The sequence below is a fragment of the Dendrobates tinctorius genome, unplaced genomic scaffold (genome assembly GCF_039654945.1).
Source record: "Dendrobates tinctorius isolate UK_male_01 unplaced genomic scaffold, ASM3965494v1 ptg000026l, whole genome shotgun sequence".
Classification (NCBI taxonomy): Eukaryota; Metazoa; Chordata; class Amphibia; order Anura; family Dendrobatidae; genus Dendrobates; species Dendrobates tinctorius.
The window spans coordinates 8049229-8121317 of record NW_027361694.1 but is presented as its reverse complement, the minus strand read 5'-3'; the positions used below and the strand labels follow the sequence as shown (position 1 = coordinate 8121317).

General features: G+C 46.7%; 1 long non-coding RNA gene across 1 annotated transcript; it reads right to left on the bottom strand.

Annotated features, from left to right (window-relative positions):
* Positions 1-42433: 42433 nt before the first annotated feature.
* LOC141084642 (uncharacterized) lies at positions 42434-43128 on the bottom strand. The gene is made up of 3 exons (XR_012231068.1): positions 43058-43128; positions 42908-42968; positions 42434-42534 (listed from the first exon to the last, which is right to left on the bottom strand). It is a non-coding gene; the product is annotated as an uncharacterized lncRNA (long non-coding RNA).
* Between the last annotated feature and the right edge of the window lie 28961 nt (positions 43129-72089).

Below are 72089 nucleotides of genomic sequence, written 5' to 3'. Positions count from 1 at the left end.
TCAATGACATCTTTCGAGATCTCCTCTATGTCTGTGTGGTGGTCTACTTAGATGACATCTTGATCTTCTCTCCCGGCTTGTCTACCCACCGTCGCGACGTCCGTCAAGTCCTCCATCGCCTCAGAGAGAATCACCTTTTCGCCAAGTTGGAGAAATGCCTCTTTGAGCAGACTTCGTTACCATTCCTTGGTTACATCGTTTCGAGCTCTGGTTTAGAGATGGATCCTGAAAAGGTCTCGGCCGTCCTCAAGTGGCCGCGCCCCTTGGGTGTGAAAGCCATCCAGTGCTTTTTTGGGCTTCGCCAACTATTACCGGCAATTTATTTCCCATTTTTCCTCGTTGGCCAAGCCCATTTCGTCTCTCGTACACAAAGGGATCAAACCCAACACTTGGTCTGCTGACGCCGAGATCGCCTTTGAGGCTCTGAAACAAGAATTCACTAAAGCTCCAGTACTACACCGCCCTGATGCCAAAAGGCCCTTCATCCTGGAGATTGATGCTTCGTCCTTGGCTGCAGGAGCAGTTCTTCTACAAAAATCCACCTCTGGACGCATGGTCACCTGCGGGTTCTTCTCGAAAGCTTTCTCCGCCCCAGAGCGAAACTACTCTATTGGAGACCGGGAACTTTTAGCCATCAAGTTGGCCCTCGAGGAGTGGCGCCATCTACTTGAAGGGGCCATCCTATAATCATATTCACCGATCACAAGAATCTGGCCTACGTTCAATCCGCCCAAAGGCTCAATCCACGTCAAGCCAGATGGTCGCTGTTTTTTGGGCGCTTTGATTTTGAACTCCACTTTCGACCAGGAGATAAGAACGTCAAGGCTGACGCCCTCTCTCATTCTTTCTTGTCTGTAGACAATGACGAGGGTCCTACGCACATCATTGATCCGGCAAAAATCCTTACCGTGGCCCCGCTAAGCGTACTTACCCCACCTCCAGGTAAAACCTTCGTTTAAAGTGGAGACAGGTCAAAGGTCTTGCGTTGGGGATATTCTTCTAAATTTTCCGGACATGCTGGAGTCAAGAAGACTCTCTCTCATCTTCCGCCACTATTGGTGGGCGTCTCTCCGCCAGGATGTCTTGGACTTCATCGCTTCTTGTCCTTCGTGTGCCAGGAACAAAGTCCCTCAACATCGTCCTCCAGGGCTTCTACATCCGTTGCCCATACCCACGACCCCGTGGACCCACATCGCTATGGACTTTGTCACTGATGTACCGCCATCCTCCAGATGTACCGTTATCTTAGTGATCTTAGTGATCCATGGCTTCCCTCAGCACATTGTCTCGGACTGAGGCGTTCAGTTTACCTCCCGATTTTGGCGAGCCCTCTGCGGATTGATGAAGATAACCCTGGATTTTGCTTCAGCTTATCATCCGCAGTCGAACGGACAAGTGGAACAGGTCAACCAAGTCCTAACTTCCTACCTCCGGCATTTTTCCAATGCCCACCAGGATGACTGGGTCTCCCTCCTTCCGTGGCCCGAATTCGCATACAATAACCATCCAGGTGAAGCTTCTTCCAAATCTCCCTTTTTTGTAGTTTTTGGGCAACATCCCGGCCTCCCCCTTCCCGTTTCACCCACCTCAGGTGTACCGGAGGCGGACTCCGTGTCTGTGGACTTCTCTCAGACTTGGAGGGACACCAAAGAGGCTCTTGAGAGAGCCAGTCACAGAATGAAGTGTTATGCCGACGAAAAACGTTTGGGCGCTCCTCCGTATATCCAAGGGGAAAAAGTCTGGCTATACTCACGGTACATCCGGCTAAAGATCCTCTCCTATAAATTAGGCCCACGTTACATTGGTCCCTTTGAAGTCTTAAAACGCATCAATGACGTGGCCTACAAGTTGAAATTGCCCGCCTCACTAAGAATTCCCAGTGTTTTTCATGTATCACTCCTCAAACCTGCGGTCTTTAACCGCTTCCACTCAGCCTCTTCTCGAGATCCCCAACCTAGCAGCTCAGATAATACCTTTGAGGTCAAAGATATACTCGCCAGGAAAACGGTCAGGGGAAAAACTTTATTTTTGGTTGACTGGAGGGGTTTCGGTCCTGAGGAGAGGTCCTGGGAGCCGAGAGAAAATATTAATGCTCCTCTTATCATGAAACGATTTCTCAACAGCATTAGGAAGGGGGGGTAGAGGAGGGGGTACTGTCACGTCCCCTACCGGCGCCATCACCTACCTACGCAGGCCCGGGCGCACCTCTCGCCGCGCTCCCACTCCACGGCGCGCACCCGCTCCCGATATCCGACCTCCTAGACGTCGGTCCTATGCGCATGCGCCTGACGTTTCACCCGGTGCTCAGACTGATGGGATCTCTGACGCGCTTGTTTCGGCCCTTACATGGCGGCGCCCACCCGCCATATCTTCCCGGCATCTTCCCAGGTAAGATGCCTGTTAACCCTGCGGTGTCGCTGTCCATTTGGCCAGCGTTCGCCCATTCTTCAGGCCCTTTATTTCCTCTGTGTGTACCCTGTCGGTCCTGCGTCTAGCAGCCACTGTGTCCTTCTCTAGTACTCCTCCTGTGCCCCTGTCTCCCTGGCTCCTGTGTCTCGCTTTCCCCTGCTCCTATCTCCGTTAGGTTCTTTGGGCTTCCCTAGCCTAGGTGTGCTTTGCTTTGTTTCCCCTGAGCTCTGTGTCTTTTGTTACCTTATACCTTCCTCTCTTGCAGCCTCCGTCCCCCGTCTGAACCGGCTACTCCCTGTCTCTGGATCTGCAGCCACTGTTAGCTCCTCCGTTGTAGCCTCTAGGATTATCTACTTCTGATTCCCTAGTGCCTACCCAGTCGTCCCTTTGGCTCCGGCTGTCACGGTTTCATCCCTTGTGGGCCTGCCCCTAACACTCCCTGTATAGGGGGTGGCTCCACCTGGCCAGCTTGCCCGCAGAGGCTCTGGAGCCGTGACCCAGAGGGTCCACTCCGGGTTGTACCTCTCTCCTCTCCATAGCACAACCGTAACAGCAATTTGAGCATAATGTGTATGAGGCCTTTTTTTATTTAATACAGGGTGTATCTGAGTCCCTTTTACATGACATTTTTGCCAGTTCTTGCTTCCTTCATAAAATATGCTGAAATTTCCAATTTTTTACTAAAAATGTCAATTCTGGTTTATTTAAGTTATTATTTTTTTAAAAATTATTTTTTAAATTTTTCCTTATATAAAAGTCATTATACAGGAAATAATACTTCTTAACATTTTTTTCATGTAAACTCCAGTTTCCAGGACGTCCTCCTGACAGCACCATGGAGGACGTCCTCCTCCTCCTTACAGGGACAGGAAAGCACACGAGAGGTTAAAAGGTCATGTCCCACCCCCTCTCCCTCAGTGTTTTTCCTGTCCCAGCACGGAGGGACACACGAGAACTTACCGGAGGGGCTCGGGGGATCGTGCGGCCAGTCCAAGCCTTCCCCTGTCAAGAGGTCCCGGGGCCGAAACTCTCCGATGGGGAGTCCCTCTGCTCCAAAGGCCAGGAGCAGGACGACGCTCCTGGAGGGAGCCGTTCCTCCCTATGGGAGGCTCTCAGCTCCAGGACTCACCGCCATAGCAGGCGAGGGTCGGCTCCCCGCAGGCGGCTGGCCGAGCGGGCACCGGCAGAAGGATGACACAGTCGGCGCTGGGCTCCAGCAGTGCCATGACAGGCGGAGGTCGGGCCCCCGCAGGAGGCGGGCCGAGCGCCCGCAGGATGGCTCCAAGGACGACGAGGTCAGCGCCGGGAGACGGCTCCAACAGACCGCCATAATAGGCGGGGGGCGGTTCCCTGCAAAAGGCCGGCTGAGCGGGCACCGGGGATAGAAGCAGAGCACGGTCGCACGCAGGAGCAGCCGGGAGGAAGTGGAGGAGGCGGCCTATCGCGAGAGGTCGCGCGTCACATCCGGTGACGTCACACGCCGGTTTTGAATCCTGGGCGCGTGCTCCAGAGGTCCACAGCGCTCTGCAGAATCGTGCCAGGATGGAAGGCAACGCTCCAGCAGGTGGAGAGGTAAGTGCGCATAGCGCAGATCACCCTCGCCCACCCATCCTCACAGCCCAGATCTGAGTAGGTGCCCCTTCTGTATTATTAGGAGAAGGGAACCCCGGCAGAATCCCCCTCGGGGGTGAAGGACCCGGAAAAAGCCACCTCCAAATCGGTCCGATGCCCCGTATGCAGGGTAAAGCTGCCAGACACCTATAACAAGACCTTATGCGGACCCTGTACCTCAAGGGTCATAGGCGAGGAACAGCCATCCCTTCTTGCCAAAATGAGATCCCTAATAAGTGAGGAAGTTCAGGCCTCTACAGCCAGCCTCACACGGCGTCAGTCCCCCAGCCCAGGACCGAGTCGCAAGCGTCCAAGGTGGGAAGCAGACCCAGTGTCGGAAGCAAGCCCTAGCGAGGACTCCGACTTCCGGGATTCAGATCAGGAGGAAGAAGGCGAGATCCTGGGGGATAGACAGGATCAGAGCAGGAAGTACCTGTTCAGACTGGAGGACACGGACGAGTTGGTCCAGGCAGTCAGAAATACTATGCAGATAGAGGAAGTCCCTAAACCACAGTCCAGACAGGACTTAATGTTTGGAGGACTAGTGGCCCGGAAACAGGTAGTGTTCCCCGTAAGTGAACACATCAAAACAATGGTCCAGGAGGACTGGAAAGAGGCAGAGCATCGGTTGATACTCTCCCGAGACTTTAAAAATAGACTGCCTTTTGATCCCGAGGAAACACGGGCATGGGAGGAAGTCCCTAAAATAGATGTCCCAGTCGCCACGGTTACCAAAAAGACGGCCATCCCATTCGAGGACTCATCAGGTCTCCGAGACCCAATGGATAGGAGGGCGGACGTCTTGTTAAAGAGAACATGGGAGACGTCGGCGGCTCTTATTAGAGCCAACATAGCAGCCACCTCGGTGGCCAGGTCTATGTTTTTGTGGATGGGGCAGTTGGAGGAACACCTAGCCAACAAGACCCCTAGATCAGAGATCCTAGCATCACTTCCTCTCATGAAATCAGCCACGGCGTTCCTGTCGGATACGTCGGCTGAATCAGTAAGGTTTGCAGCCAGAAACAGCTCCCTCTCTAATGCGGGCCGGAGAGCAGTCTGGCTTAAATCCTGGTCGGGGGATAATGCTTCTAAAACAAAGCTATGCGCCATCCCTTTCTCGGGCCTGAGGGTATTTGGTCCAGCCCTAGATAACATTCTAGAGCTAGTGTCCGATAAAAATAAAGGATTCCCGGAGGAAAAACCCAGGCGGCCCCAGTCCTTTCGGAGAGGCTCCTTCTCCAGGAGACAGACCGACTTCAGGGGTCGGGCAAGGTCCAATAGAAGCTCCTATAAGGGCTCCTTCAGCCAAGGTGGGAGGAACAGGGGTCCCTCATTCACATCAACATCTAGATCGAGGAGGCAATGACGCCATAGGTATTGGGGGGAGACTTCGCCACTTTGCAGCAAACTGGTCCTGAGTCACCCACAATCCGTGGGTCCTCAGAACCATCGCTGAAGGCTATAGTATAGAGCTTTATTCACCTCCCCCTGACAGATATATTGCCCCACTGTCGTCCTGGAGGACTCCGCAATGTGGACAGATCTACAGGACATGGTAAACTCAAAGGTCATAATACCAGTTCCCCCAACGGAAAGAGGAAGAGGGCACTACTCTTCCCTGTTTTCGATCACAAAACCATCCGGCAAGGCCCGTACCATCATAAACTTGAAACCACTAAATTCCTGGGTCAGGTACAAGAGATCCCGGATGGAATCGATCCGATCCACAATCCTCCTAATAGACAGGGACGCCGTCATGTGCACCCAAGACCTAAAAAAGGCATACTACCAGGTCCCTATCCATCCCTCATCCCAGACCCTACTAAGGTTCGCGGTCAGTTTACCAGCACCGACCTGCCACTTCCAGTTCCAGTGTCTTCCATTCGGGTTGGCCTCAGCTCCCAGAATCTTTACAAAACTGGTGGTAGAGGTGGTGGCCTACCTGAGAGATCAGGGTATTGTGATCATTGCATACCTGGACGACTTCCTACTGGTGGCAAGATCCAAAGAAGCGCTCATTCGAGACAGGATCCGAGCAACTACCGTATTGGAGTTACTTGGCTGGGTGATCAATTGGGAGAAGTCGGACCTCAGGCCAGACACCAGAAAAGTATTCCTCGGAGTCCTTCTAGACTCAGCCGATAGAATATCCTGGCTACCCGAGCAGAAGCAGAGGACTATTCAGGCCAGAACCAGAGACCTGTTGAGGCGTCAATGCTCCATAAGAGAGGCAATGGAGGTCTTGGGCCTCATGACAGCCTGCATCCAGTGTGTCCGATGGGCCCAATTCCACTCGAGATTATTACAGAGAGAGATCCTCGCAAAGTGGGACAGAAGTCAGGCGTCGCTAGACAAACCCCTAAGGCTGCCAGAATGAGTGAAGGAGTCCCTTCGGTGGTGGACACAGTCCAGAAACCTTCAAGTGGGTGCACAATGGACAACCTCTCCATACGTGGTAGTCACCACAGACGCCATTGCGTAGGGATGGGGAGCCCACATAGAAGGGAAGATCTTCCAAGGGAAATGGCCAGTAGGCATCAGGACCAGATCCTCCAATTTCAGAGAGCTCTTCGCGGTCTGGGAAGCGTTGCGAAGAAACCAGTCGGTACTAAAGAATCGTCACGTCCGCATATTATCCGACAATATAACGGCAGTGGCATTCCTGAAGCACCAGGGAGGGACCAGACATCAACCTCTACAGGCCCTAGCGGAAAAAATATTCGCTTGGGCGGAACGAACAGTCCAATCTGTGACCGCAGTACACCTAGAAGGTTCTCAGAACGAAGTAGCCGACTACTTGAGCAGACAACGGATCCACCCGACAGAGTGTGAATTGAACGTAGAGATCTTCGACCATCTTTGTCAGCGTTGGGGGACCCCCAGTATAGATCTTTTTGCAAGCCGAAAGAACTCGAAGGTCCCCAGATTCTACTCCCTGATTCCAGCTGACCACCCAGAATGCGTAGACGCCCTGAGCCAAACTTGGAGCGAATCCCTCTCTTATGCGTTCCCACCACTGGCTCTCATACCAGCAGTGCTCAGGAAGATACACGAGGACCATGCGAGAATAATGTTGATCGTTCCATACTGGCTGAAGAGAAGCTGGTTTCCCCTTCTAGGAGCCATGGCGGTGGGAAATCCAGTCGAACTACCCCCGTGGAAGGACATCATCCACCAGGGCCCGATCCACCACCCGAACCCAGCAAGACTCCACCTATCGGCTTGGATCCTGAGAGGGACATCCTGAAGGCAAAGGGGTTGTCGGATCAGGTCATATCCACCCTACAGGCCAGTAGGAAACCGGTGACATCCACAATCTATCGAAAGATATGGAAAAGATTCTGTCTGGAGGGTGGCAGGTCCGATCTTGTGGCAGGCACCCCTGACCTCCCTAGCATACTAAGCTTTTTGCAGGCAGGGTTTAATAAAGGCCTTAAGCCCAGCACTGTAAAAGGTCCAGATTTCAGCCTTGAGCGCCTTCTTCGATTACCAGTTAGCTTCACATCCCTGGGTAATAAGATTTATAAGAGCCACACAGCGCCTGCGCCCCACAATTAGGCAGCTCAGCCCACCTTGGGACCTGGGCCTGGTACTTAGGTTTCTCTGTACAGACCCCTACGCTCTCGGTGAGAAAATAACCATCTCTGCTCTCACTCATAAAACGGCCTTCCTAGTAGCCATTACCACGGCCAAAAGAATAGGGGAGATCCAGGCCCTGTCCACTAAGGACCCATATCTCCAGATAAGAGATGACTGTATAATCTTAAGGTTAGACCCGGCATTTACCCCAAAGGTAGCCTCTCCAAAAAATCTAAACCAAGAGGTAGTGTTACCATCTTTCTGTGATAATCCCCGTAATCAAAAGGAGCAGCGTCTTCACTCGCTGGATGTGAGGCGCGCAGTTCTAGACTATCTAGAGGCCACCAATAGCTGCCGCATCGACCCAAACCTGTTCATCCTTTTTGGGGGGTAGAAATAAGGGGAAGAGGGCCTCTAAGGCATCCATCGTGTGCTGGATTACCTCAGTAATCTCGGACGCCTACCAAGCTGAAGGCGCCAACCCGCCAGATTCCATAAAGGCCCACTCTACGAGGGCGGTATCAGCCTCATGGGCCGAACGGGCGGGGGCATCGGTTGATCAAATCTGTAGAGCAGCAACCTGGGCCAGTCTTAATACATTCTGCAGGCACTACAAGCTTGATGTGTTAGCTGGTCAACAGACCACATTCGGGAGAAAGGTTCTCCAGGCGGTAATCCCACCCTGAGGAGGTGCTTTGGTACTCTCCATGGTGCTGTCAGGTGGACGTCCTGGAAAATAGGTATTAGACCTACCGGTAATGATGTTTCCAGGAGTCCATCCTGACAGCATGGGTAGTTCCCTCCCGGTTGTGTTATACTACAATGTATTATGTTATGTCATATGCTGTAATATGATTGTTTCATTAAACTGTTACTAGCATCATCCACCTTGTGGTACTTGTTAAATCACTGAGGGAGAGTGGGTGGGACATGACCTTTTAACCTCTCGTGTGCTTTCCTGTCCCTGTAAGGAGGAGGAGGACGTCCTCCATGGTGCTGTCAGGATGGACTCCTGGAAACATCATTACTGGTAGGTCTAATACCTATTTTTGAATGTTTTATTGTTAGTCCTTAAAGTAGAGTAAAAGTGTGACATCATTGTTCTCAGCAGCGCTCTGGGAGTCAGAGATGCTTCCAGGAGTCTTCCCCATGCTATTCTCCTTCAATTCAGCACTTTTTCCATCCATTTTAACATTTTCACTGCCCCCCAGACTTCCTTGTAGAGTACACCATAAAAATACTCTGATTGCTCATTGACTCCAGTTAATCTCATTACTAGAGTTGAGCGAAACGGGTTGGTCAAATTCAAAAGTCGCCGACTTTTGCTAAAGTCGTGTTTCCCATAATGCTTTCAGATGCCTTTTCTCTGTCAATGACCAAGGACGCACACTGTGGGCAACGCGATGACATGGGCAGTGGCCACCACCATCTTAGAGAAGGGCATTGCAGTGATTGGCTTGCTTTATGTGGCGTCACAGTGGCTGTAAAAGCCCTGACCGCCGACCGCCATTTTACTTCTGCCGATCTTAGCCACTGCCACTGTTTCTCAATAGGGAGAATGTTAGGCAGGAAAGAAAACAGATAGGCAGGGAAGAAAAAACATTCTGTGCTTGTGCTGATAGCAATTGTGCTGTACAGTTTGTGTGCAGTGACAGGGGAGGATTTTTTTTGTGTGCAGCAGCGTTGGTTATTAAGCTGCCTTATTAGGCTACCTGTCAGCTGCATTGCTGTGTGCACACTGCTGTGCAAACTGCTTTTTACACAGCACTCCTACTTTTATTCTTTTTTTCTGAACAGTTACCGAGCGTTCATTTTTTCCCACACCATATTGGGGTTGTATGCTCCTTACACACTACAGTGTACCGGCTGGTATCACGGACAAATGCATGCTATCTGTGTGTGACTCCGGAAAAAAATAGACCGAGATTTACATTTTTCCATACATACACCATATAGAGCTGTCTGCTTCTGATACAGTACTGTATATCTGCTGTATAGATTACGGTGAAATTCATACTGAGACAGCGTCTGTGTATGACTCCGGAAAAAAAACAGTGGAGATTTACATTTTCCATACATACACCGTATAGAGCTGTCCGCTTCTGATACAGTACCATATATCTGCTGTTTGGATTATGGTCAAATCCATACTGAGACAGCGTGTGTGTGTGACTCCTGAAATAAATATACATAGATTTACATTTTTCCATACACCGTATAGAGCTGTCCGCTTCTGATACAGTACCGTATATCTGCTGTTTGGAATTACGGTCAAATCCATACAGAGACAGCGTGTGTGTGTGACTCTGGAAATAAATATACATAGATTTACATTTTTACATACACCGTATAGAGCTGTCCGCTTCTGATACAGTACCGTATATCTGCTGTTTGGATTATGGTCAAATCCATACTGAGACAGCGTGTGTGTGTCTCTGGAAATAAATATACATAGATTTACATTTTTCCATACACCGTATAGAGCTGTCCGCTTCTGATACAGTACCGTATATCTGCTGTTTGGATCACGGTCAAATCCATACTGAGACAGAGTGTGTGTGTCTCTGGAAATAAATATACATAGATTTACATTTTTCCACACAGTATAGTGCTGTCCACTTCTGATACAGTACCGTATATCTGCTGTTTGGATTATGGTCAAATCCATACTGAGACAGCGTGTGTATGTGACTCCAGAAATAAATATACATAGATTTACATTTTTCCATACACCGTATAGATCTGTCCGCTTCTGATACAGTACCGTATATGTGCTGTTTGGATTATGGTCAAATCCATACTGAGACAGTGTGTGTGTGACTCCGGAAATAAATATACATAGATTAACATTTTTCTATACACCATATATAGAGCTGTCCGCTTCTGATACAGTACCGTATATCTGCTGTTTCGAATTACGGTCAAATCCATACTGAGACAGAGTGTGTGTGTGACTCTGGAAATAAATATACATAGATTTACAATTTTCCATACACCATATAGAGCTGTCCGCTTCTGATACAGTACCGTATATCTGCTGTTTGGATTATGGTCAAATCCATACTGAGACAGTGTGTGTGTGTGACTCTGGAAATAAATATACATAGATTTACATTTTTCCATACACCGTATAGAGCTGTCTGCTTCTGATACAGTACCGTATATCTGCTGTTTAGATAATGGTCAAATCCATACTGAGACAGCGTGTGTGTGTCTCTGGAAATAAATATACATAGATTTACATTTTTCCATACACCGTATAGAGCTGTCCGCTTCTGATACAGTACCGTATATCTGCTGTTTGGATTATGGTCAAATCCATACTGAGACAGGGTGTATGTGTGACTCCGGAAATAAATATACTTAGATTTACATTTTTCCATACACCGTTTAGAGCTGTCCGCTTCTGATACAGTACTGTATATCTGCTGTTTGGATCACGGTCAAATACATACTGGGAAAGCGTCTGTGACTAAGGAAATATACACTCACTGGCCACTTTATTAGGTACACCATGCTAGTAACGGGTTGGACCCCCTTTTGCCTTCAGAACTGCCTCAATTCTTCGTGGCAGAGATTCAACAAGGTGCTGGAAGCATTCCTCAGAGATTTTGGACCATATTGACATGATGGCATCACACAGTTGGCGCAGATTTGTCGGCTGCACATCCCTGATGCGAATCTCCCGTTCCACCACATCCCAAAGATGCTCTATTGGATTGAGATCTGGTGACTGAGGAGGCCATTTGAGTACAGTGAACTCATTGTCATGTTCAAGAAACCAATCTGAGATGATTCGAGCTTTATGACATGGCGCATTATCCTGCTGAAAGTAGCCATCAGATGCCTGTTCTTAGCTGAGAGGAGTGGTACCCAGTGTGGTCTTCTGCTGCTGTAGCCCATCTGCCTCTAAGTTCGACGCACTGTGCGTTCAGAGATGCTCTTCTGCCTACCTTGGTTGTAACGGGTGGCAATTTGAGTCACTGTTGCCTTTCTATCAGCTCGAACCAGTATGCCCATTCTCCTCTGACCTCTGGCATCAACAAGGCATTTCCGGCCACAGAACTGCCGCTCACTGGATTTTTTTTCTTTTTCGGACCATTCTCTGTAAACCCTAGAGATGGTTGTGCGTGAAAATCCCAGTAGATCAGCAGTTTCTGAAATACTCAGACCAGCCCTTCTGGCACCAACAATCATGCCACGTTCAAAGGCACTCAAATCACCTTTCTTCCCCATACTGATGCTCGGTTTGAACTGCAGGAGATTGTCTTGACCATGTCTACATGCCTAAATGCACTGAGTTGCCGCCATGTGATTGGCTGATTAGAAATTAAGTCTTAACACACAGTTGGACAGGTGTACCTAATAAAGTGGCCAGTGAGTGTATATGGAGATTTAAAATTTTCACTACACCTTATACAGCTGTACGCTCCTCATATAGTACCATATATCTTCTGGTTGGATTACGGTCAAATACATACTGGGAGAGCGTCTGTGACTAAGGAAATATATATGGAGATTTAAAATTTTCACTACACCTTATACAGCTGTGCGCTCCTCATATAGTACCATATATCTGCTGGTTGGATTACGGTCAAATACATACTGGGAGAGCGTCTGTGACTAAGGAAATATATACTGAGATTTAAATTTTTCACTACACCGTATACAGCTGTACGCTCCTCATATAGTACCATATATCTGCTGGTATTTTTGGTACATTTTCCCAAACATGAGGAAGAATGGTGGAAGAGGCCACGGACGTGGGCAGGGGGGGCATCTGGTACTGATGGTGGTGGTGGAACATCTGCTGGTTATGCCAAAAGCACAATAGCATCTAAGGAAGGAGATGTTGAGCCAGCATCATCGTCTGGCTCAAGAAGGCCTGTAAGGTTCCCTTTTCTGGGAGTAGGTAAACCGCTTTTAAAGCCGGAGCATCGGGAACAGGTTTTTGCTTACATTGCCGAAACAGCCTCCAGCTCTATCGCCTCCTCTTCTGAAGTTTCAAAAACTGCAAGCACTGAGTCGTCAGTGCAGGTTTCTGGTCAAGAACTACACCTTTCCTTGTGTCCTTCACCCCCACCAAAAGTGAAGGATGCGGCAGGCCACACTATAGATTACTCCATGGAGCTCTTTTCACATACCATGCCTGGGTTATTAAGTCAAATCCTGAATTCCCCAGTCCAAGATGAATCTGACATGGAATGCACTGATGCACAGCCACTGCTAGATGGTTCTGCTGGTACATTGACCCAAAGCACTACATTGCCCTCGCAGTCTACTGAGCCAGAATCTGACCCTGATGAAACTCAGGTGCCCCTTCCCGCATACAATACCACCTTACACAGTTACACAGAGGAAGGTGCAGATGAAATTGAAGAGGAGGTGATGGAAGATCCAGTTGTTGACCCAGATTGGTATCCATTGGGGGAAGAGGGTGCTGCTGGCAATAGGTCAGAAGAGGTGAAGGATTCGCAGCAGGCATCGTCATCGCAGCAACGGCTATCTGGCAGGCTCGCAGCTGGCCAAAAACATCGTAAAAAAACAAAAAGAGTTGCAGGACAGCTTGGCCAGACGGTCAACTTAGCACAGCGTGCAAGCCCTGACAATTTATACCATAGTAGGAAGAGTGCAGTGTGGCACTTTTTTGACCAAAATCCTATTGATGAGTAAGTAGTGCGGAAAGTCCTTTAGCCGAGGGAAAAATCTCCGAAATTTGAATACCAGTTGCATGCTTAGACATTTAACCACCATGCACTTGCAAGCGTGGATGGACTACAAAACCTCAGGTAGCACATATGCACCTGCTCCGACTGAAGGTATCCAGCAACGCTCCATCGCTTTCCCCACTGTAAGCACACCAGCAGCAAGAAATGGTGAGGTGTCGTCGCAAGGCCAAAGCAGTCAGGGAATCACAATGGTTTTGCAACGAAAGACTGAATCTAGGCTATCACCACCACCACCATCACCATCACCAACCCCCTGTCAGTCCGTCAGGTCCACCGCTAGTTCCCCCATATGCAGCTCTCAAGTCCAGCTCACCCTACCAGACACTCTGAGTAGGAAAAGAAAGTACTCGTCCTCTCATCCACGTACACTGGCTTTGAACGTCTACATTGCCAAACTGATCTCATTAGAGATGATGCCCTTCCGTTTGGTTGAAAGCGAAGTGTTCCGAGAGCTCATGGCCTATGCTGTCCAACGCTATGACCTACCCAGTCGGCACTTCTTTTCTAGAAAAGCCATCCCTGCCCTCCACCTGCATGTGAAAGACCGCATTGTCCATGCACTCAAAAAATCAGTGAGTGGAAAGGTGCCCTCACAACAGATGCATGGGCCAGTAGGCATGGCCAGGGCCGTTACGTGTCCATCACTGCACATTGAGCTAATGTGGTGGATGCAGGGTCCACAGGGGACAGCGACGGTGGAAAAGTGCTGCCTAGCCCATGGTACAGGAAACAGTTGGCTGCAGGCGTCCGACCCTCCTCCTTCTCCAGAAGTGAAAGCTCATCGACAGAGCACAGTCGCACGAGCACTCCATCCGCAGCTGCCAGTGTTGCACACGAGGTGTCCCACTATCGAACAGCTAGTGGTAAGCGTCAGCAGGCTGTTTTGAAGATGATGTCTTTGGGTGACAGCAGACACACTGTTGAGGTACTGGCCGACTACTTGCAGCGAGAAACTGAGTCATGGCTGGGCAGTCTAGATCTTGAGCCAGGCAACGTAGTCAGTGATAGCGGCCATAATTTTGTGGCAGCCATAGCCCTTGCAAAACTCAGACACATACCTTGCCTGGCTCACACCTTGAACCTGGTGGTGCAGTGCTTCCTAAATAATTATCCGGAGTTAACAGCCCTGCTCCATAAGGTGCGAAGACTGTGCTCGCACATCCGTCGCTCGCCTGTAGACTCCAGTCATATGCAGAGCCTGCAGCGATCGCTCCACCTCTCCAAGCACTGCCTAATCATAGACGTTGCAACAAGGTGGAACTCCACCATGCACATGGTTGAGAGGCTGTGCGAACAGAGGCAGGCTGTAATGCATTTGTGGGAGGATACACAGGCAGGCAGTTTGAGGGCAGACATGGAGTCATTGGGTTTGCAGTGGTCAAAGCTGAAAGACCTCTGTAAAGTCCTTCAGTGTTTTGAGGAATACACACAGCTGGTAAGCGCAGACGATGCCATCATAAGCATGAGCATACTACTTATGCGTCTGCTCATGCAAACTTTGATGCACATTAAGGATCAGGCATCTGCAGCAGAGGAGGAAGAGGAGGAGGAGGAGGAGGGAAGCCTTGATGACAGTCAGCCATTGTCTGCTCAGGGAACTGTCCTGGACGAGGTGGAGGGAGAAGAGGAAGAGGAGGAGAAGGATGAGGGGGATGATTATTTTGGGGAGGAGGATGCTTCTCGGGGGGCAAGAGAAAATGTTGGCTTGCCAAGGTCAGGTACAGGGTTTGTGCGTGACTGGAGGGATGTGGATTTGGCAGAAAGTGCTCCACCACCCACCACTGTCAGTGCACCATTGACACCTGGAACATTGGCCCACATGTATGATTATCTCTTGCGGATCCTAAAAAGGGACCCCCACATTGTCAAAATTATGAAGGATGACGACTACTGGTTGGCCAGCATCCTCGATCCACACTATAAAGGCAAATTACAAATTACAGAACATCATGCCACAGGAGAACCTAGAGCTAATATTTGCAAACAAACAAGCAACTCTGGTAAACCGTTTGTTAGAGGCATTCCCAGCACACAGCAGCAGTGCAGGTTCTACCACGAGCCATACTGGCCAAATGGAAGAGGTGTTCGTGGTGCACACAGCCGAACTGGCGTTGGAAACATGGGCTTCATGACCATGTTGTGGACTGATTTCTAGAGGACCGCTCACATGACTGTTAATACTGAATCGATTGCAACAGACAGGAGACAGCAGTTGTCAACTATGGTTCAAAATTACCTCTCCTCCCCTATCTATGTTGTCCCTCACAGTTCATTCCCCTTTGACTACTGGGCCTCTAAACTGGACACCTGGCCTGAATTGGCACAATATGCCTTACAGGAGCTCGCTTGCCCTGCTGGTAGTGTGCTATCAGAAAGAGTCTTCAGTGCTGCTGGATCAATCTTGACAGAAAGAAGGACCCGGCTGTCGACCCAAAATGTTGGTGATCTCACCTTCATTAAAATGAACCATGCCTGGGTTTCAAAGGATTTTGTACCACCTTCCCCTGATGACACATAGGTTGCCAGCAAAATGGCTCGCTTTGTCCTCCTCTTCCTCCGACTTCTGCAATTCCTCCATTTGCAGCTGCTGAACGTTCAGTCTACACCTCAACATATGCCAGTTTTTCCACCTCCCTAACTGGCCTGTACCCCCAGAGCCGGCGTCAGCACCTGGCACACCCGAGCAAGTGCTGGGGCCCTGAGCAGGTGGGGGGCCCACTCATGGGCACTGGCACAGGGCCCCTCACAGTATGTAAAAGTCTCTGGCGGTGGGGGGCCCACTCGCCGTCACAGACACCGTCGTACTATGAGGAGCCTTGTGCCACTGCCGTCGCCCACGAGTGGACCCCCTGCTTGCTCAGGGCACCAGCACTTGCAATACTTACCTCTCCCTGCTCCACCGCTGTGACCTCTTACGCGTTTCCTGACATTCAGATCAGAGATCATGATGACGTCACGTCTGTGCGCCCTCTGCCTGCAGAGAGCTGGAAGATGGCGATGCTGAGGAGTCTAGAGTAGAGCAGTGCCCAGCGAGGAGAGGTATTTCTTTTTTTAATGTTTGGAGCAATATATGGGGAGCATTATACACTGGAGAATTATATATGGGGCCCATCATACACTTGAGCATCATAGATAGGGCCCATTATACACAGGAGCATCATATGGGGTCCATTATATATGGAGCATTATATGGGCCCATGATACACTGGAGCATTATAAATGGGGCCCATCATACACTGGAGCGTCATCCATGGGGCCCATCATACACCTGCACATTATAAATGGGGCCCATTATATATGGAGCATTATACACTGTTTGCTTAATTATTTTTTTTATATCAGGTAATTTTTTATTAAACGTTTTCAAAAATTGAAAAAACACAATAGAACCCCCAAAAAATCCCTCCCAACTCACCCCCCACCCTCACCCGAAAAAATATCTCTGGTCTCTCCCGATGCATTTGGTCTCTCACAGCTACAATTTTTGGGTTATAACCTCCTCAACGCTCTCATCCATGTTAATCTAGGAGGCGCCAACCCGGGTGTGTCCAACCAAGATGCCCACATATCTTCCCATTTCTTAGTTGTTCTTCTCTTTTGATACACATATTTTTCCATATCTATATTATTATTAACTGCAGCGGTAACTTCCGTGATTGTGGGTACAGAAGATTCCTTCCAGTGAGCCGCCACCCTTTTACGAGCTTGATATAATATTCGTGAGACTGCCAGCTGGTGCTCCTCCGAAAGCGGCAAAGTCTCCACCCGCCCCAGAAGAGCCATTTTGGGGTCTAGTACCATTTGACATTGATAGACAGTATTAAGTAAATCATTCACACCTCCCCAAAATCTACATAACCGAGGACAGTTCCAGGTCATGTGTATCAAATCCGCATTGGGCGTTCCACATTTCCAACAATCTGCCTCTCTAGCATAGCCCATTTTCAACAGCCGTACAGGGGTTCGATAAACTCGATGAAGCAAATAAAGATGTGACACTCTCTGCGCCTCGCTAACCGAGACTTTCGTGACTTCTTGCAATGCATCCTCCCATTCATCATCTGTTAAATCACCTACATCAACTTGCCACTTATTCTTCAGCATCTCCAAACTTGCCACTCTCTTTTCCAACATGGTTGCATATATCATGGATATAATACCTCTTGATCCTCCTCCCATCACTACTCTATCCAACAGTGGAGTTTTAGCTGGATTACCTAGTGGAGCGAGTCGCTGTTGTGCTTCACAAACATGTCTCAGCTGGAGATATTGAAAAAATATTTTATTAGGGATGGGAAATGTCTGTTTGAGATCCTCAAAAGATCGAAACTTCCCTTCCGAATAAAGCTGTGATACTAGTTTAAGCCCTCTCCTCTCCCATAGCTCAAAGCCCTCTAATTTATTTAGCTCTGTACATGTAAAGTTTCTCCAGATCAGGGAATGCACCGTGACTCCCTGTATACCCAATATTTCTTTGGCCGTGTTCCATACCTTATCCATGCACTTCATTATCAGACTATTGATAGCTTGACCCTGACGGAACCGCCCTGAGTCTAGCGCCTGCACCACTAAGTCCTTTCCCACTAAGCATGTAAGCATACATCCCAAGGAACTTCGCATGAAGGAATCCTCCTTCCCCTATCCTCTGAAATGCTGCAACTGCGCTGCAAGATAATACAGAAACGGGTCAGGAACCGTTAATAACCCCCAGTTCTTTAGATGTACGCAAAACCTCCAAGCGAATTCTAGGAACGCTCCTCTTCCAGATAAGCTCTCTAAATATTCTGTTTATCTGATAAAAGATTCGACCAGGAATCCTAATGGGCACATTGTGGAGGGCATACAAAGCTTGTGGCATGAGAAACATTTTGACCAGGTTTGCCCTTCCCACCATACTCAATGGTAACTTGCACCAGTTCTTTATTTTTTGATGAAATTTAGCAAGTAGCGGGGATATATTTAAACACTCAAAATCTTGTATATTATACCCAATATGAATTCCCAAGTATTTAAACTCTTTGACTACATTTAATCGTCCGGCCAATTCCAAGGAGTTCTCAGGAACATCTCCCACCGGCATAATTGAAGATTTCTCCCAGTTAATACATAAACCAGAGATCACTGCGAAGGATCCAAAGACTTCCATTGCTACCCTCAGAGAAGACGGCCACTCTCCCAAAAATCAAGAGCATGTCATCAGCACACAACGCTATTTTTTCTTGCAAAGACTCATACCCAAACCCCTTAATTTCAGATGTCGCCCGAATTACTACTGCCAAGGGCTCAATTGCCAGAGCAAACAGTAGGGGAGACAGGGGGCACCCCTGTCTGGTCCCTCTGTGTAAGTTAATTGTATTTGAGATCTCCCCATTAATTCTAAATTTGGCCTCTGGACTCGAATACAGCAGCTTTATCCAGGCAATAAAATTTTTATGGAAACCCATCTTGGCTAATATAGCCTACACATATGGCCACTCGACGCTGTCAAATGCTTTAGCTGCATCCAAAGATGCAACAGCCCTAGGTTCCTTTCCCTTTGATGGGATTTGTAAATTTAGATACAACCACCGGATATCAATTGCAGTTGATTTCTCTGGCATAAAATCAGTTTGATCTGGATGAATAATACTAGATATTACTCTAGACAGCCGCATCACCAGAATCTTTGCAAAAATCTTGACATCAACGATTAAAAGGTAGATAGGCCTGTCTGACTCTGGAAGACAATGATCCTTATCAGCCTTGCGGATCACCACTATGATTGCTTCATTCAAGGACCGGAGCAAGTGCCCATCTTCCCTAGCCGCCTCAAACACCTTCAACAACTGTGGAAGCATTATATTTGAGTACTGTTTATATAACTCCACAGGCAGCCCATCAGACCCCGTGTCTTATTCCCTGCCATAGAATCTAGAGCCTCCTCTAATTCCTCCAGACTAATTGGTGCCTCCAGCCCAACAGCTTCCGATTCCGACAGAGTAGGCAGACCAGCAGTCCCCAAAAAGCTACTGAGCAACTCGTCAGAGAACCCGCCCTGCGAATTATATAATGTCTCAAAAAACTCGCTAAAAGTTGCTAGAATTGCCCCAGAAGATCTTTCCAGTTCCCCATTTTTGTTTTTTTTTATCTCTGCTACCATTGCAGGGCCAGATTGAGTCTTGATCAGAGTAGCTAGTAGATGTCCAGTTCTCTCCCCCTCCCCAAAATAGACCTGCCACCGGAAGTATCGTTTATCTGCAGCTTTTGAAAGCTTATGTTGGGCTGATCATTTTTCCGCATCTTTTAATGCGTTAAAATGTATATCCGATGGAGTTTTCAAATATTGCAATTCTGCAGAGATAGCTTCCTTCTGTAAAAGTTCCTCATATTCTCTAGACTTAGTTCTAACTCTATTTACTTCCGAGATCAACAGTCCTCTCAGATAAACTTTAGACGCATCCCATATTATTTCTCTGGGGGCTGCACCCTCATTAATAGCAAAAAATTATTTTAGCAAGTCAGGGATCCTAGCATCTGCTTGAATAATAGGTAACCAGAATGTTTTAAACGACCATGGTGCCCGTTCCCCTCTCCCGCCATTTTCCCAATTAAATGTCGCCATAATAGGGGAGTGATCTGACAAGGTCCTAGGTTGATACTTGCTTGCATAATTGTTACTAGGCAAGTTGTATTTGAGAGGATTCTTTTTATTATTGAGCAACAACTATGTTCTCAATCAACCGAAAAGACTCATAAATATCAAAGCTTAATATTTTTGGAAGTTGGAGTGGGTTTTTTTTAGATTTGGCTATCTTAGGAGGATATCTGTTTGTGCAGGTAACTATTACTGTGAAGAATTATTTGGCAACTTAATAAAAACCAAATATATACTCATCTCACTTGTTTATTTTCACCAGGTAAACCAATATAACAAAATGTAGAAATAAACATTTCTGACATTTAAAACAAAAAAAAAGGGACCAAGATAGCCACCTTTCTTTACGATGACACTCAAAAGCCTTCCATCCATACATTCTGTCAGTTGCTTGATCTGTTTACGATCAACATTGCGTGCAGCAGCCACCACAGCCTCCCTGACACTGTTCCCAGAGGTGTAATGTTTTGACTCCCTGTAGATCTCACATTTTATGAGGGACCACAGGTTCTCTATGGGGTTCAGATCAGGTGAACAAGGGGACCATGTCATTATTTTTTCTTCTTTTAGACATTTACTGGCCAGCCATGCAGTGGAGTATTTGGATGCATGTGATGGAGCATTGGCCTGCATGAAAATCATGTTTTTCTTGAACGATACCGACGTCTTCCTGTACCACTGGTTGGAGAAGGTGTCTTCCAGAAACTGGCAGTAGGTCTGGGAGTTGAGCTTCCCTCCATCCTCAACTCGAAAAGGTCCCAAAAGTTCATCTTTGATGATACCAGCCCATACCAGTACCCCACCTCCACCTTGTTGGTGTCTGAGTCAGAGTGGAGCTCTCTGGCCTTTACTGATCCAGCCTTGGGCCCATCCATCTGGCCCATCAAGAGTCACTCTCATTTCATCAGTCCATAAACCTTACAAAAAACTGTCTTAACACATTTCTTGGCCCAGTCTTGACGTTTTATCTTATGTTTCTTGTTCAAAGGTGGTCGTTTTCCAGCCTTCCTTACCTTGTCCATGTCCCTGAGTATGGCACACCTTGTGTTTTTTGATACTCCAGTAACGTTGCAGCTCTGAAATATGGCAAAACTGGTGGCAAATGGCATCTTGGCAGCTTCACGCTTGATTTTCCTCAATTCATGGACAGTTACTTTGAGATTTATTTTATCAACACTCTTCTTGCGACCCTGTTGGCTATTTTCCATGAAACGCTTGAATGTTTAGTGATCATGCTTCAAAGGTTTGGCAATTTCAAGACTGCTGCATTCCTCTGCAAGACATCTCACAATTTTTGACTTTTCAGAGTCCGTCAAATCTCTCTTCTGACCCATTTTGCCAAAGGAAAGGAAGTTACCTAATAATTAAGCACAACTTATATAGGGTGTTGATGTCATTAGACCACACCCCTCCTCATTACAGAGATGCAAATCACCTGATTTACATAATTGGCAGTTGACTTTCAAGCCTATACAGCTTGGAGTAGGACAACATGTATGAAAAGAATGATGTGATCAAAATACTAATTTGCCTTATAATTCTGCACACAGTGTATAGGCCCATCATACACTGGAGCATTATCCATGGGGCCCATCATATACTGGAGCATCATATGGGGCCCATCATATACTAGAGCATCATATGGGGCCCCTTATATATGGAGCATTATATTGGCCCATCATACAATGGAGCATCATCCATGGGGCCCATCATATACTGGAGCATCATATGGAGCCCATCATTATATGGAGCACATATGGGGCATATTCTGCACGGAGCATTATATGGAGCCCATTCTATATGGAGCAATATATGGGGCCCATCATATACTGTATGGAGCTTTATATGTGACTCATTATACTGTATGGAGCAATATGTGGGGCTCATTCTACTCTATGGGGACCATCCTATACTGTATGGCACATTATTTGGGGACCATCATATACTGTAGCATTATGTGGAGCTCATCATATACTGTATAGAACATTATATGGGACCAATTATTCTGTATGGAGCAATATATGGGGCTCATTATTATGGTGCACTATGTGGTGGCCATAATACTGTATGGAGGAATATGCTGTCTGGTTTTTGAGCTATTGTAGAATTTAAAATAGATATCAGTCATGTAATGTAATAAGTGAAATATTTGTCATTGCACTATACCAATATTTCTCAGCCGTATCGGAGCATCATGAATTGTGGTATGTGTTAAAGGGGCCCACTGACATTCTTTCACCCGGGGCACATGAAAACCTGGAGCCAGCCCTACCCCCCCACAACTTTAGCCAAATAACCCCCAGTTTTCAAAGCATAACTATTATTATAAAGTAAATTACGGTTGACAAGCTTAAGTAATAAGAATTGATGTCGTTGGCATTGAAATGGGCACTGTAGGTGTGTTTACTGTCCTCCACTCCCTGACGACTTTGCTTCCCCATTGACTTGCATTGGGTTTCGTGTTTCAGTCGGACCTCCGACTTTTCCCGATAGTCGGCCGATTTCGTTCGACTCGACTTTTGAGAAAGTCGGGTTTCATGAAATCCGACTCAACCCTGAAAAAGGCAAAGTCGCTCATCTCTACTCGTTACTCAAAACAAGCATCCAAGCATTAGGAATTGCTTAGTTCAAGTAACGAGCATCCAAGCATTTTAGGGCTTACTCATCTCTAATAGACATTTTAATGATATGCAAATAATGAAAAAATGAAAACTAAATTTTAAAAACTTTATGATTTATTTAGTAGCAAGTAGGAGTGCTATGTGCAGAAATACACACACTTAAACTCTTTGGCATGATATCAATCTGGCTTTTAATGGTTGTCTAATGAATGTGATATTAATTCCATATGTACATGACTTTTCTTTATTGGTGCTGCAATTATATTTGATATTGTATATACAGAAAAAGAAAATTCATCTTTATCTTATCAGAGAGAGTCGCTTTTTTCACTGTCAATTCATGGCTATATTCTGTAAAATGTGTATTCAGTAAAAACAGATTTCCACACTGCTGAGATAGGAGATGACAGTTAATTTTAAAAATCTATAGATGGCAGAGGTGAGAGGAACTAGAGGCAGACCCAGAATTTTTGCTGCAATTTCACCTTAACGACAGTTACAGTTCTCCATAGAGTGTCATGAGCACCAACTGGCATTTCTTATTTCAGCAATCGAAAAATTTGTGTTCACCAAAGACAGATTTTACTAGTGAATTGAGAATATTGAGAAAGAAAGATCAGTCCAGGAGGATAAAGTAGAAGATTTCTATGAAAATGAATAGTACAAACGTTCTTATGTTAAAGTGTATCACTGAATTATTGTAGTAATCGCAGGTACGCGGGAAGCAGTAATGAGACGGGAGACGGGATGAACTTTAAGATGTAACTTTTATATAAATATAGATGCCTATAGGGGCTATCTCGAGCAACCAAACAAGCTAACAGCAGTTATCCTCGCAGTGATCAAAACAAGAATACACTGGTGACACAAACGCGACTAACCCGGGAAAGACCGGTCACTATAGGGCCGCAGTATGGCCGACTATGGGTCCAGAATGTTAACTATAATGTGTCACTTATCCTCTCTGACGTCCGGCAGAGTGATGGTCGATGATGCTTCGGCGTATCAGCCGCTGGACCCAGCCGATGAGGATTTGGCGGAGACTTTGGGCGTTCCTACGCCCCAGCGAAGTGGGGGCACAGCAGGCCCCTGAAGAGTTGCTCTGAGTTGCACCTCTAGGTGGAGGTGGGACGGCGTTGCCCGGGGATGGACTGGACGGTGTAAGCCGCAGCCACCAGCTGGGGACTGGCAGTGGCAGCCGCAGGTGGCGGTAAACAGGCCGCAGCCAAGCTGCGGGGGCCTCGGGCGGCAGCAGACAGGCCACAACCACGGGCTGGGATGGAGCGGCGGCGGCCGCAGGCGGCAGCGGACAAGCTGCACCCGCGGGGTGAAGTCAGGTGGTGGTGGCCGCGTGCAGCAGCGGACAGGCCGCACCCATTGGGTGTAGTCAGGCGGCGGCCGCTGGGAGTGCGGGCAGGCGGTCGGTGCCTCTCCGTTGGATGGCTCAGTGCTGTCTCCCTTCTGTCGGTGGAGAGTGTCCCTTCAGTCTCTCCCGTCGCTGCACTGTTCTCCTTGCTCTGGCTCTTGCTCATGCTCTCTGGCGCCCTCTAGCTTCCTTGCACCTTCTCTCCTGCTCCGTCAACTGCCCTCTGCTGGCGTCCTCAGCACCTTTTACATTAGCTCTTCCCCCAACCTTTCTTGAAGTCTCTGCGGTCCATCTTCTAATTATGTCCCCCAGAAACAGTCCCCCTTGGAACCTTGGTGATGGCCCCCTTGGTTCCAGCTTGGACACACAGCGGGGACTCCTCCTCCTACACTCCCCCATCCTGTGTGCTCACCAGTCCTCGGGCGAGGGCTTTGGGAGGCCTGGGCCGGTTTCTCAAGACGAAAGCTTCCTGTGCCATATGAACTGATCCTGTTCGTAGCATTTGGGGGGTTTACCAGTTGTTGACTGCTCGGAGTGTCTTGGTTCGACTGTGGTGGAGTCTTCTGGGGTAGTGGAAGGTGGCGGGTCAGTCGGGCCTGATGGATCGACTGGGTCCGCTGGGATATTATTCCTTGAAGTGTCCGTTTGTACTGCCAGGAGGTCTTCCTCGTCATCCTCATCCCATACTGCTGGCAGAGGTTCTAAGACCTGAGGTGTGGTCTCGGGTCGTGTGGGGTCGGTGGAAGTACAGGGCCACAACATATTACGGTGCACGGTATGGGTAGGAAGATCCCCATCTTTTTCAGGTTGTATTTCGTACACTGGCCCGTCGGGGCTTACTTGGCGCAACACTCGATATGAATTCTCTTCCCAGCGGGGTTCCAGCTTGTTCTGAGGGCACCGATCCCCGGCCCGGAGGTCAATGGGTTGAGGCAGAGTCCCCCCCGGATGTTCCAGGTCCTGGAATTTTGTGTGCACGATTCGGTGCAGGGTTTGTAGCCGATGCCGGTGGTTCCGGACCCACGACGAGACCCCTGTCCATGATTGTTGCTCTTCCGGATTTAATTCCACCTCCGTGATCCCCTTGCCTTCCCGGCCAAATAGCAGCGAGTAAGGGGTGTAACTGGTGACTTGGTGTACCCGGTTATTATAAACCCACACCAGTTCAGGGATGTTCTCAGGCCAGCGGGCCTTCCGGTCGCTCTCCAGGGTGCGTAACATTTGGATAAGCGTCTGATTAAATCGTTTGCAGGCCCCATTCCCTTGTGGGTGGTACGGAGTGGTCCGGGATTTATCGATACCATTCAGACGGTGTAGTTCTTCCATGACTTTTCCCAGGAAGCACGCACCCTGATCTGAATGTATCCGTTGGGGACAGCCGTACACTTGGATACAGTTTTTACAAATCGCATAGGCGGCTGACTCCACAGTTTGATCTTGAGTAGGGGTTACCACGGTGAATTTGGTGAAATGGTCCACCATGACGAGACAATGTTCATACCCCTGGTGCGCGGGGCCAATGGTCAAATAGTCAATCATCAAGAGTCCGAGGGGTGCTGATGTTACTATGGTCTGTACTGGGGCCCGTTGTGCGGGTGGTTTAGTTAGCTCACATAAGTGGCACGGACAGCAAGCTTCTTCCACTGCTGTCTGCAAGCGAGAATGGTAAGCTATTTGTTTCAACCACTGAAAAGTCTTTTGAGCCCCAAAATGAGCCCCTGTTTCATGGGCCTCTAGAGCTAGTTCATTAAGTTGGGCTCCTGGTACGACTACTTGCCAAGCTATTGTTGATGTTGTCCGCGATACTGCCTTGCGGTACAATAGTCCTCCTTTGCTTTCCAATTTCTCCCATTGGCATAGCATTAACAAAGTGTCCTGACTCCTGAGTCAAAGTGTGTCTCTGAGTGTCGTTAGGTATTTTGCCGGTGGCCACCCATTGGCGCAGGGCCCCAATCTCTCCATCTTCTTATTGCTGCTGGATCCACTTGTCCAAGGATTGTTCTAGCATGCCTCTAGTGAGTCCTATGTGAGATTGTTCTCAGGTCGTGGCAGTGAGCCCGGCGGGGGTCAGAGCAAACGGCATCTCTTCTCCTTCCAGTTCATCGTCTCTACTATGCCCCGGGGTTGTACGTCGAATCCTGGAGAGGGCGTCAACATGTACTTTCTCCGTTCCCCTTTTATAGATGATCTTGTACTTGAACTTGGCCATCCATCGTTGCTCCAGGGCCCCTAATTTGGCATTTTCTAGGTGGGCCAGCAGATTGTTGTCGGTTCGAACCACCACCTTGGAGCCCACCAGTTACTCTGCGAACTGCTCCGTCATACTGCGAGGAGCTCGAGCTTAAAGGAGCTGTAATTGTCGGGATTATGTTCGGAGTCATGGAGTGATCGACTGCTGTAAGCGATCACTCTTTCCCGGCCGTCCTGGACTTGCGACAGTACAGCTCCTAGCCCGTATGGGCTCCCGTCAGTTTTCAGTATGAACGACTGTGAGAAATCCACATAAGCTAACACTGGGGCGTCCGAGAGTGCGGCTTTGAGATATCGGAAGGCCCCTTCCTGCGGTTCTCGCCACTGAATCTTCCATCCATTCTCTCTGGCAGGGGCCCCCTTCAGCAGGTCTTGCAGGGCTTGGGCTCGACTTGCAAAGTTCTTTACGAAGTGACTGTAATATCCAGCCAACCCCAGGAAGGCTCGTACATCTTTTACCGTCTCGGGAGTAGGTCACCCTTGGATCGCGGCGACCTTTTCCATGGATGGTCTAACGCCTTCGGCGGAGACGGTATGTCCCAGGTATTCAATCTGTGTATGAAACAGGTGGCATTTCTGGGGCTTTACCTTCAACCCGTACTTCTGCAGCCACCCGAGCACCTGCCCCAACCGCCGCAGGTGGTCCTTAAATGTGGCGACATAGATGATGATGTCATCCAGGTATATCAACATGGCCTTGAAGTTGAGATCTCCCAGACACTGCTCCATCAGCCGCTGGAAGGTCCCGGGGGCGTTGGCCAGCCCGAACGGCATACGATTAAATTCAAACAGTCCCATGGGTAAGATGAACGCGGTCTTGGCACGGTCTTCCTCTGACATTGGCACCTGCCAGTATCCACTGGCCAGATCCAGAGTCGAGAAGTATGTCGCCTTCCCCAGGGCGGATAGGGACTCCTCTATTCGAGGCAGTGGGTACAAGCGTTCGATTTTTGATAGTCCACACAGAACCGCAAGGTGCCATCCTTCTTGTGGAACAACACGATGGGGGCTGCCCAGGGACTCTGGCTTTCTTGGATAACTCCTTTCTGCAGCATTTGGCCCAGAAATGTTTTTGCCTCCTGATATAGTTGCAGGGGAATCTGTCGATATCGTTCCCTGATGGGAGTCGTTCCTGCAGTGGGGATGCCGTGCGTAATGGCTGTGGTACATCCAAAATCATCCTCATGGTTGGCGAATACCTCCTGGTACTGGCCCAAAAGCATTTCTACCTGGAGGATTTGGGCCGGGGTAAGGCAAGAGAGTTTGGCTCGCATTCTCTCCAGGATGGCTCGACCTTTTTCTTCGGTCGAGGACCCGGTGGTCTGAAGAGACCGGATAGATATTGCCAAAGTGTCCCCTGCCTGCACTTTTAATTGGAACACAGGGATCAGAAGCACCTCTTCCAAAGGTCTCACCAGCTTTGCCATTTCGGTCCGTGGTTTCAGGATGATGTCTTGGTCTTCTAGGTTGACGCAGCGCACCAGAACGGTCCCTTTCCATACAGTGGCCAAGGTGCGGGCCACCAGGACTCCAGGGGGTAGGCGATCCGAGAAGCACGGCTATACTTGCATCTCCACTCCCTCCAGTGGCACAGGGGCCCAGATAGGCAAGGCCACTACTGTCTGCCCGGGCGGCAGCATGAGTGGAGGAGCCGCCGGGGCGATCACCTTCCCCAGTACCTCACCCTCCTGGCAGTCCTGGAGGACTCGCGCTCCCCGCACCAACTGCTGGAAGACCCACCCTTGGGGCATGTGGGAGCCCCGATGGTTCAGAGACTCTTGCGTGGGCTCATTGAGGAGTAGGTTGCCGAACTCTCGCAGTATGTTCATACCCAGGGTAACCGGATGTTTGTTGTTTGTGTCTCCCTGGGTCAGGATCACTCCCCGGCGGCCGAGTGAATTGCCGCATAGCGAAATCTGCATCCAGACTACTCTGATGAAAGGAACCGGTAGCTGGTTGGCGGCTACCAACTTTATCACGGACCCCCACTGAGGTCTCACTGCTTCGGGAAAATGCTGCGAAAAATAAGTCTCTGGCATGGTCGTTACTTGCGACTCTGTATCTACTAGGCATTGTACAGCACAGCCTTCGACCTCTGCCCATACCACTGGACACTGCACGATCAGATCTTCGTGACTTCCACAACCCCGTGTGGTGGGCTCTGGCTCCGAGCGGCGTTCCTCCAGCTCAGGGTCCTCTGATTTTAATGGCCGGCGGGGCAGGATCCTCCTGCAATGTGGGCACTATCGGGAGGAGTGTCCCAATTCTCCACAATCGTAACAGGCGAGTGGTCGTGGGAACTGACTCTGGTGAGGGCTGCGATGGTTCATGCTTTCTCTGGGCTGCCCCAGCCGACTTCTTGTGGATTATTTCTTCGCTTCGGCCAATTCACCTTTAATACTTTCATGGGGATGTGGAAACCACAAAAATTTACGACCAATGGATCCAAGTATCAAAAATATATACATGCTTTATTAGAGAAAATACACAGAACAGGAAACATGGGGAACATGTGCACAGAAAAAGCAAAGTGCTGCAGTGCTAGAGGACACGTGACCAACCCCTGATCATGTATACATATACATAAGTATGTGAATAAATAGGGTAAGTACCACCTTCACAGAGGACCTAAATGGCCTAACGGCCCTCGGATATACAGGGAGATTACAGAAAACCCCTCTATATTGCTGATATACATCTGTGCAAATTAACAGATGTCTATACTGTGACCAAGTCACAAATGTACCTAAACATAAATATACAGGCAATGTGATGTCCCGAGAGGCCGAGGCTTAATGTCCACCCCTAAATAACACATGATCCGCCCACCCACATAGGAGTGAACGGTACCGGAGCAGAACATTACCTCTGGAGAGGGAAATTCAGGATGGCCGGGCGGTCCACGCGTCACCCTGACGTGCGTTTCGGAGAGGATCTCCTTCGTCAGGGGGCGTGTGAATTAAAATACCGGTGAGTTTAAATACTGGAAGTGCCCGTGACGCGGACCGGAAGTGATGCGGGCATAGTCATGGAAACCGGGAACGCAGGATGGGCACGGTGTCACGCGGCGGGGAGGAGCCCACATGTGGTCAACCACTCCCTCATCGTATAGAGACACCGGGACCAGCCCCGCAGCGGGACATGGCTCACCCGCGTACAGGGTCAACGTCACATCAGATCCGCCGTCGCTGTACCATGGAGGAGATTGTCAAGGGGCATAATGGGACTGTCTAAGTTGTTAAGCAGGCTCAGCTTCACCCAAATATACAAATAGGAGGATACCAAATTATCCCTATATCATATTACATAGAAGTATTTACATCACATTAGAGCCACATTGTATATTAAGATGTAAATATAAATATAAAGGCACAATGCCATAAAAAATAATTAATGATACATGGGGCAATGATGGATAATACAATCTAAGGTCCTCATACATAAAATATCCAATTCGGCAAAAAGATAGAGACTTATATCTATATGTGTGTCTCACTGTGCAAACCCATAGCAGGCATGTGAGACATAGAAAATATAGTAAAATAATAATAATGAATGAAAAAAATAAATAATAAACAGAATATATATATATGTATAATTAAAGCCAAACAAAGGAAAATGAGCCTTGAACTAACATGTATCAACATATTACATATGTCACATAGCCTCATCAATGGGAAGGAAAAGAGGAGGGGAAAGGAGGGGGAGAGGGAAGTAAGGACAGGGAAGGAAAGGGAAACAGCAAGACAATCTTCATCCGTGGCAGAGAGGGAGGACCAGGGTCTTCCATGCTACTCCGGTCCGAACAATAGAAGGACATTCTAAAGCAAACTGAAACAAAGAAATAATTAAAATCAATAAAATCAAAAACTGCTGCACAGTGCATATCCATGCACTGTTCCGAACAGAGAGGTAATCCTAAAAATGGAACATATGACAGATTTTCATTTAGTCCCAGGGGGTGTACCATGTCCAGTGTCCATATCCATCGTGTCTCTTTCTGGGCCAATCGTTGAGACACTCTCCCACCCTGAATCCCCACATCAATCATATCTATGCCCTTCACTTTTAGGCCACGATTTTTCGTAAACCGACATCTATGAATGCACTCCTACATGCATCCTCCTCTCACCCAACACACATGGTGCGATCTGAACTGATTGGCAAGTTTCTGCGTCTTCGGCGCATTTGTTCAACTGAAGAGGAATTCAAATCCCAGGCTTCTGATCTGAGGAACCATTTTTCAGAGAGGGGATACAGTAATCGTTCCATCAAACGAGCATATCTTCGTGCCAAGCATAGTAGTAGGAATTCCCTCTTGTATAAAACTGAAGAAGTACATGGCAAATCGGATACGGTGAGATTTATCACCAATTTTAATGTACGGTCAGAGCAGATGCGTGGGATTCTGAGTAACTCTTGGGCCATATTGAAGACAGACCCCATTATTGCTAAGATCATTCCCGATAGACCTCAGATCACATTTAGGAGGGCCAAGAACCTACGGGACCATATTGTATGCAGCCATTATGTGGGTGAATCTTCCAAGACATTTTTGCATGATTTCACCTGAAAGAGAAGTGGTGGGAGTAAGGTCTGTGGGCATTGCGTGGAGTGCACTAATATAGTTAAGGGGGATACATTTGCAGACTCCTCTGCTCGCAAGGAGTACAAGATCAGGCAATCCATTACCTGCACGTCCCGCAATGTTATCTATTGCGCCACATGTCCCTGTTCCTTGATCTATGTAGGGCTGACCACTCGACAGCTGAAGGTGAGAATCAGGGAACATGTTTTAGGCATACAGGCCGTGGTGATTGAGGAAGATCCAAAGCTACTCAAAACTCTGCCCAGACATTTTAAGATCTATCATGGCTGTGATAGTAGTGGCCTAAAAGTGAAGGGCATAGATATGATTGATGTGGGGATTCAGGGTGGGAGAGTGTCTCAATGATTGGCCCAGAAAGAGACACGATGGATATGTACACTGGACACGGTACACCCCCTGGGACTAAACGAAAATCTGTCATATTAATTGGGCCTAGCCAATGAGGATTTGGCAGATACTTTGGGCGTTCCTATGCCCCGGCAAAGTGGGGGCACAGCAGGCTCCTAAAGGTTCCTCTGCGTCGCACCTCCCGGCGGAGGTGGGACGGCGTTGCCCGGGGACCGGACGGTGTAGGCCGCAACCACCAGCTGGGGACGGGCAGTGGCAGCCGCAGGTGGTGGTAAACAGGCCGCAGCCATGGGCCAGAGCTGAGCTGCGGGGGCCATGGGTGGCAGCAGACAGGCCACAACCGTGGGCTGGAGTGGAGTGGCGGCAGCGAACAGGCCGCACCCGCGGGGTGGAGTTAGGAGGCGGCGGTCATGGGCGGCAGCGGACAGGTCACACCCGCAGGGTGGAGTCAGGCCGTGGCAGCCTTGGGCGGCAGCAGACAGGCCGCACCCAAGGGGTAGAGTCGGGTGGTGGCGACCGCTGGGAGCACGGGCAGGAGGTCGGTGCCTCTCCGTTGGACGGCTCAGTGCTGTCTTCCTTCTGTCGGCGGTAAGTCTCCTTTCAGTCTCTCCCGTTGCTGCTCTGCTCTCCTTGCTCTGACTCTCACTCTGGCTCTCTGGCGCCCTCTAGCTTTCTTGCTCCTTCTCTCCTTCTCCGTCGACTGCCCTCTGCTGGCGTCCTCAGCCCCTTTTATATTAGCTCCTCCCCCAACCTTTCTAGAAGTCTCTGCGGTCCATCCTCTAATTATGTCCCCGGGAGACAGTCCCCCTAGTAACCTTGGTGACGGCCCCCTTGGTTCCGGCCCAGACACACAGCGGGGACTCCTCCTCCTATGCTATGAAAAAAAATAAAATAAAAATGGTTATTCTTAAAATATGTGTCCATACAAAAGAAAGTCACATTTACAAAAAAATTATAGTTGACTTTTCAAATACTTTTTTTGCTGCAATGAATTACATATCTATAATATAACATATTATCTGAATATTTTATTGTATTACTTATTTTACTACTGAGATTTTAAATCAATTTTTTTACAAGAAAAAAAAGAAGTTAAGGTATGCCTAGCCATGAAAAAGATATTTGCTTATAACAAATTACCTACTAGTGCAAAATCTGGATTCAGCCCTAAGACATCAAAGACCCTTAACACTAAAATTGTTATTGCCTTGTACATAAATCAAGGGTTTAAGTGGTGCAGAGGTATCAGTCATAGCTAGACTTGATCCTTATTGCCCTTTTGCTTCATAAGAAGACACCAGTTCTACAAATAGCATTTGGTGGGCAGGAGAGCTGCACTAAATTTTGTCTTAGAGCCCCAGAGCTTCCAGACAGAGGTGTACATAGAAATTATGGTGCCCTAAAGCAGAAGTTCTAAAAAATTAGTAATAATTGTAAGGATCATGGAAGAACACATATCACAACTCCCCAGCCTTTACATTTAATTTACCTCCTGCTGAATTTCTAGATTTCTCTTTCAATGCCCCATAATGTATGATACTAATAAACGTACCCCTCCAGCACAGTATGATACTCCCAAGATTAATTTCTCAACATTAGCCTCCACATGCAAGTATAATGACCCTAGTGTACCCAACCTCAACTCCCAAGGCAAAGTCTGGTGACTCCAATACAGTATGATCCCCCAACTGTGACCCCACACAGCCCTCCATGCGGTATAATGGACCTACATACAGTATAATGGCTCCACACAATATAGTGGCCCCCATATAGCCCTTCACACAGTATGATGGATTCCACACAAACCTTCATACTGTATAATTGCTTGCACACAATATAATGGACCAACATAGCCTTCTATATAGTATAATGGACCACATATCATACTCCATATAGAAACCCCCCCATAATCTTCCATATAGTATAATGCTCTCCCCATGGTCCTCCATACAATATAATGCACACCTCATGGTACTCCATACAATATAATGCACGCTACATGGTCATCCATACTATATAATGCACTCCCCATGGTCCTCCATACAATATAATGCACTACCCATGTTCCTCCATACAATATAATGCACCCCTATGGTCCTCCATACAATATAATGTACCCCCATTGATCCTCCATACAATATAATGCACCCCCATGGTCCTGTATACAATGTAATGCACCCCCATGGCCCTCTATACTCCATTATGGTCACCAGTCACTGATTTAAAAAAATGCAATACTCATCTCTTCTCATTCCACCCAATGCTCCTGTCTCCTTATCATGTGGTGTGAAGCATTGCACATCTCAGAACATCGGGCACACTGTAATGACATGATCGAGCCTGCTTCTCTGACACATCAATTGCCGAAGAAGAATGATGGGGATGAAACACACTCATGGACCCATAGCAGTTGCTTATACTGTCACCATTGACAGTATACCTTTGCTTCCAGTTATACTAATATCTTCCAAATGTGCCTGTCTGAGTATTAGCTGCATCCTCCTGCCTCCAGCCTTTGACTGGCAGGTCACTGCTTTTTCAGTAATTGCCTCCTCTGGCTGACATCTCATGCAAGCACAAACATTGCCAGGGGTGGAGCATGCACAGTCACTTCTCTCTGACATCAGTAAGCAGAGAACTCAATCAGCACATGCACTACCACCAGCAATGACGACATTTCAGCCAGAGGGGGCAAGTTCCTGGAAAAGCAGTGACCTGCCAGCCAAGGATCGGAGGTTGTTGGGGGGCAGATAATGCTTAGACAGGTAGAAAAAGATGAAATGTGAGGCATATAATCAGGGCCGGTTTTAGGCAAAGTGGGGCCCTAGGCAAAGTTTAAAATGGGGCCCCAAATGCTAACGTATTGCACATCACAGAAGCATTTTGATTGTAGTTACATGCGCTGAGTTCAGGCCGCTAAATGAGTGTGATCAACAAAATTGTTCAACACTTGTTTCCCGGCCTCTTTCCACCGTCTGAGAAAGAATGATAGGAACAGAACAATCACTAATGGATCACTAAGGGTGTGTGCACACGTTGCGGGTTTTGCTGCGGATCCGCAGTGGATTTGGTCCTGCGGATTCGCAGCAGTTTCCATGCGGTTTACAGTACCATGTAAACCTATGGAAAGCCAAATCCGCCGTGCACATACTGTGGAAAATTCTGCACAGATTTGTTGCGGTTTATTTTCCGCAGCATGTTACTTCTTTTTTTGCGGAACCGCAGCTGCAGTGTACGTTCCGGGGCATACAAATCAATCTCTCCCTCTCAACCACACTGCCAAACCGCACTAGAACCTGCATGAAATCCGCTGTACACATGCTAGGAATCCGCAGGAAAAATGCATGTGTTTTACCTTGTGGTTTCTGCCAAGAGATATGGATTCTCTGCAGAAAAAGCTGCAGACTAATCCGCAACGTGTGCACACACCCTAACAGATCACCATACAGTATCATGTTATCAGCAGCACATCTACAGTTTACACCCCATAGTCCTCCATATAATATAATGTGCCCCATAGTCCTCCATATAGTATAATGCAGCCCTTCCATAGAATATATGGCAAACCCCTCATAGGAAATAATGCAGCCCCTTATATAGTATAAAGTAGCCCCTCCATAGAATACAATGTAGCCCTCCTCATAGTATAATGCAGCCCCCCATCGAATATAATAAATATAATACAGCTCCCCCATAGAATATAATGTAGCCCCAAATAGAATATAATACAGCCCACCTCCCCATAGAATATAATGTAGCCCCCCATATTATATAACACAGCCTCCCCCTATAGAATATGATGTAAAATGTACCCCCCATGGTATATAACACAGTCCGATAGTATATAGCCCAGCACCACATGGTATATAGCCCAGCACCACATGGTATACAGCCTACCATGGTATACAGCATAGCATGGTATACAGCCCCCCATGGTATAATACAGCCCACCATGGTATACAGGCTGTATACCATGCTGGGCTGTGTACCATGGTGGGCTGTATAATACAGCCCAGAATGGTATAATACAGCCCAGCATGGTATAATACAGACCAGCATGGTATAACAGACCAGCATGGTATATAGCCCCCCCAGAATGGTATAATACATTCCATCATGGTCTAATACAGCCCAGCATGGTATATAGCCCCCTGAATGGTATAATACAGCCCATCATGGTATATAGCCCCCCAGCATGGTATAATACAGCCCAGCATGGTATATAGCCCCCCCAGCATGGTATATAGCCCCCCAGAATTTAATAATACAGCCCAGTATGGTACAATACAGCCCAGCATGGTATATAGCCCCCCCAGCATGGTATAATACAGCCCAGCATGGTATATAGCCCCCCAAAATGGTATAACACAGCCCAGCACAGTATTATACAGCCCAGCATTGTATATAGCCCCCCCAGCATGGTATGATACAGGCGAGCATGGTATAATACAGCCCAACATGGTATATAGTCCCCCCAGAATGGTGTAATACAGCCCAGCATGGTATGTAGCCCCCCCAGCATGGTATATAGCCCCCCTAGAATGGTGTAATACAGCCCAGCATGGTATATAGCCCCCCAGCATGGTATAATACAGGCCCCCCAAAATGGTATGATACAGCCGAGCATGGTATATAGCCCCCCAGCATGGTATAATACAGCCCAGCATGGTATATGCCCCCCCAGAATGGTATAATAAAGCCCAGCATGGTATGTAGCCCCCCCAGCATGGTATAGCACAGCCCAGCATGGTATATAGCCCCCGCCCAGCATGACCCCACAGTCCAGTACTCACACTGATTTAAAAAAAAAAAAAAAAACACTCCTTACCTTCTCCTTGTGCCTGCACTGCTGGCTGCTCCTGTCTCCTCCTGCTCTGTCTGGCACACAGTGAGAGCGCGATGACGTCATCGCGCTCCCGCTGTGTCAGAGGCAGAGCGGGGAATGATGGGAGAGGGAGCGTCAGCTGACGCTCTCTCCTCCATCACTGCCTCCTTCAATGTGGCGGTGGCGGGAGTCGGCGCTGGGGGCAGGCGGGCCCCCCTGCCTGACAGGGGCCCCATAGTGGCTGTGTGATGTGCCGCTGGCTGGGGGCCCCTGGAGGAGCGGGGGCCCTAGGCAGCTGCCTGGTCTGCCTGCCCATAACGCCGGCCCTGCATATAATGTCAATGAGTGATTACTGAATAATGAAAATACAGAGTTCTTCAATAAGGCTAAGTTCCCACGTTGCAGAAATGCTGCGGAAATGTCCACAGCATTTCCGCAACTCCCTGCTGCCGCTAAAATGCATGCGGAATTCACATGCGTTTTCCCACAAAATTCAAGCCTTTTGCAAGTGTTTTTAGCTTGCAGAATGCTTCCACTTTTCCAAGTGATTTGAAGCATCGCTAGGAAAAGTGATTGACAGGTTGGTCACACTTGTCAAGCATAGTGCTTGACAAGTGTGACCAACTTTTTACTATTGATGCTGCCTATGCAGCATCAAGAGTAAAAGATATAATGTTATAATATAAAAAAAAAAATAAAAAATAGAGATATATTTACCCTTCATCGCCCCCGGAGTCATCCCGCCCCTCATTGGCGCTGGCAGCAACTTCCGTTCCCAGGGATGCCTTGCAACAATGACCTCTGATGACGTAGCATCACGCAAGACCGCTACGTCATCAGAAGTTATTCGCGCAATGCATCCCTGGGAATGGAAGATGCTGGCAGCGTGGCTGAGAAGTGGAAGGATTCCGGGGGCCAACAGAAGGTAAGTATATCCCAATTTTTTATTTTAATTCTATTTTTTACAGGAATATGGTACCCAGGGCCTGGAGGAGAGTCTCCTCTCCTCCAGACCCTGGGTACCATCCGCACACGAAGCGCTCACTTTACGCACGGCGAGCGTTTCAATGTAATCCTATGGTGGCGGAATCACTGCGATTCCGCAGAAATAATGAACATGCTGCAGATTTTAACGCTATGTGATTCCACACTGGTAAAATCCGCAGCATGGGCAGAGTAACTGCGGAATCCCATAGGACTGCATGGGGGTGCATTTTATTAGCGTTTAAGCTTTTCCGCTGCGGCAAAAACATGGCGAAAACACATACAAAATGCAACGTGGGCACACAGCCTAAAAGTTTCAATTTAATTTTCAGTAATATGCCGTTATTGCCATGTCTTTACAATCCAAAATGATGATGACTGGTCCTCTTTAAATTTTCTAATAGATGTAACAGTTGATGCAGCTGCAGCAGCCTTTGTATGGTAATACTTTAAAGTAGAAAATGTGATACTAATTTGATGAGAGTAGTATGATGGTTATTTTCTTCTCTAATGAATGAAGCATTGATTGAGATACATATATACTAATGAACATGCTCTTTCACTGTAATCACTATGTCCTTTATATGAAAGGTCAGTAAAATACTTGTCTTTCTCCACCTTTTGACCATTTTGTGTTTGATCTTAACAAAATTATGCTGAAGCTGTAATCAGCATTAGGTTTTCAGACCTCTGAGTTGCATTACTCTTTCCATTTAGATTGTTAAAAAAAAACCTCAAAGCAAATTTTACTGAAAACTACCAACTTCAAACACATCACGTGTAATGTACATGATTCAGCTAAATAAGGAATGAATACACAACGAGTGGATGTATGAGGATGAGCAGTTTTATTCATTTATGTAAATCATTTAGCCTAATTAATGATTAGACCTTCAAAAAGGCTTTGTTTTCTCCATTTATGTTATATTTTCCTGTTCCAGGGAACACCTGTTTCATGTTTCCTTCATATATTAAGTCAAGTAATTAAACTAAGTACAGTACATTTATTTTGCATTGTTTTTTACGTTATTAATTTCAATTTTGGATTAGGAATGAATCACTGGATAATTCTAATATCAATCTTCAAAGTGATACATTTATTTTCTGAAATAAAGTAATAGATTCATAGTCTCAAAGAAAATATACTACAGTTTGGCTCTGTATGTCACATCAATTATTCGAAGCCATAATTAAATAGCCAAAGACTGCTGTATCTTATGTAAATCACATGCTTCATCACATGACATATTCTAGAGCTTTTCTGTTGTAGAAACAATGCTTCTAGGACAGAATAATTCTGTAATATGGCCCATAGTGACCACAACCAGTCTTTATCAGGGACTAAATGTGCTTTTGAAAGGCACTGCTGTTAGCATCAGGGCTGAATCTGATTTACAAAGTGTAGGGTACTTATCTAGGACATATGGTGGACATATCAAGGCTTGCACAAGATCGATTTTCATACAGATCATTCATCCATCAAGTCGCCATTAGAGATGAGTGAACCCATGGATGTCCATGTTCAGCTGGTTTGGACGTACTTTTTTAAAAAGTCCAGTTCGGGTCACGAACTGGACCCTGGACCCTATAAAAGTCAATGGGGAGCAATACTTCAGAGCTGTAAAATGGCTATAAAATGGTTCTAGTAAGGGCTAGTGAGCTGCACAAGGAAGCAAAAGGGGGGTAAGAGAAGGCAAATTACTATGCAAACAAATGTGTACAGGAAAATTAATTAAAGGGGTTATTTCACCATAGCAATCATGATAGAATAGGAAGTAAATGAATAACATAAAAATTTTAACAGTGGCCCTACAGATACTGAGATTTGCTACTGCCAGTCCTGATTAACCCCCAGACCATGGAGTACAGTATCCCCAAAGAAGCTTATTCAAATTTCACCCACAGAGCATAGGTAACAATACCCCCACCGAAGATTTTAATAAATTTCAGCCTCAGAGCATGTGTAACAAAATCCCATATAAGATTATATGGCGCCCCCAGGAGTACGGTTGCCACAGTGACCTTACCTCCCTCCTAGGGAGAGTGATGCCATGCCTGGAAGCAGTGAAAGGATCTCTTTATTAGGTAGTTCCAGCACACAACACAGTTCCTACTCCAGGCCAGCAGAGGGAGCTCTGAACCTAACTGCAGAGGAGCTGCTTTCTGCATTACACATAAGAATGCCTACCCATTACCCAGAATTGAAGAGTCATTAGCTGCACTTAAAACTGCTAACTATTTTTCTACCTCACTAGTGGGTATTGGCAGGTACCCGTGGCAGAGATAGACAAAGAGAAAACAGCGTTTACTACACCAATGGATCTCTGTGAGTTTAAGTACATGCAGTTCGGGCTCAGCACAGCCCCATGGACGTTTCAACGGCTAATGGAGTGCTGTCTTGGACACAAGAACTTTGAGAAGGTTCTGTTGTACCTTGATGACGTCATTGTCTTCTCCAAGACTTACGAAGACCATTTGGATCACCTGGCTGAGGTGTTCGAAGCCCTGTCCAACTTTGGCCTGAAAGTGAAGCTGTCCAAATGCCATCTCCTGAAGCCCAAGGTGCAGTACCTAGGCCATGTAGTGAGAGCAGAATGTGTGGCACCAGACCCTGACAAAGTCACTGTCATCCAGGACTGGCAGAAGCCCAGCAACATCCATGAGATACATCAATTCCTTGGGTTGGTAGGCTACTACCAAAGGTTCATCAAGGGGTTCACTGAGATAGCAGCACCTCTGCAAAACCTTCTCTTGGGCCAGTCCAAGAAGGCCAAGAAGAAGAGTCCTACCTTTGACTGGAATGATGAACTGGAGAGGTCCTTCACTCGATTGAAGTTGGCTCTCATGGGAGATGAAGTTCTGGCCTACCCAGACTATGACCAACCATTTGTCCTTTATACTGATGCCAAGCAATATGGGACTGGGAGCAGTACTGTCACAGGTACAGAATGGCAAAGAAAGAGTGATCTCCTATGCCAGCAGGAAGCTTCATCCCACTGAAAGGAACCCTGACAACTACAGTTCCTTTAAACTGGAGTTCCTCACCATAGTCTGGGCTGTGACTGAACGATTCAAACATTACCAAGCTGCAGCCAAGTTTACCATCTTCACAGATAACAACCCGCTGACTCACTTGGAAACCTCAAAGCTAGGTGCGCTGGAGCAGCGATGGATGGCCCGGCTGTCCAACTATGAGTTTACCATCAAATACCGAGTGGGGAAAAAGAATGCCAATGCTAATGCACTGTCCAGAATGCCCAATCTGCCAGATGGGGGAGAAGATCCTGAGGCACTCAAAGAAATCGAGTTACCTGCCTTTCACTGGCCAATTGCGGCCCAATGCTCCCAAGGAGTGAAAAACAAGTGCTACATCGTGAAAGAGGCCATGCTAAACCCATTGTCTCACCATGAGTGGGTGGAAACGCAGGATAGTGACCCAGCTGTCTGCCTGGTAAAGGAGCTACTGACACAAGCTGACTCATGCCCGGGTCCAGATGCTCCTGAAGAAACCCAACAGTTGTGGAAGGAGAGGGGCAGGCTGTTCATCTACGAGGGAAAGCTGTGTCGGTGGAGTGTCAACGTCCGCACTCACGAGCTGGTCTGGCAGGTGGTAGTCCCAAAGTGGGATGAATCAATGGTCTTGGAAGCGTACCATGATGGAGTAGGACACTTCGGATGGAAGAAGTTGGAGACTCTATGAGAGAAATTTTACTGGGCTGTTATGAGGAAGGCCATTGAAAATTGGTGCCGAGAGTGTGGACCATGCAACCTGTGAAGGAAGGACTGTAACAGCCAGCGAGCCCCATTACAGCCAATAATCACCAAACAGCCACTTGAGTTGGTAGCCCTAGACCATGTGAAGCTGGTTTCAAGCCATTCAGGCTATGTCTACGCTCTCACCATCATTGGCCACTACTCAATGTTCCTCGTAGTCGTGCTTGTCAAGGATCAAACAGCAAAGACAGCGGCCAAAGCATTCCAACAACACTTTTGTCGACCACACGGTTACCCTGAATGAGTGCTTGCAGACCAAGGCCCAGCCTTTGAAGCAGAAGTGTTCCAGGAGTTCTGTAATTTGTATGGCTGCAAGAAAATCAGGACAACACCATTCCATCCACAGACCAATGGCATGTTTGAGAAAATAAACCAAGTGGTAATTGACCTCTTGAAGACCTTGCCCTTGGAAGAGAGAAATCTGTGGCCAGAGAAGTTGCCAGATCTGGTAGATCTCTACAATCACATTCCTGTAAACTCCACCAACTTTACTCCAGCCTACTTGATGAGAGCAAGGCCTGGCAAGTTATCCATTGACTTGGATATGGGAGTCCTGACACCTGAGGTAACATCCTCAGATGCAAACTGGGATACAGAGTGGCAGCAGCAGTACCACAAAGTGCAAGAGTGCGTAAAGAAGATTCTAGCTCAAGCAGAAGCAGGAAAAGAACTACAATCAGCACCCATCTGCAGTTACCTTGTCTCCAGGAGAACAGCTCCTAAAGAGAAAGAGGAGGTGGCACAAATTAGATGACCAATGGGAGTCTGAACCCTACACCGTCCTACCTTCAAGTTTTGATAATACCAAGGTATGCCTCATAAGTAAGGATGGAGGAGAAACCTCATCAGCAGTGTCAAGGGATCATCTGACGCTGTGCCCTGATCAACTAAGGGAAAGGATGGGAGAGCAAAACAACCTTCAGCCCATAAAACAAGAAGAAAAGGTCAGCACTGTACTCGGTGAGTTCCCTGAAAATTGGACAAGAGTGAACCAAGCCATCGTAGTTCCTGTCCTAATCTTTCCCCAACCTACTGCAGCTGAAGTAGCAGAGACTCAAGACCATCCTGAAAATCAGCAAGTTCAGGCAGCGGATGCCACACCAGCAGTGGAGCAAGAGAATCCTCACCCTGCCAGTGGTGAATCTGCCGTGCCCACAGTGAGTCTAAGAGTTTGCAGACAGCTGCCTAGGTTACCCACATCAGCAACAGGCCCACTAAACCTAAATAGGCCATTAGAGGTACCCATGCTATGTAGATCCCAGCTCGGTATAGGTATTAAAATGCAAACAGTATATGTAAATATGAAATGTAAATATGTAACTTTTCAAGCATATGTGCCTACAGAGACCCTGTAAGAACTTTTGAGCAATCTTATTTTGTTTTGATGGACGATTGGGTCACTGGGCTCGTAGTGACCAGGAAATGAGTGTAAATAGTTGGCATTAACGACCACACAACAAAAACCGTCTGGCGTGGCCAAAGCTGTGGTGCAAAAGGGAGACCATCCATGCCTTGTAGCCTGCCTAATAGAAAAAATAAAGACGCGCACTCGTGCTGTAGGAGGAGGTGCTGACTGAACGTGGATATACCACAGGTAAAAGTCAATGGGTAGACAGTCGCACTCAAAATTGAATGTCACTTGCATCCGAGTCATTAAAGGAATTATTATGATTTTTATTAATTTTTTTCAATAAATCAAGAAAAGTGAAAAAACACCGCAAACAGAGATCAGATTCCAAACATGAGTATTACACGGTTACGTTTCGACCTATACCTAGGTCTTTCTCAAACCATACTGCAAGATAAAAATGCAAAGAAAAATTATTTACCACACTAAACAAAGTGATCAAGATAATGTACAAAAGGCTAGAGACATAGTGGACATAAATATATACAAAATTAATAAAATTTAAAAAGGGTGTATGCTGAAAAACCCTATAGATACAAAATATATAAACATCTATATATGCACACATAGGACTACACATGGATCTGCGCAATAACAGGAATGCAGTGTAAGACAAGAAGATGGTCATAGGAGATATTGCAGACTATCGGCAAACAAATATACAGTACTAATCATAATGTGCTTGGATAAATGGAAAACGAAGCTGGGTGGTGGAGAGAGCGGCTGGCTCAGGAAAGTATAGCAAACATGAGATACTAACCTCAATAGGAGTGTCAAGGTATATGGAAAGAGGACAATTTTTCAGAGTCCCAAAGTAAGGGCTGTGGGGGAAAAAAAAAAAAAAAGGAGAGATAATAAGAAAAAAGGAACAGAGGGTAAGCAAGGCGCCAGGGGGTGCTGCTGTACTGACCTGTGGCAAGAGAGCGGCAGGGATCTGCAGTGTTGTGGGTGGAGGCAAGAATGCCTCGGTTTATATATGTTGAGAGTATACGCCCCCTATTGAGGAAGCCAGTATGGCGAAACGGCGCTGTCGGGGTAACCAGACACGTGTATGAGAGAGCCGCAGAAGTTTTATACATGTAAGTTGTGGTATAATTGCAAACAGGATTGCATTGTTACATCATGCAGGAATAGCTTATTTCAAATTGAATCAGTATAGCTGGCATATTAAGCAGGACACATGATTAACCTGTAGTTCTCTGCACTAGGCATTGGATATATTCATATTAAGGAGAAATTTTCTTTGCCGCACACACAGTTAGGTTGTTCCTTTGTTACAACAATTAGATACATATTTACACAATCAAGTAAGCTTATGCAATTTTGTTTATAAGTATTTGTAATTAATCAGAGAAACATCGAGAACTTAAGTCGCTACTATCTGAGCATTTATGCATTGTGATTACTCCATTAAGGATTAGTTAGCCCTGTCTTGGATTATCATGGTATACACATAGTATAGGGAGTTAAACCCAATTGTTATTTACCTTCAGCAGTGTGTATTTCACACTATTTAATCAAAGATGTGTTTCTTCTGCTTTTAGAACTACTGGGTCTTTCCCTAAAAAATATTTAGACAGAAGTTTATGTAAATATAGCTTATGAATTTATGCTTAAGAAATAAACACTATTTGGAGATTATTTGTATGTAAAAAATTAAAAAAGAAAAGAAAAAAACATTCTGTGATTATGTTGCATAAAGCTTAATTCTGTGAGCATCTATCATTACATTTGTAGAAATTTCCTTGTAAAAAAGAATTTTATGAAATTTATTAATAAATGATTGGTTTTATTGATTCATCTATTTTTTGCCTATTTGCCTTTGTTATGTCTGCACAAATTTGTGGCAGAAATTGAGATATAATATGCTGAATTGAGGTGGCTATTAGTTTTGGACTATTTTGTTATGTATCACTTTGTTTAGTGTGGTAAATAATTTTTCTTTGCATTTTTATCTTGCAGTATGGTTTGAGAAAGACCTAGGTATAGGTCGAAACGTAACCGTGTAATTCTCATGTTTGGAATCTGATCTCTGTTTGCAGTGTTTTTTCACTTTTCTTGATTTATTGAAAAAAAATTAATAAAAATCATAATAATTCCTTTAATGACTCTGATGCAAGTGACATTCAATTTTGAGTGCGACTGTCTACCCGTTGACTTGTAGCCTGCCTAAGGCCTACGTTGAGGGTTTGAGATGGGTTCCCTCATATTGTACATTGCTAGGGTGAAAAAGGACACCCCGTTCCAAGACTTTACTTGTATATAGTTACCAACTGACTCAGGAGTGGACCATGGACTAATCGTCACAAGGACTATTTTTGAGCTATGGTTTTTGTAATTTTTCATTTTTGAAATCTTGTAACAGTTATTATTGTTCATTATGTTTGTTTATGTTTCCTCAATCCCGGAGTACTGAATTGCACTAGGGGGAATGTGGTGCCCCCAGGAGTATGGTTGCCACAGTGACCTTACCTCCCTCCTAGGGAGAGTGATGTCATGCCTGGAAGCAGTTAAAGGATCTCTTTATCAGGTAGTTCCAGCACACAGCGCAGTTCCTACTCCAGACCAGCAGAGGGAGCTCTGAACCTAACTGCAGAGGAGCTGCTCTCTGTGGTCAGGAATAGGAAGTTAGTTAGAGTGTGGAGAGGGAAGCGACAGGACGTGTGGAGACGAGCTGGAGATTGGAGCTATAGCAGAGCTCATCTCCAAGCTGAAGCTCAGAGACCGGACACCAGAGTCCGAGGTTGTGTGGATAGTAAATCAAAAACCGGAGGAATAAGGGCTGTAAATGCTCTGTTCCCAACTGAGACTCGATGACACAGCAGCAACGTGTGTGAGCCAGAGAAAATGAGGCTACAGTTGCTTGTCATGCGAGTGGAGTTCTAAGTAACAGACAGAAAGAGGAACTTGAGTGGAGTTCAGAACCGCAAGTACTTCAGAATAGCGCTAGAAAGGAGACCTCACCACCCACCTATATAGATAGATTCCCAAGTTGCTTCCAGGCTGACTAACTCCTGTACAATCTGTAATCTGAGTCCTGGACTGTGCCTACAAAGCACAGTAAAAGGTAAAAGAAACTGCACTCTGTTGTGTCCTTTGAATTCTTCCTGCATCACCTTGTCATCACCGCTACCTCCCTTGCTCCATACTACATCACTATCTATTCCTCAACATCTTTCACCTGCCCTGAGACTCAGCTCTGCCTGTGGAGAGCTCTACCAACTCTGCTGCATCACCATCAGTCCCAGCGGATCTGCACTGCAGCTCTAGTCACTATTGATCAGATACCACAGGTGGTGTCAAGAACTCATTACAAAAACTCTTTATTTTCCATTCCCTTGTAAATACACCCCTGTTATTGGACGCCCAGGGCCACAGACCGGGTGACCGCAGCTGCGATACTGCACCTTTAAGAAGCGGGCCGGTACCGAGTACCCCACTGCCCTGGCAGGGCACTCCAACTACACTAAATTTCAGCCACACAGCATAGGGAACAACACCCCACATAAGAATTTTTAACATTTCAGCCTCAAAGCATAAGGAACAATACCCCCACAGAAGATTTTAACAAATTTCAGCCTCAGAGCATGGGGAAAAAAAACCACAGATGCAGATTCAAATATCACTCTATTAGGCTGTGTGCACATGCTGCGGAATCTGCTGCGGATTCATCCGCCCAGATTTTGCAAAATCCGCAGATAAATCCGCAGGTCAAAAGACCTGCAGTTTATCTGCGGATTAGCCTGCGGTTTTGCCCTACGGTTTATCATCTCCACAATGGAGGAGATGGTAAACCGCTGCGGAATCTGCAGAAAGAATTGACATGCAATTCTTTCTGCGGATTTGAAAAAGCAGCAAAATCCACGCGGAAAATTCCGCAGCATCTGCACAGCGGTTTTTAATTCCCATGGGGAATAATGGTACTGAACACCGCAGCAGAAACTGCTGCGGATCCGCAGCCCCAAATCCACTGCGGATCCGCAGCAGAATCCGCAGCGTGTGCACACAGCCTAAGTGGCAATGGGTGCCTGAAATTTTGTGCTGTAAAATTGTGTTAATAAGGTAGGGTGCTGCAAAAGGAAGAAAAATTGCGGTAAAAGCAGGACAATTGCCCTGCAAACAAATGTGGATAGTGAAATTACTTGAAAGGATTTTCTTGTGAGGGGGTGGACAAAGGATCTTGCACCCCTTTACAAATGGGCATAGGGCACTAACTTAAAATAAAAGAAAAAAATCTTGAACCTGGAGGCCGAGGTCCAAGTGGAGATGGAAGTGGATGTCGTGATGTACAAGTGAAGTAGGAGGTAGCCAAGACAATTTTGTTTTTATTTTTATTGGTATTTTTTTAACTTTTAAGGGGAACTAATGGAAATAACAGAGAAAAAAATACAAGACCAAACAATTATCTTGAACCAGGAGGGTGAGGTTGAGTATGAGGTACACGTTGTGATATTGGTTTAACAGTCCAAATAGGAGGATAGGAGGTAGCCAACATTTTTCATTTTTATATATGCATAAATATTTTTTTTACTTTTTAAGGTGAACTAATGAAAATGACAGAAATTAAATACAAAAACAACACTTTATCTTGAACCAGGAGGCCGAGGTCCAAGTGAAGGATGAGATTGACATTGTCACATAGGTTCAATAGTCGAATTAGGGGCTATCCAACACTGTTTTTTTTTTTTTTTTTTTTTAATTTTTGGGGTATTTTTTTTTCAATTTTCAAGGGGAATTAATGGAAATATCAGAAAATGAAATACAAAACCAAACAATTATCTAGCACCAGGAGGCTGAGGTCCAAGTGGAAGATGAGGTGGAAGTAGTGGTGGGCATGGCAGAGACGGAAGAGGAGGCAGCCAACACCCTTTTTACATTTTTTTTTTTTGGTGGGGTGAGGCCCTAAAATTAAACAAATAGCAAATAGAGTCTAACCATGGCTAGGTGCAGCTATAGTTTTCTAGTCAGCCAAAAGTACGGACAAGTTGTTTGCGATCCATGCCTGGTTCATTTTAATGAATGTGAGCTTGCCCACCTTCGCTGTGGACAGGCGGATGCACCTGTCTGTAATGACACCTCCTGCCATGCTAATCAGATGTTCCGACAGTGCACTTGCTGCAGGGCAGGCCAGCACATCCTATTCATAAAGGGAAAGCTCAGGCCATGTGTCCAATTTGGAGACCCACAAGTTAAATGGAGCAGACTCATCAATTATAATGTGGAGACGTGTGGACAGGTACTCTTCTACCATATTGTGGAAATGCTGCCTCCTGCTGATATGAAATAATAATAAAACATTTTATTTCTATAGAGCCAACATATTCCGCAGCACTTTACATTTCAGAGGGGATTTGTACAGACGATAGACATTACAGCATAACAATAATCACAAGCTTACAATCTATTAGGAAAAAAGGTTGACATGAAAGGTGTGTGGTAACAATTGCCCTGATTGTTTGGATCAGCCATAATGTTAAGTGTGTAACAGTACAGACATAGAGGGCTGATAGATGCATGAAGCATGTGGGAACAGGATACGGGGAACCTGGTTATGGTAATACTTTTGACTGTGCCACACAGGGATAGTTAGGTAGGCCAATCTGAATAAATGCGTTTTCAGGGCACGTTTAAAATTGTAGGGATTGGGGACTAATCATATTGACCTGGGAAGTGCATTCCAAAGAATTGGCGCAGCACATGTAAATTCTTGGAGACAAGAGTGGGAGGTTCTGATTATTGAGCATGCTATCCTCAGGTCATCAGCAGAACGGAGGGCATGGGTAGGGTGGTAGACTGAGGCGAGGGAGGAGATGTAGGGTGGTGCTGAGCCATGGAGTGCTTTGTGGGTGAGGGTAATAAGTTTGTACTTGATTCTGGAGTGGATGGATAGCCAGAGTAAGGACTGGCACAAGGTAGAGGCATCGGTGTAATGATTGGTGAGCAATATGATCCAGGCTGCAGCATTCAAGACAGATTGGAGGGGGGAAAGTTTGGTAAGAGGGAGACAGATTAGAAAAGAGTTACAATAGTCCAGACAAGAATGAATAAGAGAAAAAGTAAGAGTCTTTGCGGAGTCAAAGGTTGAATTCTAGAAATGTTTTTGAGATTCAGATAACAAGAGTGAGCCAGTGATCGGATGTGGGGGGCAAAGGAACGCTCGGAGTCAAGTATGACCCCAAGACAGCGGGCAAGTTTCTGGGGAGTAATAGTGAAACTACACACAGAAATGGCAGTGTCGGGTATAGGTACATTAGTAGAGGGAGGAAACACAAGAAGTTCAGTCTTTGACAGGTTCAGTTTCAGATATAGTGAGGACATGATGTTAGACAGTATTTAGACAATCGCTGGTGTTGTCTAAAAAGGCAGGTGTGATGGCGTGATGTCAGGAGAGGATGCATAAAATTGGGTGTCATCAGCATAGAGATGGTACTGGAAACCAAATCTACTGATTGTTTGACCAATAGGGGTAGTGTACAAAGAGAAGAGGACGGGACCTAGAACCAATCCTTGAGGAACCCCAACAGTAAGTGGAAGATGAGAGGAGGAGGAGCCAGCAAAAGATACAGTAAAGAAGCGGTCAGAGAGATAGGAGGAAAACCAGGAGAGAATGGTGTCCTTGATGCCGATGGAGTGGAGCATAATGAGGAGGACCTGATGATCCACCGTGTTGAATGCTGCAGAGAGATCCAAGAAAATTAGCATGGAATAGTGATTAGATTTAGCTGTTAATAGATCATTAGAGACTTTAGTGAGGGCAGTTTCAGTAGAGTGTAAAGAGCGTAAACCGGATTGGAGAGGGTCGAGAAGAGAGTTATCAGAGAGATAGCGGATCATACGGGAGTGGACCCAGACATTCCAGGAGTTTAGAGATGAAGGGAAGATTAGAGACAGGTCTATATTTAGTGGCAGTTTTGGTCGAGGGATAGTTTTTTAAGTAGCGGATGTACAGTATGATGACATGCTTAAATGAGGAGGGAAAGATATGATATGAGATGATATGATCTGATATGAAACATATCAGATGGTGGTGCCGGATGTTTTGGCATGCGGAGGAGCAGTTTTCACATATCGCCCATGCTAACCCTGCCTTCCAAGTTGCTGTCAGTGCCACAGCTGTGTTGGTGGCTTCCTCTTCCATCTCTGCCTTGCTCTTCCACTGAGCCCCTGCTGTCAGGTGGAAAAGTCATCAGTAGTTTCTCTGCCAGAGTTTACTTGTATTCATGCATTTTTCAGTCTTGGTCAAAGGACAGATGTAAGGCTGGTTTCACATTTGCGTTTTTTAGCGCTGGAAAAAAACGCACATGTGCGCATGCGTTTTTTCCCCTATATTTAACATGGGTGCGCATACCTGCGCACTTGTAAGCGCATGTATGCGATTTTCATGCGCTGCGTTTTTTTGGGGTGTGCGTTTGTATTTTCCAGACGCAGCATGTTGCATTTTTTGGCCCTGCAAAAAAGCGCATGCGCACATATGCGCACGTTTTGCGCTAAAAATGGCCATTATAGCCTATGGATGCGCATATGTGCGCACTGGCATGCTCATGTATGCGTTTTTTTGCATATGCGTTTTTTTTTTTAACCATGGAATTTAGGGGTTTGGGTTAGAGTTAGGGTTAGTTAAGGGGGTTTAGGGTTAGGGTTAGGGTCAGGGTCAGGGTTAGGGTTGGGGTTTGGGTCAGGGTTAGGGTTAAGTATGGTTTGGTTAAGGGTTAGGGTCAGGGTTAGGGTCAGGATTAGGGTTAAGTATGGTTTTGTTAAGGGTTAGGGTCAGGGTTAGGGTTAGGGTTAGGGTCAGGGTTAGGGTTAGGGTTAGGGTCAGGGTTAGGGTTAGGGTCAGGGTTAGGGTTAAGTATGGTTTTGTTAAGGATTAGGGTCAGGGTTAGGGTCAGGATTAGGGTTATGTATGGTTTGGTTAAGGGTTAGGGTCAGGGTTAGGGTTAGGGTTAGGGTCAGGGTTAGGGTTAGGGTTAGGGTCAGGGTTAGGGTCAGGGTTAGGGTTAAGTATGGTTTTGTTAAGGGTTAGGGTCAGGGTTAGGGTCAGGATTAGGGTTAAGTATGGTTTTGTTAAGGGTTAGGGTCAGGGTTAGGGTTAGGGTTAGGGTTAGGGTCAGGGTTAGGGTCAGGATTAGGGTTAAGTATGGTTTGGTTAAGGGTTAGGGTCAGGGTTAGGGTTAGGGTTAGGGTTAGGGTCAGGGTTAGGGTTAAGTATGGTTTTGTTAAGGGTTAGGGTCAGGGTTAGGGTTAGGGTTAGGGTTAGGGTCAGGGTTAGGGTTAGGGTCAGGGTTAGGGTTAGGGTTAGGGTTAGTTAGGGTTTAGGGTTTGGGTTAGGGTTAAGTAGGGTTAGGGTTAGGGTCAGGGTTAGGGTTAGTAAAGTCATGGTTTGGGTAGTGTGAGGGGCCACCTAAAAATGTTGGAAAAAAGCGCAAACGCGGTAAAAACGCACTAAAAACGCATACAAACGCTTAAAAACGCTGCGCTTTTTTCATGCATGCTCATAAAAATGCTTGAAAAAAACGCAGCAGTTGTATGCTTTTGTATGCGTTTTTTCAATGCGTTTTTTTGCGGGAAAAACGCGCTGCAAAAAAAAGCAAGTGTGAAACTAGCGTAAGGTTGGTATGTTGTCCTTGTAGCGCGGATCCAGCAGGGTGGCAACCCAGTTATCAGAACTGGTAATAATATGGGCAACTTGGCAGTCTGTGCGTAGGCAAAGCAACATGTGCTGGCTCATATATGCCAGGCTGCCCAGAGTCAATGACAAGCTGTCCTCAATGGGAGGTGTAAGGTCTGGGTCCCCTGCATCCTCCTAGTCACACTCCAGTGATGCCTGTGAGCAGCTTGGTGTGCCACCCTGCTGGAAACATGGTTCCTCAATGTTCTCCTCATCCTCATCCTTAAAAACTGTCCCTTGGCTAGAACATTGCGTTCCAGTTCACTGTGGGCACAGGAAACCACTCTCTGAGCCATGAGTGGATGATATGCCTGATAAAGGTGTGAAGGTGTGAATGTTGCTTGGTCCTCTTACTCCTCTTTCTCCTGTGCTACCACCTCATCCATCATCGACTGAAAGGTTTTTGAAGCAGACATACAGTATAAGTGGGATAGTAATGCTGATCATGGCATGATTAGCACTGGCCATGTTAGTGCAATATTTAAAGCCGTGCAACACTGCACACATGTCCTGCATGGAGGCCAACTAATTTGTGGTGAAGTGGTGTTCCGCCGAACATCTTGTGTGTGCGTGCTGCAGCTGAAACTCTTCTATTGCTTGATGCTGCTTACACAGTCTTTACAGCATATGCAAGATGGAGTTTCACCTTGTTGGTACGTCATATATAAGGTGGGTGTCACGTGCAGCTGGATACACCGCCTCCAGCAGCCAGCAGGGCGAATTTTGATAATGACACGTGTACCTGGATACACCGCTTCCAACAGGGCGAATTTACAGAGTAAAGGGGAACACCAGGTAAACAGTTACAGTGGTGGGCCCTGCAATAGGGAATGGGGACGTGGAGACCTCCTGCACTCCCCTGAGGCAGTGTCCCTAAACTCCTACATATCCCTATACAGGTTCCTCACCTGACAATGAGCTGGATACCTCAATCCCTAGCTCGCCCTGCATCTATCCCTTACTAGTGCATTGGACGGTGCAGAAACTAATCCCACCACTGCACTAATAGACACACAAGGAAAAATATAACAAACAGGGAAAACACCACTTAGCTTTGCTCTGTTGGTATTGCTCCCAGCAACAAGGTACGACACCCGAATTCAGCTTCACACCACTTAGCTTTGCCATGTTGCTATTGCTCCCAGCAACAGAGCACAACACCCGAATTCAGCTTCACACCACTTAGCTTTGCTCTGTTGCTATTACTCCCAGCAACAGGGTACAACACCCGAATTCAGCTTCCAGCTGAAGCTACTACACCAGAGCTCTGACTGGGCTGCAAGGAACTCCTCTCTATAGCTCCTTCCTTCACCAAACTTGGTTGGAAATGACCAATATTACCAACAGTGAATGAGACCACCTGCTACTCCTTTATAGGAAGGAGCCAGGTTCATCAGCTGCTTGGTAATTATGTGTCATAACGCTAGCGGCCACCGGGGGCAAAACTAGAACTAAAGAAACCACAGTGTTATGAATGAGTCACCGAAGGAGGAAAAAACAAAGGGGAAAGGGGAAATCTAAACTGCCCCAGTGTAGACCCCAAAGCAATAGGCAGCCCCCAACATATATGACGGTGAAGCAAGATGAAAACACTAACACAGATAGAAAGATAGGTTGAGCAAACGATGGGGCCCAAGCTAACTAAAAAGGACAGGATAGAAAAGCTGCTGTCTGCAATCCATAAAAAACCCTACCAAAAAATGTCCCAACCGTCTGATAGGAAAAACAGGCCCTGAAGTCGCTAGGACTTCAAAAAGACTATATCAGCACTTTTCAGCCTGGGGGGCAATCACAAGGCAGTGGCCCTCGAATTGTGGTGGCCCACCTCTGCCCTGCTTATCTCTGGCCGCTGCATTAAAGCAGCAGCAATGACAAGCTTTAAAGACAGGCTGGTACATAGATATGCGAACAGAACAAAGCTTGCTGCATAGATATGGGAGTAGAACCAAGCTTACTGCCTACATAGATACAGTAACAGAAGCAAGCTAACTACAAAGACACAAGAACGGAACCAAGAATACTACTTAGATAAGGGAACTGAAACGAGCTTACTACAGCGATAAGGGAGCAGAGCCAAGCTTACTACAGAGATATGGGAGCAGAACCGAGCATACTACAGAGATAAGCGAGTAGAACTGAGCTTACTACAGAGCTATGGGAGCAGATCCGAGCTTACTAGAGAGATATGGGAGCAGAAATTAGCTTACTACAGAGATATAGGAGCAGAACAGTTTACTACAGAGATATGGGAGCAGAACAGAGCTTACTCCAGAGATATGGGAGCTGAACCGAGATTACTAAGTCTACTACATAAATATGGGAACAATACCAAGCTTATGGCATACATATGGTACCAGAATCTAGATTACTACATCGATACAGTACCAGAACCAAGCTTACTGCTTAGATATGGTACCATAACTGAGCTTACCTTCAAACATACAACTCCGGAAACACGGACATGTAAACACACAGTACGCAGGGGTGTTGCTAGGGTTCTAAAAGACCAGGGGTCCAAGCCCCAAAGTGCATGTTTCCCCATATGACCGCCCTATATCCATATAAAATAGCATCTGTAATTACAGTATATCACTGTTGCTAGCCAACAACACACAATGCAAAGACCAATATTATCAAAATGACTACTACAAAAGACCAAACAATATGGCTACACAATGTCCACTATCATCACCAATACACAGAGAATACATAATAATATGACCATTATCTCTACATAACAAAACACTCTATACAAAGACCAATGATACCACCATACACCTTCTACTACATAATGACTGAAACACATTAACCTGTTACTAAATAAAAAAATAAAAACACTACTAAAAAGAGCAATCTTACCACCTTACAGTAACTGTATATTGGTAGATACCAGTCCCACAGAACATACACGTGATTACAGTACAGTTTAACTTACACATGACGTTCTTTCTGATTCGGGTTGTTCACTTTTCCAGTCTTTTCCATCTGGCCCAGACCTCCATTACCACTTCTCCAGCCACAGCTTGTCTGCACAGATTACAATAAAAACACATTTAAAGCGACGTAGCCATCTATTTCCAACCTACAAAAACTCCCCACTCTGCGTGCACTTGAGGTGTGGAGCACTGACCCCAATATTTAAAAAATTATGGCATTATTAGGATTACTCCCTCCCCAAAAAATTCTATATAATATCCCAAGTGCCCCCTTCCAGCAACAAATACTCTTGAGTGTCCACTTAAAGTTAATAATGCCCCCCCAACAAAAATAAATAATGGGACCTGAGTGCCCCTATCAAAACTAATAATATCTCCTTTTATAACAAATAATGTCCTTTGAGTACCCACACAGCTCTGTATATACAGAATGATAGTCCTACAGCCCTCAATACACAATATGATTTTCCCCAAAGCCCTTTATAATACATTGAGGACCCCAGAGCTCCCTATATATAGTAAAATGGCTACATAGCCCCTATATACAATATGATGTCCCCACTCCCCCCTATATATAGTATGAAGGTCCTCACTGTCCTATACGTATCATACAGTGGGGAAAAAAGTATTTAGTCAGCCACCAATTGTGCAAGTTCTCCCACTTAAAAAGATGAGAGAGGCCTGTAATTGACATCATAGGTAGACCACAGCTATGAGAGTCAAAATGAGAAAACAAATCCAGAAAATCACCTTGTCTGATTTGGCAAGATTTATTTTGCAAACTATGGCGGAACATAAGAAACATGCAAGATTTCTGGCTCTCACAGACCTGTAACTTCTTCTTTAAGAGGCTCCTCTGGCCTCCACTCATTACCTGTAGTAATGGCAGCTGTTTGAACTTGTTATCAGTATAAAAGACACCTGTCCACAACCTCAAACAGTCACACTCCAAACTCCACTATGGTGAAGACCAAAGAGCTGTCGGAGGACACCAGAAACAAAATTGTAGCCCTGCACCAGCCTGGGAAGACTGAATCTGCAATAGGCAAACAGCTTGGTGTGATGAAATCAACTAAGTGCACAAAAAAGCAACACGGCGCATTTTTGTGCGCTTGCCGCAGCGCCAAAAACGCGCAAGCACCAGCAAAAATGTACCAGCGCATGACCAGCATACCCAACGCTAACTATAGGGTACGCTGATTACATGCTGCGTCATGCGATCAGAGGAGGAGCTGACCGGAGGAGGTGGGACTGGGGCAGAGCTTAGCGGTGGCCCTGCACCTCCGAACGCAAATCTGAAAGTTGCCTTAGGCCTGTTTCACATGTCAGTTTTTTGCCATCAGTCAAGATCCGCCGTTTTACTAAAAAAACGGATCCGCCATTTTTTTTGGCGGATCAGTTTTTTTTCCCATTGACTTGCATTACTGGCGGATCTTGACGGATGGGGATGGCCATCCGTTGAATCCGTTTTTTTGCAGATCCGCCATTTTTTTACCGTCTGCCGACATGCCCAGACGGAGCATGTAACCTTTTTTTGGCTGAATGATCCGCATTTTTGTATTGCGCATGGCCGGAGGCATGAACTCAGCCGGCAATTTAACCCTGAAATACTTTCTGGCGCACGGAAAAATTCTCTCTCTCTCTCTCTCTCTTTCTCTTCCCCAAACTGCGGTTCCTTAAAAATTCTTCAGCCAACGGATCTGTAAAAAAAACGGTCCGCTGCCATCCGTTTGCATCAGTTACGAACGGATCCGCTTTCCGCCATTTTGGCGGATTGTAACTGACAAGAAAAAACTGACGTGTGAAACAGGCCTTAGAGGGACACATCAGTCACAGTCACATTAACATTTTAGAGGGCCACATCCACATTATTGATGTCTGTGAATGTGGCTAAAACACATTTTCCCATACTTGCTGTGCTGGAGGAGCCTGCCTGGGCTGGAGGACACACGATCAGTAGTGCACTCAGTGGAGCGAGTCACGAGTGGACAGTTTGAGGCCTGGCTGAGGGCTGAGGCTTTCACTGTGTGAGCAATGGCGGCTGATCTCTGCCTCTTCTCTCAGATATGGCTGGGGACGGTTCAGAGACGTGCTTACGTAGCATGCTATACACATGACCCACCCACCCCCCTCTCTCTGAACCTCGGCCAGATCCTCCAATCACAGGCTGCCACGTCTGTGCTGTCTCACTGTCTCAGTCATCCTGCAGTGATAGTCTGACTCTGTGTGCAGTGACTGAGTGCCCCTCCCCTCCCCATGTCTCTGTACTGCTACACAGTACTATAATGAATGATGCAACCTATGTGTGCTGCCGTGGCCCGCCCACCCCCCCTGTGTCAGTTAATGTGCTATGTGTGTGCGGCGGCCCGCCCCCCCTGTGTCTGCTAATGCTATGATAATGTCACATAGCATTTAGCAGACACATGGAGGGAGGGCGAGTGGGCGGGGCGCCGCACACACATAGCCTATGTGTGTGTGGCTGCAGTAGTGCCCGGCCACCCGCCCAGCAACCCTGTCTCAGCTAATGCTAGCCTTTGCCTATGCTATGTCTGTGTGGCAGGCAGCCCGCCCGGCCCCCTGTGTCTGCAGCTGCTAGTGCGGCGGCCGCTCTCCTCCTCCTGTCTCCAGTCCTCTGATGATGCCGACAGTACTATTATGTACACAACAAGCGCTGTGGCCCTGTCCTTCTGCCAATTAACCGGCCCGGGGGGAAAATTCCTCCCTGCCACCTGGCCCAGCCCGCCACTGATCAGCACTCAGGTAAGTTCTGAAGACAGAGCAAAAAGACAAACTGATCAGAGACAAAAATGGAACTCAGCACACCCCCGACCGGGGATGGCTGAACTCCAAAAAACACGGTAAACAAAACAAAACTAATAAGTTTTTGCTCTGCTTTTGAACTTATCTTTGGGAAGCAGGAATCAGACTGGTCTCCAAGAATCCAGCAGAGAAATCACCAGCGACTCAGAATGGCGTCGGCTGCCTTATATCCAGTCAGAAGTTCCTGTTACCCAGTCATCATCTACAAGATCAGGTGTTTGGTAATCAGCCTCACTACCTTCCTTCACCAGAAGAGGGAGTTCATCAGACATCGACGGTGAAGGGGAAAATGAACTCACAACACCACAGTGTAATGACCCTAACGCTACCGGGGGCAAAACTTACTTTAAGCCAACAGCTTAAAGGAAAAAAAAGGTTATTTGTGCAAAATTTGTCACAATCCAACCTGGATCATGACAGTGGGAAGCTGTAAGATGGAAGTGACACTGCAGCATAGACAGGCAAGCAGCAGCAGGGAGAGAATGCGGGAAGTGAGCAAACACAACCTACACTTTCTGCAGCAAATTAGACATATATGGGTAGTTCTTCAGGAATCTCTGCACCACCACATTCAGCACATGCACCAGTCAAGGGATGTGAGTCAAACTGGCTAGGCCCAGAGCTGCTAATAGATTTTGCCGGTTATCGCAAACCACAAGACTAAACTCAAGGTTCTCGAGCACCAACCAGTCATCTGTTTGATCCCATCCACAGCTCCTGCGTGGTGTGGGATTTTTTCCCCAAACAAATGAGTTACTGAAGAGTCTGCTGTCATTTCCCCCTGGCTGTGTTGAAATTGATGCTGCACGGCTCACTGTGACTGGATGAGGTGGTGATGGAGGAAGCGGAGTAGTAGTAGGAGGAAGCAACATGTACCAAGAAATGTCCAGCAATCCTTGGTGGTAGGACATTGGCTGTAACGCCTCCGCCTCTGTCCAAGCTGCCACTACAATGACCCAGTGGGCAGTTTGGACATGTAATGTCCCTACCTGTGTATACTGGTCCATGTATCTGTTGTAACATCGACCTTGATAGTGACAGCTTTGCGCAGTGCACATCTTATATAGTCAGAAACATGTGTGCAGGACAGGGATAGCTAGCCTGGCAAAGTATTGGCAGAGTGGAACAATATTCTGTGAGATCAGCCACCAACATCAATTTTTTTTAAACTAGCAGCTTCCACCAGATGGAATTGCAGTTTTTCAAATTTCAGTAATTGAGAAATGCTGACATTCAGGCACATGACTCGTGGGCAGTTAGAGTAGAATTTCTCTTGAGACTTCAGGGTATGGAGAGCTGAAAACTTCCATGGGACGGTGTAGACATGGTCGGTGACACTGCTGTTGGTGTTGCTGTCACATCCTCTCTTTGCAGGGAGGCAGGCGGCCCTGTTGAACGTGACCGAGAGGAAAAGGCTGACATCTCAGCAAAAGGAGGACCAGGAGGAGGCTCAGATTTGTCATGCTTTTTAAGATGTGTACTCATTGGGACCTCATGCTTGGATTTGAGATGCCTGATCACACAGGTGCTCAGGTTTAGAATTTTTCAGTCTTGCTTGAGGCTCTGATGGCATAGCATGCAAATGACCTGCCTCTTGTCTTCACTTCATTGGGTGAAAAAGACTGTTGTCAGGGAGCTCCTTTGAGCTGGCTTTTGGGGGCTCATTCAATTGGTACAGGAGTCTTTTCCACCCTGCTCCCTTTTTTGCTGCACTGATCGGGAAGCGTGACCATCTACTCTTCCTTCGACCTGCACACATCAGTATGTGGCCTTTTGATCTACAGGATTTGGCACCTGTGTTTCCTCATCCCCAGAATGTGCTGTATTGCTACGCTGACCGTGTGCACTGGCCATTTCACGTACTTCTACTCTGACAGAACAAGTGGTTAGGCATCAGTGTACTCAGTCTCTTCCATTTCTGGGGAAGTGCCACCAAACGCCAGCCTGCAAACTCATCAAACAGCAGACTTGGGGCTCAGACTGCTTAGATGATTTGCAAGAGGTTGAGGTGGAAGAACGATGCCTAAGATCCTCAGGTGCCAACTGAACACTTTGTGCAGGGGACTGGGTGGAAGAAAGTGTAAAGGAAATGGAGGTACTCTCAGCCACCAATCTAATATGGCCTCCACATGTTCTGGCCCAATCATTCGTTCTACAGTACTATGGCTTACTAAATAACGCCAAACATCCTGTCACCAGCGTGCACCTAAGGAAGGTGCTGCAGTTGGACACGTAACAGACACAAATCGACTACATCCTCTCCCTGCATCAGCTACACCATCACCACCTGCAGCACCACAGCCACGTCCATGTCCCCTATTTGCTGTTCTCATGTTTTTCCCACTTAACAAATACCTTGCAGGCAAGAGACTGGATTTGGGCTCTGTACGAAGGCTACTTTGCCACAGAGCAACAGGTTTTTATGGCGCAGTGTATAAGGTTTTTATGCAACAGAGCAATAGGATTTTTTCCACAGAGTACAAGGTTCATATGACACAGAGTAATTGGAATTTTTGCTACAGAGAACAAGGTTTTTATGCAACAGAACAATATGATTTCTTGCCACAGAGAACCAGGTTTTTATGCAACAGAGCAATAGTATTTTTTTGCTTCAGAGTACAAGGTTTATATGGCACAGAGCAACTGATTTTTGTTGCCTCAAAGTAGAAGATTTACATGGCACAAGACAATAAGATTTTTTTGAATCAGAGAACAAGGTTTTTATAGCATAGAACAATAGGGTTTTTTTTTTTTTAGAGATCAAGGTCTTTATGCAATAGAGGAATAAGATTTTTTTGCCACAGAGAACAAAGTTTTTAAACAACAGAGCAACGGGATTATTTGCTTCAGAGTACAAGGTTCATATGGTACTGAGCAATAGGATTTTTTGCCAGAAAACAAGGTTTTTATGCAGCAGAGCAATGGGATTTTTTTGCCCAAGATCAAGTTATTTTAAGCAAGAGTACAAGATTTATATTGCACAGAGCAATAGGATTTTATGCCTCAGAGTATATGGTTTATATGACAAAGAGCAATAGGATTTTTGCCACACATAAAAAGGTTTTTATGCAGCAGCAATAGGATTTTTTGCCACAGAGAACCAGGTTTTTATGCAGCAGAGGAATAGGTGTTTTTGCCTCAGAATAACAAGGTTTATATGGCACAGAGCAACAAGCTATTAGGGCAGTCTACACAACGTTGGTATAGCACATAGGAAAAGGCTTTTTGGGCAATCTATACAAGGCTGCTATGGCACATAGGAAAAGGTTGTTAGGACAGTCTACAAAAGGTTGCTATGGCTCACAGGAAAAGGCTGTTGAGACAGTCTACACAATATTGATATGGCACACAGGAACAGGCTTTTCGTGCACAGAGCATGAGGCTGATATGGCACAGAGAACCACACTGACAGCGCATGAGGAACAGAATGGCAGCGCAACCCATGATTATGATTTTGCCTTTATAGAGTCAGGGTCACATGGTGTGCCGGCCAAAAACCATCATGGCTGTGATGGGTCCAGAAGTGCCCACAGCCTAAAAGCTTGTTGATTGGCTGGCTGGCGAATCCAAGCATTATGACGGATTTCTGGGAAAAAGTCAGTGTCTGGGGTCCATGCACGGACGCTAGGAGTCAGGTACGATCCCTGAACTTTACAGTTCGAGTTAACTCATCACTAGTCGCCATGGCTGAAGGCCATTAAAGTTTTTTTTAAATATGGAATAACAATATAGTAAACCTGTGTAGGTCAAGACCTTTGGCTGCCAAATATCTAAAAAATACCAGAAGTCCAATCTACGCTCCCTATCATCTTTAGTTTAGTACCTACTCCGGAAGCATACATTGCAAACTTCTTAATATATAAGAATAAGGATTGGATTCTCTTATAAATATTCTGTTTCAGGCAAATAAGTGTATAGTAATCTACTGACTTGGGAAATTTACCATGCTGTTAACATTTGATAGTTCATAAGTTACTCATTCTATTTTAATGAACTTGACATTGATAAACCAAGTTATTTTTACTACTAGGGCAAAGCAAAGGACAACATTTCAAGCATCTATTTCTCAGCTGGGAAGCTGTGGGTTGCATCTATCTCATAGCTAGCCATTATGTCAAGTGATAAGCTTAGGCCGGAGTCACACTAAACGTATGAAAAATTGGTCCAAGTCTCCCTGCCGAGAGTTGAAGGAGTGTAATGCGAGTGTCATGCGAGTACAATCCTATTTTTCACACCTTGCATCCGATTTACATCCGAATGCAGTGTGATTGCTATCCGATTGTAATGAGATTTTAACATGAGTTTTTACATACAGCAATTCTCTGTCATTTACACATCGTTTTAGTTTAGTTTATATACAGGGTGGTCCAAAAGTAGATGGACAGAAAATAATAACATTAATTTGATTTATATATAAAATTATATTTACTAACACAAGCATAACATTGACAATTAAATTTTATTCTGAACAATTATACAAAAGCCCTTAAATGTTATCAACGCAGGTGCTCAAACTGTTTTCCATCACAATATGCACAGCTTTGAAGTCTGCCTCTTACGCTTCGACAAACATTTTTGCACAAGTCTCTTCGGTTATTAATTTCTTGAAATGCATCTCTTATGTAATTTTTCAAATCACTGACACTTTTTGGTTTTCGACTATAAACTTTGTCCTTGAGTAGTCACCAAAAGAAAAACTCCATTGGGGTCAAGTCTGGTGAATGTGCTGGCCAATCAAGTAGGCCTCTTCGGCCAATCCATTTATTAGGAAATTTTTCATCAAGATAATCGCGGACTACTTTTGAATAATGTGGAGTTAAAGGTCATTTGAATTAGGCTGTTGCTGTAACTGGGGAACAACTTGATTCATTAGAATTTCGAGATATTTATCTCCTGTGACTGTTCCATCAAAAAAAAAAAATGGTCCAAAAGCACCAAAACTTGAAATACCACCCCAAACATTGACACCAGGCTCATTTAGTAGTTGCTCTAATGTTAAATGCATGTTCTCATTATACCAGTAAATACAATTATTTCTGTTAATATGGTCAGATAATTTGAAAGAAGCTTTATCGCTCCACATAATGTTATCTAAAATTACTGGATTTTCTTCAATTTTGTTAAGCATAATCTCACTAAATTGCATCCGCCTGTCTAGATCATCCTCCAATAAACCATGAATTAGACATGGACGATAAGCTTTCTATCCAATAGATTTCAGGATTTGCATGATGGAATCTCGTGAAATTCCCAATTCTAAAGAGACTCTTCTGGTGGACTTTTTTGGACTCTGAACAAATGTTTCAGCAACAAGTTGTTTATTATTTTCTGTACAGGCTGTTTTGGGTCGACCAGGTTTTGGAGCATTAAGGATTGAGCCAGTGGCATTGAATTTGTCATGAATGCGGTAAATGGTTTGTCTCTTTGGGGCTTGAGTACCAAATGTTTCAACCCAATTTGCTCTAACTGTTTCAGCATTTTGAGATTTCCAATACTCTTTTAAAATCCATTTTCCTTGATCTGTATTTAAATTAATTGCCATTATGGGTTATCTGAATTATCTGAAAAGAAAACAGATTTAGGGAGATTTACCTGTGAAAACTGGATCTATGAAACTCACTCAGTTGCCCTTAGCAACCAATCAGATTCCAGCTTTCATTTTCCAAAGAGTCTGTGAAGAATGAAAAGTGGAATCTGATTGGTTGCTAAGGGCAACTGAGTCAGTTTCACTTTACACCATGTTTGATAAATCTCCAGCATCATAACCCTATTACACATACTGTCCACTTACTTTTGGACCACCTTGTCTATACAAAATTGGAACAGAACAATATGAACTAGTGGTGCCAGGTCTCCCAGGCAAAAAAAAGTCCAATACTTGCCCAAAGTTAGACAGGAAGAAAAAAATTAAGGCAGCATTCCATGATATCTCCAAGTGAAAATGAAATTAGATTTATTTAGACCCACATGTCTGGGCGATGTTTCGACTCACACTGAGACTTCCTCAAGCAGTGGGTATTACCAACCAATGTGCTTATATAGGCATGATTAACAATCATTAATTATTCCTAAACCTGTGATGAAGTGCTTTACAAATATATTACATACAATAATTAACATCATACTTCATAGATCACCAATCCATCTAAATAAAGTGCTACTGTGTTAAAGTGCCATTTCTATAAATATTGATTATTTCACTTTTAATATTATCACATGTCACTATTCAGTTTAATAACTTTCATATCTGGTGCAGCTGTGCAACAATACTTTATAATATCTCACCGCCTTAGGATGAAGCTATCCCACATGGAGGACGCCATGCTGATCTCAGTGTTGTTTTTGATCTACTGCACATGTCTCCATGCAATGTTACGTAATGAAAGGCTGTCCTGTCGGTCAATAATCCTATCTGTTGTTTATTCACCTTTGACTGGCACCTCCGCACTCCCTTCAACAGGGGTCTCAGCGCCATTTTGGAAGTGGTACACCCAACTTGCGCATACGTACTTAATATTTCTAGCGCTTCAGCGCCAATAAGTGTAATGCGTTTTCATAGCAATAGGCAGCGCCTTCAATCCACAGCGCTTCCTCAGCCCATATATATTGTATCAAAATGGTATATACCAATTGACACTATAATTCCTACACTAAATACATTATCACTTTAGATATATTATTATTCCTCAAACACAAATGTAATCTCAGATTTATCATTATCTGCAAGTGATTTTCAAGGAATTCAGGATAATTTCTGGCTTTAAATAGGTATTTAAACCTACCCTGGTATGCTGGACGGCACCTTATCCAGGACACCTCCAACAACACAATAGCACCAGATAGGGACACACGACTTTCCCAGACCATAATGTCCCCTCCGGTATCTATATAGGTAAGTATACCCTCACCCCAATATCCATTTTATTCCATTTCAGTCACAACATAGATAAAATGGGCACATTGATTTCACATCATATATTATTTTTATTGGCCGACAGTCTTATACTCCATAGCAACATTAAAGAATTAGAGAAATGATTTACATTAGAAAGTCCACACTTCCAAATAATTGAATCTTCCGTCCTCCATATGATTGTGTTCATCCATTCCCAGTAAATACATGATGCCTAGTGACTTGTGATAAAGATGTATCTATATAAATCTATATAAATTAAAAACATAGATATAAAATTAGGGTATATTATCTATTGTTTCTACAAAAAAATATTTCTAATAACAAACTGGGGTCCACACAATACTGATTACAGAGAAAGGTATACCTAAAAAAATGATCAGGTTCTAGAATGAATTTTAAATTCAACATTTAATCCCTCATAAATCCACTTGAGCTCCCACTTCATTAACAACTGTGCCCTGTCCCCTCCTCTCCTTTTGACCGGAATTGCATTAATCTGAATCTAAGATCTTTTTCTGTGTGCTTCTGTTCAGCAAAATGTTTCGAGACTGGAAGATTAAGTCACTTTTTTCTTATGGTACTGTATGTCGGTGATTATATATTCTAGTTTTAAAATCACATGTTGTTTCACCAACATACTGTCATGATCCAGGACGGGATTTCGCTTTGACCCGTCCTGGTTATACTATGGGTTAATTGTGCTGCCTCTCTCTGGCAGAAGGAGACTATTTAGTGCTCACTGGACCTGGGTCCGGTGTCAGGTATACTCCTGCCCTCCGCTGAGTTAAGTGACCTCTTGTATATGTGTGCCTTGTGCCTGATATCTTGCTTGCTTGTTTGGTTGTGATCCGGTTCTGTCCCTGTTACGAGTTCTGCCTGACGCTCTTGTACTGCGTTACCTCTCATGTATGATTCAAGGCTTGTGAACCCGAATTCTCTCTGCTCGTCCCCTTGGTACCACGTCGCCCTCTTGTGTATGACCTTTGGCTTTGTCTGACTACCCGTCTGTTTGTCCCTCCTGTACCTCATTTGCCCGTACTGTTGTGACCTCCATTTTGCCTGACTCTGAGTTGTTGTATGGTGTCCTGTCATATCTGAAAGCAGGATGCTAAGCCCTGCCCCCTTGCAGTCACATGACCATAGGTCCTGTGCCAGCTTGCTCATTTTCAGTGTCCGCAGGTCCTATGCCTCTTTACTTTCCGGCGCTGACTGGACCCTGACACTATTAGCTTGAAGCATGCCTGGTCACCTCTGCTGCCTTGCTCCACAGGTATCTTTTAGCACTGCTTCTGAACTCAGGACACGCGCACTGGCTCTATGAGCAAGTGTAGTGCAGTGTCTCTGACTAGTGTTGAGCATTCCGATACCGCAAGTATCGGGTATCGGCCGATATTAGCGGTATCGGAATTCCGATACTTAATTCCGATACTTTTTTCATATCGGATTCCGGGATCGGAATCGGAATAGGAAGTTCCCATCATGCTATGAGCCTGCTTGCTTTGATTAAGCCAATGGGAATCCTCCGAAGTGTGGGCACATCCTGTTAGGCATGTAGGCATGTTAACTATTGGCATGGCTGTGATTGGCTGCCGAAATGATGTCATGATGCACTATAAAAGCCACCGCAGCCGCCATTTCTGGTCACTCTGCTGTGAATTCAGTTAGGGACAGGCTGCTGTAGAAGACTGTGAGGGACAGTTAGAAATAGCGATTCCACCAAACATCTAGTGCTTTACCCAGGCTACATAAACCACCACTGTAGCGTTCTTTGCCCTAGCAGCAGTGTTCACAGCTGTCTGCAAGGGCTGTGTGAGTGCAGCTCACGCTGTGGAGTGGGTCCTGCAGCCACGTCAGGCTGTAGGCCACCCAGTGTGATCACTGCTGCCTCATACATCTTTTATTTTTTGAGCTGCATTTTTTAAATAATTTCAATCTAGTGTGCTTCCATCCGTATCCATATACGTTGGTTGCAAACACTAGTAGTAGACAGCGGAGCCTTTCTGCAGCCTTTCAGTGCTAGTGTCCACTTTGCTGCACTGTTCACGGCTGTCTGAGAGGTCTCTGACTGTGTGTGAGTGCAGCTCACGCTGAGTAGTGTGTCCTGCAGCTACGTCTGGCTGTAGGACGCTCAGCGTGCGTCACTGCCTCACACATATTTTTATTTGAGTGCAGCTCATTTTTTCTTCTATTAGTGTGCATCCATCCATCTCCATCTACGGTGGTTGCAAACACTATATAGGAGTACACAGCGGAGCCTTTCTGCAGCCTGTCAGTGCCAGTGCCCACTTAGCTGCACTGTTGACGGCTGTCTGAGAGGTCTCTGACTGTGTGTGAGTGCAGCTCACGCTGAGTAGAGTGTCCTGCAGCTACGTCTGGTTGTAGGACGCTCAACGTGCGTCACTGCCTCACACATATTTGTCTTTGAGTGCAGCTCATTTTTTCTTCTCCTATTAGTGTGCATCCATCCGTATCCATCAACATTGGTTGGTTGCAAACACTATATAGGAGTAGATAGAGGAGCCTTTTTTTCTGGCTTGTGCCCTGCCGGCGCAGCCAGATTAGTATTACCCAATTTTTTGGGAGCCTCATCTTTTGCATTGTAGGTTACCTGCCTGCATTGTAATAGCTCCAAAAAGTTGGTGATACTATCAGTTTCAATTCTTTGTTCTCATACTTTGAGTTTGTTTCAAACAAAGAAACCACATAAAAAGTTCACCAAACACTACATTTTGAACTTGTGTAGGCCACATCAGCTCCTATTAAAGTCTAGTCCACACACACACTTCATAAAATTAGTGTTTCTTGTACCTGTAACCAGCTGTTCAGGAATAAGCACACTAAGGCCCCCCTTTGTACTTTTTTGCCTATCTTAAGCAGTCTTGCAAGATGAAGAAGGCAGGGAGTAAGGCGCGGGGGCGTGGGCGTGGGCGTGGAGTTTCAGCAGGGAGAGGACGTGGGGATTCTGCAGGGAGAGGACGTGGGGATTCTACAGGTAGAGGACGTGGGGATTCTGGGCCTGCTGCGGGCACCAGTGGATCAGCATCCCCCAGTTTTAGCAGGCAACAGTCCTTTATGCGCAGCTTTGTAGGACCTCAACGTACCCCACTGCTGCGGGAGGAACAAATTGAAGCCGTTGTCGGATGGATGGCAGCTAACGCATCGACTTCAATTACTTCCGCATCCTCTCAGGGTCAGAGCACCGAAGAGCAACCATCTGTCTCTTCACCACCTGCCAAAGTGCCCAGGCAGTCAGAGAGACATGGACAGGAGCCATCACAGTCTCTACTTCTGTTCTCGGAATCTGTTGGCTTGGAAAGAGGGGGCCAGCCAAGCAGCATTCCTGAATGTGAAGAAGAGGGAGTATGCAGTGATGCGCAACTTCTTTGTCCCTCTGAATCTGAAGAGGCGAGTGGGCCAGTGCCTATGGTCAGCACACCTCAGTACGCATCAGATGATGACGAGACTCAGTTGCCACTTTCTGGTGCGTACGGTGCTGGCGAGACAACCCCGGAGAAGCAGCTGTTTGAAGAGGGGAGGGAAGATGATGAGGTCCTTGACCCATCATGGCGTGAGCAACAGGAAGGTGGTGGTAGCAGCTCTGAGGAAGAGATTCCCCTACCGGCCAAAACAGGAGGCAGAGGGAGGGGGAAGACTTGGTTGCCTGTACCCTCCACTTCGTCACCCGTTAGGAGCATTCCTCCTTCCAAAGGCAAACTGGGCGCTCACAAGAGTTGCAGTGCGTGGTCCTTTTTTGACACAGTTGCAGATGACATTTGCTTTGTCAAATGCAAGCTGTGTCATCAGAGAGTCAAAAGAGGGAGAAATGTCAGCAACCTCAATACCACAAATATGTGGAAACATGTGCGCACCAAGCACGAGTTGGAGTTGCAGAGACACCCTGAAGACGTAGGCCAACGTACAGCACCACCTACCACCTCTTCAGTTCGTGTTGGGCCCTCTTCCTCCAGCTCACACACTGCTGGTTCGGCTTCCTCACAGGATCGCCAAGGAAGAACCTCTGCCACTGTTGTCCGGAGACCCTGTCAGATTCCACCCATAACAGCACGTTCCCATCCATCACAGCCATCGGTAGCACAGGCATGGGATAAAAGGCGCCCTTACTCGGCAAACCATCCCCGAGCACAGTCTCTGAATGCTGGCATTGCCAAACTTCTGGCAGTTGAAATGCTGTCATTCAGGCTGGTGGACACTGACACCTTCCGGGACTTAATGGCATTGGCAGTCCCCCAATACAACGTGCCCAGCCGCTTTTATTTCAGCAGGCGAGCCGTCCCTGCCCTGCAGAAACATGTTGAGGGCAAAATAAAACATGCGCTACTAAACGCCGTTAGTAGCAAGGTCCACCTGACCACCGATGCGTGGACCAGTAACCATGGACAGGGACGATACCTTTCCCTCACTGCCCACTGGGTCAATGTTGTGGAGCCGGGTACGGATCTGGAGAGTGGCGCTGTACGTGTTCTTCCAACGCCACGGATTGCAGGACTCCAGTCTGTACACATAGACTCCTCCTCCTACTCAAGTTCCTCAGAAACAGCAGAGCAGGAGCCTGTTACGACCGATATGAGCACAGCCGTGGCCAAACGTCAACAGGCTGTACTCAAATTAATTTCTTTGGGGAATCGAAGCCACACAGCGCAGGAGCTCTGGAATGCTATCAAGCTGGAGAGCGATGTGTGGTTTGGGCCAGCGAATCTCCAGCCGGGCTTGGTAGTGTGTGACAATGGCCGAAATCTGGTGGCAGCTCTTGGCCTAGGCAACCTCACACACATCCCATGTCTGGCACATGTTCTTAACTTGGTCGTGCAGAGCTTTCTGAGGGACTATCCGGATCTTGATGCACTGTTACACAAGGTCCGCATAGAGTGCGCTCACTTGCGACGTTCCAGCACGGCAAGATCGCGCCTCGCTGCTCTGCAGCGACGATTTGGCCTTCCGGAACATCGCATCATATGTGACCTACCCACCCGGTGGAATTCAACGTTACATATGTTGGAGCGGTTGTGTGAGCAGCAGGCAGCAGTCATGGAGTACCAGCTGCATCAGGCGCAAACAAGTCGCACTGTGCGCCGTTCACACTTCAGCACCATTGAGTGGGCCTCTATGAAGGACATCTGCCTCGTTTTGCGTGCCTTCGATGAATCCACGCGGATGGCGAGTGCAGATGATGCACTAGTCAGCATGACTGTCCCCCTTATCTGCCTGCTTCAACAAACACTGCAAGCACTAAGGGATGAGGTTTCAGAAGAGGTGGAGGATGAGGAGTCCCAAATGCCATCTGCTTCTGGACAGTCTGCGCTACGTGTTTCCTCACAAAGGCCTAGGCAGGGGACACTTTGTGAGGAGGATGAGGAGGAGTCGATGGAGGAGGAAGACATCTCTCCAGAGGAGGGAGGTACACAAACCTCTACTCAGTATGTACAGCGAGGGTGGGGTGATGCAGAGCAGGTCGAGGTCACGCCTCAAACAGGGGACAGCGGTTCTTTGGCAGTTGGGAGTCTGCAGCACATGGTTGATTTCATGCTGCAGTGCCTGAGAAACGACCGCCGCATCGTCCACATTCTCGTCTCGGCTGATTATTGGGTGTACACCCTCCTAGATCCTCGCTACCGGGACAGCGTACAAAGGCTCATACCAACGTTGAACCGGGAGCGTAAAATGCGGGAGTACGAAGAGTCACTGGTGCAGTCCATAATGTTTTCCATTCCACCCGACAGCATTGTTGCTAGTGCTTTACAAAGCAGCTCTGTGCGTCGAGGCAGTGGAGGAAACTCTGCACAAAGAGGGAGCAGAGGCAGTGCCGCAGCACAAGGCAAGACCACTATGGCCCAAATGTGGCAAAGTTTTGTGTGTCCACCACAATTGTCTACACCATCAGCGACGCCTCGAGTCAGCAGGAGGCAACGCTTCCGTCAGATGGTGTCAGACTACATGTCTTGCCCTGTCGCTGTACTCCCAGATGGCTCTTCCCCCTTCAAGTTTTGGGTCTCTAAGCTGGATACATGGCCAGAGCTTAGCCAGTATGCATTGGAGGTGCTGGCTTGCCCTGCTGCCAGTGTATTATCGGAACGTGTCTTTAGTGCCGCAGGTGGTGTACTAACAGACCGTCGCACGCGACTATCTTCCGATAATGTTGACCGGCTGACTTTTCTGAAAATGAACAAGGCCTGGATCTCCAAAGACTTTGCCATTCCTCTTACAGACTAAATTAGTGGTTGGCAACTGTATCCAGGTCTGCTGGTGTGTTCATTTTTCTACCACCTGAACTATAATCCCTGTGCTTCAACACAGCCAGTTGTCGCTCAGATGTGTCGTCTGCACAGAGAAACACACTAGCTCCTGTGTTACTGGGGTTCAGTAATGCCAGCTGATCCCCTGCTGTGTGGACGGCAGAGTCACCAGCTCCATCAACATTCAAACCACTACTGATTTTTAACCGTGCCCAACTTAGGTCTCTGGCTCCACTGTCTCTACTATTTCCCCTGACCTCCAACCCCGCCATCTACATCTCTGAAGTGGCGTCAGCACAATCTACACTTGTTCCTGTGTTCCTGTGGCTCAGTCCCATCAGTTTATCCCCTGATGTGTGTCCGGCAAGGTCTCCTGCTCTGTCCACATTCCCATAACCAGTAGTGGGAATGAGGACAGAGCTGGCGAACTTGCCGGACAAACATCAGGGGATCAACTGATGGGACTGAGCACCAGTAACACAGGAACAAGTGTAGATTGTGCTGACGCCACTTCAGAGATGTAGCTGGCGGGGTTGGAGGCCAGGGTAAATAGTACAGACAGTGGAGCCAGAGGCCTAAGTGGAGCATGGTTAGAATCAGTAGTAGTCCACAACCTCCATAAAAACCGATGCCCATTGGCCTCTGCATGCGGCATGCGTAATCCTGGGCTCCAACAGCGTCAGTTGGTGTTCAGAAGTGTCGTCTCCACAGAGCCAAACACATTCGTTCAAGTGTTAGTGGGGTTCAGCACTGCCAGCTGTTCCCCTGCTGTGGAGATGGCAAGTCTCCTGCTGCCTTCACCTGCCAAAATCCAGTAGGCCCCAGCCTGCTCCTCGCCTAATCCTGGGCTCCAACAGCGTCAGTTGGTGTTCAGAAGTGTCGTCTCCACAGAGCCAAACACATTCGTTCAAGTGTTAGTGGGGTTCAGCACTGTCAGCTGTTCCCCTGCTGTGGAGATGGCAAGTCTCCTGCTGCCTTCACCTGCCAAAATCCAGTAGGCCCCAGCCTGCTCCTCGCCTAATCCTGGGCTCCAACAGCGTCAGTTGGTGTTCAGAAGTGTCGTCTCCACAGAGCCAAACACATTCGTTCAAGTGTTAGTGGGGTTCAGCACTGTCAGCTGTTCCCCTGCTGTGGAGATGGCAAGTCTCCTGCTGCCTTCACCTGCCAAAATCCAGTAGGCCCCAGCCTGCTCCTCGCCTAATCCTGGGCTCCAACAGCGTCAGTTGGTGTTCAGAAGTGTCGTCTCCACAGAGCCAAACACATTCGTTCAAGTGTTAGTGGGGTTCAGCACTGTCAGCTGTTCCCCTGCTGTGGAGATGGCAAGTCTCCTGCTGCATTCACCTGCCAAAATCCAGTAGGCCCCAGCCTGCTCCTCGCCTAATCCTGGGCTCCAACAGCGTCAGTTGGTGTTCAGAAGTGTCGTCTCCACAGAGCCAAACACCTTCGTTCAAGTGTTAGTGGGGTTCAGCACTGTCAGCTGATCCCCTGCTGTGGAGATGGCAAGTCTCCTGCTGCCTTCACCTGCCAAAATCCAGTAGGCCCCAGCCTGCTCCTCGCCTAATCCTGGGCTCCAACAGCGTCAGTTGGTGTTCAGAAGTGTCGTCTCCACAGAGCCAAACACATTCGTTCAAGTGTTAGTGGGGTTCAGCACTGTCAGCTGTTCCCCTGCTGTGGAGATGGCAAGTCTCCTGCTGCCTTCACCTGCCAAAATCCAGTAGGCCCCAGCCTGCTCCTCGCCTAATCCTGGGCTCCAACAGCGTCAGTTGGTGTTCAGAAGTGTCGTCTCCACAGAGCCAAACACATTCGTTCAAGTGTTAGTGGGGTTCAGCACTGTCAGCTGTTCCCCTGCTGTGGAGATGGCAAGTCTCCTGCTGCATTCACCTGCCAAAATCCAGTAGGCCCCAGCCTGCTCCTCGCCTAATCCTGGGCTCCAACAGCGTCAGTTGGTGTTCAGAAGTGTCGTCTCCACAGAGCCAAACACATTCGTTCAAGTGTTAGTGGGGTTCAGCACTGTCAGCTGTTCCCCTGCTGTGGAGATGGCAAGTCTCCTGCTGCCTTCACCTGCCAAAATCCAGTAGGCCCCAGCCTGCTCCTCGCCTAATCCTGGGCTCCAACAGCGTCAGTTGGTGTTCAGAAGTGTCGTCTCCACAGAGCCAAACACATTCGTTCAAGTGTTAGTGGGGTTCAGCACTGTCAGCTGTTCCCCTGCTGTGGAGATGGCAAGTCTCCTGCTGCCTTCACCTGCCAAAATCCAGTAGGCCCCAGCCTGCTCCTCGCCTAATCCTGGGCTCCAACAGCGTCAGTTGGTGTTCAGAAGTGTCGTCTCCACAGAGCCAAACACATTCGTTCAA